This window comes from Primulina eburnea, chromosome 9 (genome assembly GCF_022965805.1).
Source record: "Primulina eburnea isolate SZY01 chromosome 9, ASM2296580v1, whole genome shotgun sequence".
Taxonomy (NCBI): domain Eukaryota; kingdom Viridiplantae; phylum Streptophyta; class Magnoliopsida; order Lamiales; family Gesneriaceae; genus Primulina; species Primulina eburnea.
Window position 1 is genome coordinate 14,156,218 of NC_133109.1, and position 72,089 is coordinate 14,228,306.

A 72,089-nucleotide genomic window follows, 5' to 3' on the forward strand; every position below is an offset into this window, starting at 1 on the left:
TTTGTTCCATTGATTTCAATTTACTTCTACGTAATTTATTGCATAAATCCTACTCGTACAAATTCTTAGAACTTGCATTGTAGGAAATGTCCGGTAGACCCCCAAGACAGAACCGCAACCCGCGCTACGCTAATGCCAACCGTGAAGGCGGACAGGAGAACGAGCAAAGGAATGGACCCCCGCCTGCAGTCAACTTAAGCCAAGCTGATCTTATGGCCATAGCCACTATTGTGGCGACAACACTGCAAGGATTGGCAAATCAGAACGTCAATCAGCCACCACCACCTCCGCCACCAAATGGAATCAAGTTCCACTATGAATCACTCCGCAAGAACAGATGTCCAACCTTCAGTGGAGCTGCTGACCCTGAAGCTAGCCAGAGCTGGCTAAAAAGTGTAGAGACTCAACATCGCCTATTGGAAGTTCCTGAGGTACTGAAAGTGGACGTGACTGTACCATTCCTGGAAGATAAATCAGGAAAATGGTGGGAAGCAATCTCGCCAGCCATGACAGCTGCAGGACCAATGACTTGGCAGCGATTCCGAGAAGCCTTTCTGAAACAGTATTATCCAGCCGAGGTCAGACTGCAGAAACTGAGTGAGTTTGAAAACCTCACTCAAACTCCGGATATGTCGGTTGTGGAATACACCTCCCAGTTCAATGCCATTGGATCTTATGCTCCGGCAATCATGGCAGACGAAGTTTTGAAATTGCACTGCTTCAAGAAGGGATTGAACAGCAGGATCCAATCAGCCCTAGCAGTCTACCAACCCGCGAATTTTTTTGATCTTATGGGCGCAGCTATCCGAGCTGAAACTGACATCCAGCGCAAGGAAAGGGAAAACAAGAACAAGAGACCCTTTAACGGCCAACCGTCTCAGAACGAACAGAAATTTAAGAGGCAAAACCAGTCCGACAAACAATTCGATGGAACTCCGTACGCCACTAACCACTCAGAAATTAGGCAGTGCCCCACCTGTCATCTTCGACACAGAGGAGAGTGCCGTCGAGTTAGTGGAACTTGCTTCGGTTGTGGGAATCCGGGACACCGTGTCGAAGAATGTCCTACTGCCGCCAACCAACCAGCAGGGCCCAACAAAGAAACTGGGTCGAAGGTGGGAGCCAACCCCAACAAACCAAATGAGAATAAGCCTAATGACAGGGTGTTCGCTATGAATCAAGAATAGGCGGACGACGCCAATGAAGTCGTATCAGATACCATCTTACTTCCAAAAAGTACCTGCTTATGCATTGTTTGACTGTGGTGCTACACACTCTTTTGTGTCTAAGAGGTTTACTAAGAAACTAGGACTTAAGCCCGAATCGTTAACTGAACCGTTTCGAATAGCCACACCTACGAGTAAGACCAAGCCAACCCAAGTTTCGAGGACGAAACTTCCCATAAGGAGGGAGGGATGTAAAATCCAAGATTTCTATTCTTGATCGTGATAGTATTTGAAATTTTAGATTGGACAATATCATGTTAAACTCAAGAATTTGAATAATATCGTGTATATTTTTCTGAATTTGAGATGTACAGAAATACCTGGATAAAGATTTAAGCAAGAAGATAACCCAATCTTGAAACTGAAAATCTTGAGAATATACCATGGGATTTTCGAAATATAGGAAGGATTTTATTAGGGATTTTCGAAAATATCATTAGATTTAGAGCAGTCTACGCGATAAATGCAGTCTTGGGAAATATTTAAAAGTTCAACTACCAAGATTTTAGGAAAATAATCCAAATCTTATTTGTGGAAAAATACAACTAAATTTCGGATTTAAGTAGGCAAATTTGTGGGATTTAAGAAATATAATTTTTATTATTTTAGGAAGTCAAAAATCTACCGAATATTGGGAATTAGACACAAAAGTCGAAATTTCACAGACTGGGCAAAGCATAATTTCGAAAATTATCCCTGGAAAATATACATAGATTTCGAAATTTAGGATAAAGATTAAATGTACATTTGATCACGATTTAGATGGAGATTTGATTTTAAACGCGATTTGATACACGATCAGGATAGCAGCCAACTCCTATAAATAAGAGGGCTCATTAGTGTCTCGAAAATCACACCATTTTTACTCCATATTTTCGAGTTCCCCTCCCCTAGTTCCTTAGGATTTTCGAGCACAGCGAAGCGCTGCCGCAGTCTAGCCACCGGAGTTTACACGTTTTTCTCATCAAGATTCAAGGTAAGTGGGTTTTTGTTATACTATAATTTGCACACTTGTTCTTCGTAAGTGGGCTTTTGTTATGTATATATTCTTTCGTAATTGAGATTTTGTTCGCCACACTTGTTCTTTGAAGTGGGCTTGTGTTTAAAGAAATTATAGTTTGTGTACGAATCTCCTTCAGTTTTGAAATTCGTTCGAGCATCATTCTTTGTTCATGATATATTTTCTTCAAGATTTGTCAAGTTATTATGTTCAAGGCACTGTTAGAATTCGATTGGATATGGGAAAGGATTTCCGAACTATGCCCTTATACGGTGGGATGGTAACCGTTGTACGGCCTCACTTCATAGAGGATTAACATATTGGACATGGCCTCACTCCTTAGAGGATTAACATATAGGAGACTGATATCAGGAAACCATGGAAATGAGATGACTTTCAGTGCTATATGAGTATGTTAAACAAGTATGATATACGAGTATGATATGTGATGAAATGTTATGATTATGAAGTATGAGTATTCGTTATGATTCAAGTTACGATATGCTATGTAAAATTTGAATTCAAGTATATGTATATGTTGTTTCATGTCTCGAACGGCCCCCACTTGCTGAGTATTTCCCAAAATACTCACCCCTTACTTCCTCTCCACCCAGATAAGAACGAAGAGCAAATGGATGAAGATGAGCAAGAGAAATTTTGGGGATGGTAGAAGATCCCGAGTTATTCCAGAAGTTTTAAGTTTTAGTTTATGTTTATCGCTTCCGCACTATTTAAAACATATTTAATCAGTTTATTTTGGTATTTGAGTTGTAAAGACGTTTTTTTGGTTGATTATGAGAAATAAACTGGTTTTGGTATATACTGTGCTACGAGGCTTGTTGTTTGACGATTATGTGATTGTTGAGCAACGCCGATGTCGACTAACCCCGGTCTCGGGGGCGTGACATATCTGACTCTGACTGGGTTGGTGATTTAGACGATAGAAAAAGCACCTCGGGAAGGTGTTTTCATTTAGGAAATAATCTTGTATCATGGGCTAGCAAGTAACAAAACTGTATCTCCCTGTCCACGGCTGAATCTGAATATGTGGCAGTTGCCAGTTGCTGTTCTCAACTTATGTGGATGAATCAAATGATTAATGATTATGGGTTCCATAGTGACATAATGATGGTGTATTGTGACTCTAGTACCATAGACATTTCTAAGAACCCTGTTCAACATTCTCGAACTAAACACACACACACACACACACACAGATATATATATATATATATATGTATATGTATATATAAAACATCATTTTATTCGAGACTTGGTTGAAAAAGGTATTATTCGACTAGATTTTGTCAGGACTGAAAACCAGCTGGCTGATATCTTCACGAAACCATTAGATTTTGAGAGATTCTCCAATCTTCGGAAATATCTCAGCATGTGCGTACTTTAAAACATTTGGTCAGTGTTGTCAGTAGTGTTGCCAACACCAGAGACAACATCTATTTTGTGCGTGCCTATTACTAGGATGCTAGGCGTACTGCATATTTATATTCATCCTATTTATTTGTGCACTAACTGAACAGTGAAGGCAATCTCTGAAAGGTACTTTCTGAGTGATTCATACTTCCAATCAAATGTCGAGGATTAAAGTATGCTCAACCCAAGGCACCAATTAGCGTATGATATTCATGGACATTGTAATCCTGTCTTATGTGAAAAAGTGACTTGGAAAAAGCGAGCAAAAAGAGAAAAACAGAAAAGAGGAAAATAAAAATTTTTTTTTGAAGGAAAATGAAAAAGCTACCTAGAGGAGTCCATTGAAGACTGTTCCTCTAGTGTGGGAGCTCCACTTTCTAAGTAAACATAGTAGTGGAAAAAGCTACCTAGGGGGAGTCCTTTGAAGACTGTTCTTCTAGTGTGGGAGCTACCATTTCTGAATCAAAAGATAATGTTATGAAAGTTTGAATGAAACTCAGTGGTGTTGCCTGGAAGTGTTGCCAATACAAAGTTCAGACACTGCATGACTTTTACACTGCCTGACATTTTGAAAAATTTCGTCATATTGAAGGCATTTGTAGGACTTGCATATTTCTTTTTTTTTCGTGAATTCATCATGTACAGTGACCTATCAGTGTTGACTCATGATGGTTGATAAAAACTTTAATTGACCATGTTGAAAAGAAGTGACTTCTTAGGGATGGGCTGAACTCGGAGTGGGGTTGATCTGGCTGTTCTTTGAAATAATTGTGACTTGAGTTGTCTTTTACCGATTGGTGTGAGGGGTAATTTTGCGATTAAGTAGGATATATTTAAAAAAAAAGTAAGTGTTGAGTCCTAAAATTTTCTTACCGTTACTGTGCAACGTTCCGAAATCACAAATTATTTTTACCGTTGCTGCGAGGGTTTTTATACCAAATAAATTGAATTTTGAACAACTCAATCTTGCCCTCTTCTCTCTGCTCTTACAAAATTGACCACCTCTCTCTGTTTCCTTCCTTATATGTGACCAATTGTTGCTCAAATCACTCGCTTTATTTTTTTATGGCAGATCATCAATTTGATCCACAGGATATACGAAGTGAAATGGCGGCAAGTCACGGTGTTTCTCCTCCAGACACAACACCACAACAACACCTCCTTCTAAGAGTCCCCTTGAAAAACCATGGCAGATGGTCACTGTTCACCCAGAGGTTGTCCCGTTGGAAGAAATTTTCCTTGGAGAACCTCGAAATCCATTGGATGCTGACAATCCCATCGATAACGAGATTTATCGAAGGGCTTTTCCCACTCAACCTCCAGCTTTTCGAAGGCGATCAAAGCGACAAGCAGGGTACAACCCAAACTTCGATGTACCAAAGAAACCCCGAATGGCAACCTATTTTACTCTTGATCCAGATTTTTCGTCCGAAGATGACTCAGATGATGATAATTTTGAGTTGGTTCATCGGAAGCAGTCATCTCGTACAAAGAAAACATCAGGTTCATCATCCTTCTCCGCTCTTCAAACTGATAAATCTTCAGAGCCCCATAACGAGGTATGTTTCTCTTCTGAGGATGAACAATCTTTGGTAGACTTTATGAACAGTTTGAAGGAGGCGAAAGGCAGGCAGACCATGGGGTCTACTGGGGATGAAAGCTCACCAGTTATCTCTGAGGAGATTGAGCCTAACTCTGATTCTGACTCTGAAACCAAAGAATCTGAGAATGCCCCTGCTCCTGAAGTTGAACCTGAAGAACCTACTGATGGTGTTGACTTAGGTGTTGCAGACAATGTTGACAACACAGAAATCATAGACTACAATCTTGCCGACTCCTTCCCAAAAGATTCTACACTGAGGCGGCTGTCAGCAGATGGGCTCTTTATGCTCATCGAGAATTAATCGAAGAACGAAATATCGACTTCGAGGCATACGGAAGGTATAACGTATCCACGTTTTTGCAACAACGAAGGATGAGTTCTACTACCAATTCTGTCATGCCTTATGCAAGAAGACCAGTACTAGAATTCTACTGCAACTTGGTCTCTGCTATCAAAAATGGGCGTTCTGTCAAGTTCGGTAGAGTATTTGTTCGGGAGACCATTTACGATTTCTCTCTGTCATCTATCAATGAGTTCTGCAAAGTCCCTTCGGAAGACAATATTGGTGACCTTCCCCACATTGATACAATCACTTATGTGCTCACTGGCAGAATAGTCACTACATTTCCATACCTCCCTCAACGACTTTCTGCAGCAAACCTGACTTCGTTCTACCCGTGCTACACAAAACGGCGATTCGTAATTGGACCCCATCTACAAACTCTACTGTGGTTACACGGCCGCAAGCCATTGTCTTGTTCACTATAGGTACCGGACGTCCTTTTAATTTTGGACAGTTGGTCTTCACCACAGTCATGCAGTTTGCTGAAGGACAGATGAATTCTGTAAAATTGCCATTTCCCTTTCTTATATTTGGGATCCTTGAATCTCAAGGATTTGTGCCGGATGAAGATGATCAGCTAACGGAGATTGGAGAGCCGTAAAAAATCTCTCCTACTTTTCTCCGAGGCAATCGGAAAGTGGACCTTCCTTGGTCAGCCAACGTAGAAACTGATGCCACTGCCCCCAATATTGGTGTTGCCCCCAGTGTTTTCCCTGGTGTTGGCAACACCCCTACCTCGTCCCACTCCAATTCTGATGACCATATCAAATTGATGGTCCCCAAGGTCAATGAACAAATTGCTTTTGGTCCTCAACAGATTCAACAAGCCCGAGAAACCATTGCCTATGCAAACACGCTGATTAGCCAATCCAATGCCACAATCACCTATTATGAAAAACTTATTGCGGATTATCGTCTGCTCCTCGAGGTAGGCGTACATTTTGGCCAAAAAAGGATAGATGGAGATGCTGAAGCTGGTCCCTCGAATGTTAATCAAGAAGACTGTGATAATGAGGAAGACACTGATTATCAAGCTGATTAGGCTTATGCTTTGGTCTTGCTTTATGTTTTCTTTGCTTTTCATTTTTGTTAAAATGATGATCTTGTGTCTTAATAATTCAGGGGGAGAAGCAACTTACAACTCAGGTGGAGTCGTAACTCAGGGGGAGTTGTGTTACATTTGAAATTTTTTCTTGGAAAGTTTTTTTCCAGAATTGCAAAAAAGGGGAGAATGAAAGGAATATTGTATTCCGTAGTCATTTAAGATATTATTTAAATTTTGCACTTCTAGACTAATTTAATGGATTTGTTTCCCAAGATATACTGAGTCATATTATTAGGAATGATTTAATTAAGTTGGAAACCTATCTTTAAGATATACGGTATTTACTTTGAATTAGAGTTTCATTCCTATTAAACTCTAGTTTCCTTGTTTATAGGTAAGAAGGATCTATGAAGATCTAGGTCAAAGAGGGACTATAAAAGAAAAGTGGGTCAATCATAAAAGGTGCGCACGTAAAGAAAATTGCTGGAATATACAGGGACGGCTGCAGGAACTTTGCTAAAGAATTTTTCTCAGTTTCGTGAAGATTCGCATACTAAGCAAGGGTGGTCCGTCTATCGAGTGAACATGTTCCCAATTGGTGTTGTCAACACTTGAAGAACAACACTGACGCAGAGTGTTGATCGAAGAGTGGATTCATTTGACTTTTAAGCAATACGTGTTTGTTTTATGCATCTAGATTTGAGTTGTGTTTTTGTATGCATATTTCAATTCCTTGGAGTGTCAAGGAATTTAGCTTTGGTTCTTTGTTCTTTCACTAGTAGTGTTTGAGGTGTGAACAATTTACATAAGTTTTTCTAGTGAAATTTTTGTCATGAGGCGTTGCACAAGTCTTTGTACTTGTGCATAATTTAATCCAAGTATTTATTCGGTAAAATAATAAATTTCCGCTGCTATGTTGTGTGCAGTGTTGACAACACCGAGCACAACACCTAATTCTAATATACTAGTTTTTAATATTTATTTCCTAATATTTCTTTATGCACAATAATTCTTTCAGTATAGTCTCGCGATTGAGAAGTTTAAATATATATATATCCTAACTAGAATCTGGCTTATGTTCATATATATATATATATATATATATCACTGTATTGTACTGCAATGATTTATGAACATTAAGTAATGAGAAGAAGCATATTGTTGTAGTGCATGAAGATATATGGTCTGTATATTTGAGCGTATCTGCATGTGCATGAACTGTTTAGGCTTATTTTGAATAACAACTGGCAAGTCTAATGAATAATAATATCCCTTTGGTCCAATTATTTAAATTTATATAAACGATTTTGCATACTCGTGTGAACCCTTGTTTTTTCAGGTTCTATCATTTACTTGATGATATGTTGGCTCAAAAATTTCAATTGGCTAAGTGACTTCGAGATGTGTTTTGTGTGTGTGCATGTGCGCGTGTGTGTGTGTGTGTGAGAGAGAGAGAGATTAGCAGCAAAAAGTGAAATCGCTCACCTTATGCACATGAAAAATTCGACTATTATTTTCATTTGAGTTGTTTGGTCGATCCTGTTTACATATCATGGTGACTAGCTAGTAAACTGAGATACAAAAATTCTTTGTAAAACTAAAATATATATAAAGTTTTCATATTGTGAGCTTCCACTGTTGGCAATTGTAAGAGCGTCGGCTATGATGACTTCCGTCAATTAGATATACATGATGTGATCTCAACAATGATCACATAAGATGTTTAGTATAGACAAACACTAGTAGCAAAGCACGTGTGTTGCACGTGGGTACCAAACTTAAATATATTATGAATATTGATTTTAAATTTGCAAATGAATGTAGAAACATAATTTTTTCACAAATTATTCGATAACAAATATTATTTCACAGCTTATCTATCATTTTAAACAACTATGATTTAGTTTTTTCAATCATTTTCTTGTATTATTTTCGAATTTTTCAGTATCTTTTTCTTATTTTTATTTTATTTTTCCTGCTTCTTTTTTCGATTAAATTCAACAATCATATCATCGTATCTAATTTTTTGTATTTCTTTTTCATAATCGGATTTGATTTTGATTAATCTCTTTAATGCTTGCGTGCTTTTTCCTATATATGGTCTTCTTATTTAGTTTATTTGAGTCGTTCAAACTTCGAGTCTAAATCCACTTTTTTTTTTAAGTTTCACTCAGTTTATCCACAAATTACATTATGTATATTATATATATTTTGCAATAGGATCATAATTAAGTAATTGTTAATGAGGAATAATGTACGCCTGAATCTTGAAGTATAATGAATAGAAAAAACTGGAAAAATGGAGTGATTAAAATAGATGTGATGCATATATTAATTTTAAAATTATTGATATAATTATTTGATATAAAAACTAGGAGAAAATACATGAAAATTCAATAACATATAATATATTAGAAAAAACTCTATCGAGTAAGGCATGTAGATAAATATTTTATTAGAGAGGCAAAAAAAATTCAAAAAAAATTCATCATCGGAAAAAGTCCAAAATATAACTATATTTTCTTCCTTTTTAAAAAAAAAAAAAAAAAACTAATGGAACACCTCCTAATTTTTAGGTACAAATATTAATATTTCAAATGTTATTAAATGTTTTTTTTAAAAAATTTAACTCATAAAATCATAAAAGTTTGAAAAAATATTTATATATTCACATAATTCAAAAACTAATTTAGAATATATATCACATACAAAATATATATTGTCATTAAAAAGTAATATATAGCAAAACAATATTTTGAATAATGTCGAATATTACAAAAAATAATTAAGCTATTGTCACTATATTTTTAATTAATTTTGTTGCATTTATAAGTCTATATAATAATTAAAATTACCTAACAGATATAAAAAAAACTTTTAAATTAGTAGTGAATAATGTCAAATATTACAAAAAAAATTGGGAATTATAGAGAAAAATGATGAGAGATTTTGAATTTTTCAATTATAATTTAAATTTATGATTCAGGGTTTGAAAAAAAATAAAAATTAAATTAAATAAATTTTTTTTATTTACTGAAACATTTTGTCAATGATAGTTTTCTTGAATAATTTCCATCAATTGTTTGACTTAATATATTTAAGAAAATTTCTAATTCAAACTTTATTATTTAGTTAAATTAATGTAATATTAATTGAGTCATGATACGAATAAGTATTATGAGATAGAGTATTTATCGCTTTACCAAAAGTTATAAGTTATGGTAACAATGCTTAAACATTAACTCAATTAATCTTTTAGAATGTATAGTAGCTCAAGATTCACGTTTCGATTGATCTATGTAGAAGGGACAATTATTATACCCCATCAATTGCGCTCTTTGCGATAAATGAGAATCGAAGTTGTGGCATTGACTCTGATACCAAATGTAGGACCAAAAATTTTTCGTTTTACCAAAACTGTAGCTTATACTAACGATGCAACTCAAATATTTTAAACGGTATAGTAGCTCAATCGTCATGATTCGATCGATGTATCTAACAAGGACAATTATTACACTCCAACAATAAACTAATTGCAATCTATGAGAATCGATCTCATGACTTTGACACTTATATATACCAATTGCAGGATCACACACTTGTCGCTTTACCAAAAATTATAATTGGGTGGTAACGATGCAACATTAACTAAAATCTTTTAAAATCGTAAAGCAACTGAAACATCACATTTTGATTGTATAACATAGCATAAACAATTATTGTACCTAACAAACATAATATGGATCGGATATTATTTTAAATTCTAAAAATCATTTCTCTAAATCAAATTTATTCTCACTAATCAAATAATTTCATCGAACATAAAGTAATTTTAATTACTAATAATAATTTAAACACAAATATTAATTATTAAGGTGACCAGTACCCTTGGTCATCACCTATGTTTCATTAAGTTGCAATCATAGTAATAATGCACAATGAATTGGTAAACATAACTTAGTTAATTTAATAAGTGAGTAATATTAAATAACAATTTTGTTATTTTGAAATGCGAAAAATAGTTTTTATGTATATAAATTCATTATATATACAATGATTAATTAATTAATATGTAGAAAAGAGGAAAAATTATTTTAAAATTATGTGTATAATTTCATCATATACAATGAGAAATTAATTAAAAGGTTTAAAAGAACAAACAAGACAATAAATCACAATATATATATATATATATATATATATGATGATTTCATAATAGAATAATGCTAATTAATATAATTATACTTTGTATTATGTTTAGCACACAACTGAAAATTAGATTAAAAAATATATAACAATAGAAATTTTAATTTTAAAAACATTATTATCTAAAATATTATCATAACACATAATGAATCATAAATGAAATCACTAAATTATTGAGTAACTATTTATTTAATTATTACTTAAATTAATTTATTGAAATTTGTCAACATTTAGCATTTCTTATCATTTACATAATAATATCAAGAGCTTCATAAATGCTTTGATATTAACTAAAAAATTAATTTAAATACATAAAAAATTCTTAAATTCCTAAAAAAATTATTTTATAATAATTTAATATAATTATAATAGTCTAAGAAAATTGGAAACTTATAATAGAGTTGAAGAGTTCACAAAATTTATTAATTATATCTGAAAAATTAAACATTTTATTAGAAGTTTTTAACTTTTAGTCTTTCTTACCAGCTATATAAAAATATCTGGAGTTTCACAAATTTATAGACATGTTTAATTAATGAAACCAACTTAAATTAAATATAAATAAAAAATAATATAATTTTTTTATAATAGTATGAAAATGGAAAAATATAGTTGAAGAACTCACATATTTTATTAGTTATATTTAAAAATCAAATAGAGTTACATCCATATATGGTACAGAGTTTTATACCACACGCAATGAGAGGTATACGTAGCAAAACCACAATTAAAATATAATTTGAAGAAATTATTGCAAAACCGCGGTCACTGAATAATTTCATCTTAAAAATTATTCTTACAAATAATCTTTAACATATTTCAATATCTATAACATATATGATGCTTCTTAGTTTTTATTTAAAAATCAACTTGTTATAAAAGTGAAGTATTTTTATGTAAAATAAAATAAAAGATAAGATAAGATATAAATATTAAATATTCATTAGCAAACATGAAGAAATCCATTCATTTAATTTTAGTAGCAATAAAGAAAAATCATGGGTCAATTGATAAATTCAATATCAATTTCAATATGCATTAAGGTCCAAAGTCATTTAAGATAGACAATAAATTACAAAAGAATCCATTAAAAAAACTATTGATTTAATTTGTTAACTTAAATGAACAAGAATATAAAAGAAAATTCATAATTAGAAGTCATGTATTTATACGTATGCTAGATATATATACCGTATATATACAGAAAAGTTCTTGACCATCGATGGTTCTGTTTGCAACACGCTTGATGGAGTGGCGGCCACATGGCAGCCAAGTCAATATTTGTTTAATTTTCTTTTCATAAAATAAAAATTGACAAAGCTTCCCTCCCCAACACGATTCTTTACACGGCTTCCTGAAATAGAGTGGATCTGCAATTTCTATTTCTCCGTATTGTTTGATGTTGCTCTGCCGCTGCCTCCTACATGTTTCTTCTACACAGATAAGAACGGTTGCGGTGCTTGGAACGACAACTACCATTCCAGTTCCAAAGTTATGTTGCGGAACGGTTGTATAAAAAAATTAATAAATTCAAAAAATTGGTAAAAAAATTTAAATATAAATTACATCATACTAAAAAAATAAAATATATGAAATTATTAAAAATTAATATATCAATACAAAACTATTTTACAATAATAGCACAATAAAAAATACACACTAAAAATTATAACATACCAAAGCTAATACCATGAAGAGTGACGCGGATGAGCGAAATCATTGTTATATTCTTCATCACTATCTCGTAGATTAAATTGATTTCAAACATTTGGATACTGACGTGATTGTCCATAGAGATATTGATTAGATTGAGATGACGAAAGATCATTAGAATGTGATGACTGATTTTGTAATAGTGTTTCGTCACGACGATTATAGTATTCGAATCTACGATACACAGTAGAACTATCAGCTGTACTTGAAGATCTATACTCGGGATCATGACGTCCAACACCATGCCATATAGATGATGAAAACAAACATTTATATAGAAAGGTACCTGTAAATGTTATATCATCGAGACTATACATGAGGAATGACGTGGAGGAACAAAATCATTAGTGTATTCTTCTTCGGGATTCAGGTGAGAAAATTGATCTCCACCCTATGGTTGCTGATATAAAGCTGAGGAAAAGTGTCGCTATATTAGCGACGGTTTTATTAAAACGGTCGCCGATTCAATCGGCGACGGTTAAATAAAATCGTCGCTACATACATTAAACCGTCGCTAGTAGCGACGGTTAGAGACAAAACCGTCGTGAATTGCGTTTCGGTTCCGTTCCACCGTTACATCTCCGTTTTCCATCGTTATATCGCCGTTTTCGGTATACGAAACGCCGCTACAAGACATCTACCCACCCACCCCGGAACTTTGGAACGGCAAAGGAAAAGGAAAAGCGTTGTAATGTTTGCAAATGGGGTTGGCAACCATAATTCATTATGTTCTTTTATTATATTTAAATTGTCTGATGTTAATACTTATGTGGGGCTAACCATGAGAAGCTAAAGCAAAAGCACTTGTCCCTTTGTTAGAATTCCACACTCTTTAGTATCGTAATTAAGAATTGTCGAATGATATATATATATTAAAAAAAAAAAAAAATAACATCCTCAGTTGACACGCCAAACGTACCAATGCTGTTATAAATAAATTTCATATTCAAAATCATCAACAATAATTGTAATAATTTATTTAATAAAACAATATGTATAAAAATAAAAAATAATTGATCTGATGATAATATTAATACAATTTCCAATCCGTATTTGTATTCTCCTAGAATAGACATCAAGGATTACTTGCTAATTCAACTCTTCCCTTGCCAAGGACTTGAAACTGACTGAGAATACGGTAAACAATTGCCTGAACTTCCCGAGACTCCCCATTGGAACGTACCGCTGACTCCTTGGGGTCGACCCCATTCAGCAAATTCCCATCTGATGTAAAAATGTGATTGCGTTCGTCATGTGACACACCTCGACGTCTACATCCACGACATTGTCTAATCTCTTTGGTTGATTTCTCATTTGATGATTTCAATCTCTTTCCACACCTTTTTGTTCTCACGTAAGAAGATCAATAATGCCAGTTGTCTCATCCATGGTTTTCCTCTTTCAAATATAATTGTTAGTGTTCTACTGTTGTTCATTTCTTTAATTTTGCTGCAAATATAATCAAATTGTTCGTACACTAATTTTGTCCCCTCATGAGTCAAAGATGCATAATCACTTAATATTGCAGCTTTACAGGATAACCTCGAGTGTCTTGACATTAATTTTTTTTTTGGATAATCGCTTATATTATCCTGACCCACATCATATTTATGTTGCTTCATCCTTTGCATCTTGTGCCTACCATTTGAGTATATACTTATCAGACAATTGAAACACATGATCGGTCCGAAAAAAACTAACATATGTCTGCATGAAATGCCATCGAAATCAAATTTCATACAACTATATGATAATCCTTTCGTTTGTCATGCGTGAGCACCCTTGTTTTGGAAGAAGAACAACTTTGAAAATTCAGTGCATTGTAGACTACTAACTCATCTCACATAGGATTGTTGGACATGAAAACCATGAATCTCACTTATTTCAATTTGAAACAACCCATGTCTTTCGTGTACACCTTAATCATTTGAGTTCGCATTGGCCATTTTGAAATAATCTTGGGATGCTTATTTATATCAATATGGTCAGCAACCAACTCTTGGGATGCTCATTCATATCCCCATGAACTTGTTAAGTAACCAAAAAATGGACTTGGTTTTCTCGTCACATAAAAAGTCACAACCAAAAATAAAAAGTCCGATGACGATGATTAACTCCTACAAATGGTGCAAAGATCATCTCATATTTGTTAGTGTCATATGTTATAGCAAACACAACTACATCGTATGCCCTTCTTGATACCGAATATGCCCAAAAACACCTAGTAAATAAGACATCTGAATCAGTCTCAAAATCAAAGAAAAAATCCGTACTCTTCTCTTTCTCAGATGCAAAGAACTCAATCTATTTTTCAATATCGATACCTTTTTTTTAATCTCTTGGCTATTTCTCAAAATTTCTAATATTTCTTTTTGGGCAACCTACACATTCATTCCTCCATACTCTATATCCAATAACCACATTTGTTGACAAATTGGTACATTGGCTTGTGAAAATTGTTGAGTCAATGCTTTCTTTGTTGACGAAATATTACGACATGAGGGTAGAAATTTGGTCCAGTTTTTTCCTTGACTGATATTCTTGACTTGCAAGCAGTTCTAATTTAACCGCGAGCCCTTTCCCTTAATTATCTGTTGATCACTTTTCGCCTGCTTATTCCTTCGGCATTCATTTGTATGCCCTTCTTTAAAACATACAATTAGTTCCAAACAATTTCATTTTTCATCTTTGTTGGATCTAATACAGAGCACGTGAGGTGCTTCAAACAAAATATTCTCCAAGAGCTGCAATAGCTCGTGTTCTAAGAATGTTTACACCGATGAATTAGATCGAGTTTGGTATAGAACCAAGCGAAAAACACTCGAAATAATCAATCGTTAAGAAACACTGATATATTTGTATATCTTGTGTAACTGAATAACAGAAAAACTAGATTAGTTTTTGCATTCATTAGTTCAGTTATGATGAAAACTGAACCAACGGATGCTCTGACTATTTATATTAGTTAGAAAACAATAGTTAAATAGGTAAATACACAAGATATGTTTATGGATGTTCGGAGACTTCAACTGCTCCTACGTCACCCTTTCTACCACCACGGATAGGATTCACTAGAAGACTTTGATTTATACAACACCTTGTACAAACCCACCCTGCTTAGGACTTACCCACTGCCTTAACTGAACTCCTAGACTAGACTGAAGGCAGCATCTTCCAGTCAACACTTCTTTAACGTCTATGTGAGAGAGACTACTTACACAAGTTTATTGTCTTTTTGCAAGACGTGAGTGGTGGTGAGTGTGTGTGTGTGAGAACTGATATCTGAAAACTACCCGAAAGGTGTTCTCACACACTGAGGGAAATAGGCTTCTTATCTAAGCTGATAACACTTTGAAGTGTTCCCTCACAATTGGGCTGAATGCTTCTGTCTTAAGCTGATATAACTCTGAAGCGTGTCCTTTTGTATCTGTTTTATGTTCTCTCTATGTTGTTGAGTCTTCACTGGTCTTCTATTTATAATCAGGAAGACTGGACGTACAGTGAGGCTCATTTAATGTATCTGTTGCATTTTAATCGACTCCTTGGACTTTGTGTCTCGTCTTTTTGACTGCCCTTCTGAAGCGCTTTGTCGTTAATGCTCTGATGCAACGTCCATTATTGTCCTTTGACTGGACAAATGTTTTGTACCTTTGCGCACAACTGTATTCCACTTTAATCAGCTTGTCTTGATCTACAACTGATTGCTCCAAACTGATGTTCTGAACTGGTCAGTTGAACTGGTCTTCAGTTGGGCTGGTGAAATCAGTTGGCTCGTCAGTTGAAATGATTTCACTATTGTTCAGTTGAACTGATCATCAGTTGGGTTGTTAATCAGTTGAACACTCCTTCAGCTGGTCGGCCTTCTGAGGTTATCCTGCTGAACCACTTATTAACTGAACAATCAGTTGAACTCTTTTACGATACATCAGTTGAACTGGTTTAGTTTGGTTGATAAGGTTATGTTTTCAGTTGGCGTCTTCGACAGCTTCAGTTTTACCTCGCTTAACTGATAAGTTAGAAACCTGATCAGTTCCTAGCTACCTGCGCACTAAAGTAAATCATTGGAAACAAAGTAGCAAGTTTTGTTAACCTCAAAATTAAGATTGCGAACATGAATGTTCCAAAAATCTCCCATTTTTTTGATGATCACAAAACTTGAATAATTTAAAGCTAAAAAGAAATTTTCCCCTTTGAGAGAATCAAAGAAGTGAAGAAAAGATTTTAAAGAAAAGTTTTTCACTTCGAGGAATAGCAAAAAAAATGCTCCCCCTCAACAACTGAATGAATTAATTTGAAAAAAGTTTTCAGTTCGTGGTATAATCTTAAACAAATCTTTCCCTGAGAAACTGAATTAAATACTCCCCTTCAAAAATAATCATTTACCCGATTAACGAAATTTTAGTATCAATCAAGCACTTTAGGCAACAAGCAACAGTTCAGTTATGTAAAGGCTAACTGGACGAACAAAATGTTTTATTTAATCAAATAAGCGTCCCTTGTATTATACATTTGCGCATATCAACCAATGTAAAGGAAAATACTACTCCACAAGAAGACTTTAAATAACATCAAACATCAGTTAATTTATACATAATAGAACTGAATATACTAACAACTGGTTGCCTTGAATGCTTTGAATGCTGCAAAGATTTTGAGTTTCTTTTTCCAGAGGCTCATCTAATTTGCCTTGGACTTGATCTCTATGCTGGTTAACTGGTTGAGCTGACTCAAACAAGACTCAAGTGGTGTTGAACCGCATTGATCATCTATATTTGATTTGATATGGTAATGAAGCGACGACACTGCTGATGATTAATGTAACGTACCGTACTTTTGCTACTTAAAATTTGCGTAAAAATTTGAAAATTTCTAAAATAAAACGTGAACCTTCAAAATTCATTAAAAGAGTTAAACTGTACATCTCACAAGTTGTTACAACAAAAGATTTGAAAGTTAGAGTTTGAAAAAGTATTCAATGTTTGCATAAAACGTAAAACATGACGGTCCTCGGGTTAGCCTCCCGCTCAGTCCAAGCCTGCTCTTTGGTCCCCACCTCCAGCCTCCTCATAAACATCCTCACCTGCATCGATCAAGTCTAGTGAGTCTAAAGACTCAACACGGATAAACTGGAAATAACGAGTAGTACATAATAAAATCACATGCAACTTTAAAATAGGGCGTACGTACTTAAATCTTGAACTTGCGTAATAAAACTTGAACATGCATACTTAGACGTGCCATCAACATAAACTTTTTTTAAACATGCTTGGATACTTGAACATACATAACTTCATCATTTTGCGTAGAGGATGTTTCAAAGCATGTGACCCATAACATATTTCACCTGATCAGACTAAACCACAGTAATGGGTTGATAGGGACGTATCCACTGCCACATACATGAGATCCCCGTTCATAATTTAACGGACGGATCGGTCCTCGTTCATAATTTAACGCTTTCCAATCCTGATCTAAACCCGTTCATAAATTAACGGGGGGGAGAGGTCCTCGGCCACGTTCACCGACTTCCAAACCCATTCATAATTTGGTCACAAGACATTTAGCATAACTCAAAAACTTGAAATATTTTCTTTTGCACGTCAACATATTTACTTGGCGTTGAGAGATTCGTTGGTTCTCACTTGGGGCCGCTACTGCACATACTAATATGAATTTAAATACTTAACTTGCATGTCTTAGACGTAGGTACTCGAGCTCACCACCAAAGTGAATAAGTAGCTTATGACATTCTAGTTCGCTGCGGACTTGACCTCGTTTAATCATCATACTAAACCACGACATAAAACCACAAAACAAATCCTATATTTTTACATAAATAAATTTTAACCATGGTGCTAAACCATGATATAGAACCCCGAAGCAAATCCTAAAGAAATAAAAATAATAATAAAAAAAACTTTTAATTTTTTTTAAAGGGGGTACACGGACCCCGACATGGGGTCCGTGTACGGGTCCGGGTAGGCCCTGAAATTTCGTAATTTTTAAGGAAAACGGACATGGATTCCATGTAGGGGTTCGGGTAGGCACTGGACTTGCAAACTCACGAAAATTCACTAACTTATTCATTCAACCTTTCAATACAAGCCTAAGGATCATGAACCAACACCTCAAGACTCATCCTAGGATGTTATTACATTGATTCAAACCCATACAAACACCTCAAACGTTCCCAAATATAGACAAGTAACTTCAATACAATAATAACCCGTAATTCGGCATCGTTTCGCTTGCTACGACTTCTATTACATCCCAAGCCAATCCCGACCCAAACGAACCACCAAATAATACATAAATACATCCCATAACATATAAAATGCAGTAGCACAAGCCCGACGATACCCAACGAAGCCTGCAACCAATAACTTCAAGGACATATCACTAACATAATTTTCAGGAAACGCAGTTTGAGCAGTCCCACGAAAACGGTCATAACTCACTCAATTTTTATCCAAATATTTCAAATTTTATATCAAATCGAAGGTATCAAAAAGTTATACAATTTTCACGTGGAAAGGTTTCTCGGATTCACGATTGAAAAATCGCAGTATTCGCAAAAGACAGTAAAAACGAGTTTTCAGATCTAAAAATTTTCTCAAAACTGATCCAAACCATTTTCTGCTCAAACGACGAACGTCATGCATAAAAATTTACGCATAAAAATAACATGACACATAATATGATGAGATCGACGCAGAAATAACAAAATATACGTGCCTTTGATGATTTGAAATACCGTAACGACGATACCAAAGCGAATATGGCACGAGGATTGATCCGGGACGAACGTGGCGCTAAAATCTTTGAAGAAAACACACGAAAGTTTGCTGGACGATGGAGAGGGAAGGGGCGGCTGCAAGGGTCCTTAGAAACCTAGGTTTTTCTCTCTTTTAAAAATCTGAAAATAAGATACGTAGGGTGTGTTGTGTGTTTTAGTGTGTGTAAAAATGTGTAGGTGTGTGTGAGTGTGTGTAACGTGTATGTGGGTTTTTAATTAGGAGAAATTAGTGCTAAATTAACTAATTAAAACACTAATTAAAGGTTAACACACGGTAATTTAATCAAAATCTTCAATTAAAATAATTACACACTTATTTTAAAAGTTTTAAACTCTTAAATTACTAAATACATAAATAAGGCTTTTAAAATACTAAAAACTTAATAAATTATTTAAAATGCCCCATCATCAACTTAAAATAAAATACCACATTTTAAATTGCTAAAAATCGTCACCGGTCTTCTCCTCGATCCCGGCTCGAATAATCGCCTGAACATGAAACTCGAAAAACATTTTAACGTGTATCACATAGACATAATTAATTTAAAATACTCTATTTAAACAAATCATGCACTACTAAGACTCATTAAAATTAAATAAATGCATGGGTTATACGTGTACTGAATTTGGGTACAACAATTCCTCCCCCACTTATAAAAATTTCGTCCTCGAAATTAAATCTTACTAAACAAATCTGAGCAGCGAATTCTCATATTTGCTTCTGACTCCCAAGTGGCCTCCTCCACTGGTTGGTTTAGCCACCGAACTTTGACCAGCTTGGTCACTTTGTTCCGAAGTCTACGCTCCTGTCTGTCTTGGATTTGGACAAGTCTTTCCTCATTGACAGATCTGGAGTAAGCTACAACGACTCATAACTCAAAACGTGCGAAGGATTAGCTAGATGTTTCCTCAGCATCGAGACATGGAACACATTGTGTACCTCGGCCAGATTCGGCGGGAGGGCAACACGATAAGCTAGTATCCCAACTTTGTCAAGAATCTCAAACGGTCCAATAAATCTCGGACTGAGCTTGCCTCTCTTCCCAAATCTCATAACACCCTTCATGGGTGCTATCTTTACGAAAACGTGATCACCTACGACAAACTCTAGATCTATTCTCCTCTTATCAGCATAGCTCTTTTGAAGGATCTGGGCAGTCTTCATTCTGTCTCGATCTTGACCACCACATCTGCAGTCTGCTGAACTATCAATGGACCAAGTTCTTCTCTTTCACCGACTTCATCCCAATGAATCGGAGATCTCCACTTCCTACCATACAATGCCTCGTAGGGAGCCATACCTATGGATGATTGAAAACTGTTGTTGTACGTAAAATCCACTAAAGGTAGCTTAGATTCCCAAGTTTCCTGGAAATCGATCATACAGTCTCTCAACAAATCCTCCAAAATCTGGATCACTCGCTCAGACTGGCCATCTGTCTGTGGGTGAAAAGCTGTACTGAAAAGCAACTTCGTCCCCATGGCTGCATGCAAACTCTTACAAAAGGACGACGTGAACCTCGGGTCTCTGTCGGACACAATAGAAACTGGGATCCCGTGCAATCGAACAATCTCCCTGATAAAAGCTCCGCATACTGCGTCATGGAGAAAGTCGTCTTTACTGACAAGAAGTGCGCTGACTTAGTGAGTCGATCCACTATAACCCAAATGAAATTCGATCATCTGACTGACTTTGGCAAACCAACCACAAAGTCCATTGTAATATTCTCCCATTTCCACACTGGGATGGGGAGTGGCTTAACCAATCCTGCTGGCCTCTGATGTTCTGTTTTCACCTGCTGACAAGTGAGGCATTCAGATACAAATCTGTGGATGTCTCTCTTCATTCCTGGCCACCAATACAAAATCCGTAGGTCCTTGTACATCTTGGCACCTCCTGGGTGAATAGAATACGGAGATGCGTGTGCCTCTGTCAGAATATCCTCTTTGATCGAATCAACACTAGGCACCCACATTCTACCTCTTTATCTCACAATACCATCTGACACTGTGTAGAGTACACTGCCCTTGGCTTCATCCTTCAGCCTCCACTTTTGCAGCTGCTCATCTGAAGGCTGGCCCGGACGAATACGGTCTAGCAAGGAAGACTAGACTGTCAGATTAGACAGCCTTGGAGTTTTGCTCTTGCGATAAACTTCTAAATCAAACCTCTGAATCTCAGACTGAAGAGGTCTCTGTGTTGACAACTGTGCTACACTGCCACTTTCCTGCTCAAGGCGTTTGCGACAACTTTAGCCTTTCCCGAATGGTAGCTAATTTCGCAGTCGTAGTCTTTCATTAACTCTAACCACCGTCTCTGTCTCATGTTCAGTTCTTTCTGCGTGAAGAAATACTTGAGCCTCTTGTGATCGATAAATATCTGGTATTTCTCGCCGTACAAGTAGTGTCTCCAAATCTTCAACGCAAATACAACGGCGGCTAATTCTAAATCATGGGTCGGGTAGTTCTTCTCGTGTACCTTCAACTGTCTGGAAGCATAAGCTATAACCTGACCCTGCTGCATCAACACTGCGCCTAACCCGAGCTTAGATGCATCGGTGTATAACACAAAATCTCCTTGCCCTGATGGCATGGCTAACACTGACGCTGAAATAAGAGCTTGTTTCAAAGTATCGAAGCCCTTCTGGCACTCGTCACTCCACACAAACTTAGCATTCTTCTTGGTCAGTGAAGTGAGTGGCACGGCTATCGACAAAAACCCCTGAATAAACTTACGGTAGTAACCGGCTAAGCCCAGAAAACTGCGGATCTCTGAGGCATTCTTTGGTTCAATCCAATCTCTAACCGCTGTCACCTTGGCTTGATCCACTTCAATCACACTGCTAGATATAATATGACCCAAAAATGCTACCTTCTCCAACCAAAACTCGCACTTACTGAATTTCGTAAATAACTTGCGACTCTGCAAGGTCTGCAAAACTGTCTTCAAGTGTTGACTGTGCTCCTCACGGCCCTTCGAGTAAATAAGAATGTCATCAATAAATACTATGACGAATTGGTCTAGGTAGGGCTAGAATACTCGATTCATCAAGTCCATGAAAATAGCTGAAGCGTTCGTCAGTCTGAATGGCATCACTAAGAACTCGTAATGCCCATATCTAGTTCTGAAGGCTGTCTTAGTTTTACTTTACTATGACCTCGAGTTCTGACTTTTCTCACAATTCCAAATATTAGAAATGGATGTTTAAACTTATCGTATCTTACCTTCTTTATACTATACCTGAATGTTCATCGATCTATTACATTAGCATTTATGCAGTTCAATCTAAGAAATCTTAGCACCAAAAGTTATTGATCAACTTATATCCTTGGTACTACACTCAAAAGTTAAACCTTATCTTAACCCCGAAATAATATTGACCTACGATCCTTGAATCGAGTCTTTACCATACGACACTAACTTACGTAACTTAGCTGTTTACATGTACATCCCAAATAAAGATTGCTGCTAATCTTAAATTTCGAGTAACACTATACATAAAATCCCAAAATTTACAATATCGATATTCTGCTTAGATAATAAAACCTTCCTAGCATCAAACACATGCTTAAACTATTTCCTTCCCAATTACATTATAGTTAAGGCCTAAGTCACTTAAATCTTCCTCATTCGAACGAATGTCACACTTTGACATATCCTTAATACTTAGTTCATTCTAACGTATAAAGCTTAATAAGTTTCCCCCTGATAATGATGGACTAATTCTAATAAATCACTTCACTTATAACCCACAGAATTCTAGAATCATCATAAAAATATTTTTGATTTCTTACTCGATAAAAATCTTAATATTCGACATTGGTAACCTATGTTGAATATAACTAATTCCCTTTTTATTTCACCCAATATCCCCGTATGATCACCTATTCTATAAATTTGAAATTAAAACTTACACGACTCAAGTAGTCTTAGACAACCTAATTCCAGTACTCATATCCACTTAATCCTAAGTTTCTTAATGACTTACAAAGATTCCTCAAGACAAGGTGCCTGATAGGGCCTCTTGCCAAACCCATCGACCTCATTGTCTCTTTGGTTCTACCCTGCCGCCAAAGCTCTCGACACGGCAACTGTATAAGTCGTAGGACCAGCAACTCGAACATCATGGTGCAAGATCGGCCACAACCCATCCATAAAATGCCTCATCTTCTCCCGATCATCATTTGTCATCAAGGGTACAAAGTGACACCCCTTCTCAAATTTCCTAACGAAGTCTGCCACGCTGCTGTCTCCCTGTCGCAGCGACATGAACTCCCTGGTCAGGCGAGAGCGTACTTCTTCAGTGAAGTACTCGGAGTAGAAAACCTCCTTGAACCCATTCCACGTCAATGTTTGTAAGTTCACTGACACTGACGCGCTTTCCCACCAAAGCCTTGCGTCTCGAGTCAACAAGAAGGTGGCACATCTAACTCTGTCAGCATCATGTAGCTCCATAAATGCAAAGATTACCTCGATGGACTTAATCCATCCTTCCGCTATCATCGGGTCAGTGGTCCCCGAAAAATCCTTCGGATTTATCCTCCTAAATCTTTCATAGAGTGCCTCCAGTCTGGGCCTCGCCCTTGTGTCTACTGCAGTCTAGTTCCCCGCAAACTGTGCGAAGAACTGGGCCATCCCTGCAAGCATCTGAGCCGGTATATCTGGGGTGGACGAGGAGGAGTGACCCTCTCCCCATCCTGGGCTTTCCTATTCTCATCGCCTGCTTCACGCACAATCCTACGCATGGGAGGCATACTGTTCTAACAATTACCCAACACCTAAACCCAACATGCATGAACATAATACCAGTATCATAAGATGCACGTAGTTTGAACTTAAAACATGCACATGCTGAAATCATGACTTGATGCTTACTATATGAAATAATTTAAAACCTTAAAACTTACAGACTTGACGTGTGACTTCGTGAGCTTCTTGCGACTGGCAGTAGGCATAACCCTTTACAAGAACACCGCTCTAATACCAACTGTAACGTACCGTACTTTTGCTACTTAAAATTTGCGGAAAATTTTGAAAATTTCTTAAATAAAACGTGAACCTTCAAAATTTATTAAAAGAGTTAAACTGTACATCTCACAAGTTGTTGCAACAAAAGATTTGAAAGTTAAAGTTTGAAAAAGTATTCAATGTTTGCATAAAACGTAAAACATGACGGTCTTCGGGTTAGCCTCCCGCTCAGTCCAAGCCTGCTCCTTGGTCCCCACCTCCAGCCTCCTCATAAACATCCTCACCTGCATCGATCAAATCTAGTGAGTCAAAAGATTCAACATGGATAAACGGGAAGTAGCGAGTAGTACATAATAAAATCACATGCAACTTTAAAATAGGGTGTACGTACTTAAATCTTGAACTTGCGTAATAAAACTTGAACATACGTACATACATACTTAGACGTGCCATCAACATAAACTTTTCTTAAACATGCTTGCATACTTGAACATACATAGCTTCATCATTATGCGTAGAGGATGTTTCAAAGCAAGTGACCCATAATATATTTCGCCTGATCAGACTAAACCATAGTATTTGGCTGACATGGACGTATCCACTGCCACATACATGAGATACCCGTTCATAATTTAACGGACGGATCGGTCCTCGTTCATAATTTAACGCTTTCATATCCTGATCTAAACCCGTTCATAATTTAATGGGTTGGAGAGGTCCTCGGCCACGTTCACCGACTTCCAAACCCATTCATAATTTGGTCACAAGACATTTAGCATACCTCAAAAACTTGAAATATTTTCTTTTGCACGTCAACATACTTACTTGGCGTTGAGGGATTCGTTGGATCTCACTTGGGCCGCTACTGCACATACTAACAGGAATTTAAATACTTAACTTGCATGTCTTAGACGTAGGTACTCGAGCTCACCACCAAAATGAATAAGTAGCTTATGACATTCTAGTTCGCTCAGAACTTGACCCCGTTTAATCATCGTACTAAACCACGACATAAAACCACAAAACAAATCCTATATTTTTACATAAATAAATTTTAACCATGGTGCTAAACAATGATATAGAACCCCGAAGCAAATCCTAAAAAAATAAAAAAATAAATTTTTTTTTAAAAAAGGGTACACGGTCCCCTTGTAAGGGTCCGGGTAGGCACTGGAATTTCGTATTTTTGAAAGAAAACGGACATGGAATCCGTGTTGGGGTCCGGGAAGGGGTCCGGGTAGGCACTGGACTTGCAAACTCACGAAAATTCCAATTCACTAACTTATTCATTCAACCTTTCAATCCAAGCCTAAGGATCATGAACAACACCTCAAGATCATCCTAGGATGTTATTACATTGATTCAAACCCATAAAAACACCCCAAACGTTCCCAAACATCAACAAGTAACTTCAATACAACAATAACCCGTAATTCGGCATCGTTTTGCTTGCTACGACTTCTATTACATCCCAAGCAAATCCCGACCCAAACGAACCACCAAATAACACATGAATACATCCCATAACATATAAAAATGCAGTAGCACAAGCCCGGCGATGCCCAACGAAGCCTGCAACCAATAACTTCAAGAACATATCACTAACATAATTTTCAGGAAACGTAGTTTGAGCAGTCCCACGAAAACGGTCATAACTCACTAAATATTTATCCAAATATTTCGAATTTTATATCAAATCGAAGGTATCAAAAAGTTCTACAATTATCACGTTGAAAATTTTCTCAGATTCACGACTGAAAAATCACAGTATTCAAAAAGACACTAAAAACGAGTTTTCATATCTAAAATTTTTTTCAAAACTGATCCTGAACCATTTTCTACTCAAATGACGAACATCAAATATAAAATTTTACGCATAAAAATAAAACGACACATAATATGACGAGATCAATGCAGAAATAACAGAATACATGTGTCTTTGATGATTTGAAATACCGTAACGACGATACCGAAGCAGAGATGGCGCGAGGATTGATCCGGGACGAAATTGGCGCTAAAATCTTTGAAGAAAACACACGAAAGTTTGCTGGACGATGGAGAGGGAAGGGGCGGCTGCAAGGGTTCTAAGAAACCTAGGTTTTTCTCTCTTTTAAAAATCTAAAAATAAGATGCGTATGGTGTGTTGTGTGTTTTAGTGTGTGTAAAAATATGTACGTGTGTGTGAGTGTGTGTAACATGTGTGTGGGTTTTTAATTAGGAGAAATTAGTGCTAAATTAACTAATTAAAATACTAATTAAAGGTTAACACACGCTAATTTAATCAAAATACTCAATTAAAATAATTACACTTATTTTAAAAGTTCTAAATTCTTAAATTACTAAATACATAAATAAGGTTTTAAAATACTAAAAACTTAATAAATTATTTAAAATGCCCCATCCTCAACTTAAAATAAAATACCACATTTTAAATTGCTAAAAATCGTCACCGGTCTTTTCCTCGATCCCGCATCGAATAATCGCCTGAACATGAAACTCGAAAAATATTTTAACGTGCATCACATAGACATAATTAATTTAAAATACTCTATTTAAATAAATCATGCACTACTAAGACTAATTTTAAATTAAATAAATGCTTTAATAATTAAATAAATACATGGGTTATACTTGTACTGAATTTGGGCACTACAATTAAACTCCACTTAACTCATCAGTTTTAGCTGGTAGTTTGGTTTCGTTTGTTGATCAGTTGAACTGATAGACTTGCAACTGAAATTTTGTCTTCAGAGCAGTTTAGTTGAACGGATGCCAGTTGAACTCTAAACCCTGCAAGCTATTTAAAACAACAAAGTTAATGAATCGAGAGAGAAGTGCCTACAATGTTAGTTGCTGAGCCAGGAACCCTCTCTTTCCTCATAACAAACGCATAAAATTTTAAAGAGGATTTTGAAATCCATTTTAGATATCATTTTAAAACATATTTTAAAATATCAGTTTTCAAATGTCCTTCTTAGAACAACTAGCTCTAATACCACTTGTTGGTTCTAATACAAAGCACGTGAGGTGCTTCAAACAAAATATTCTCCAAGAGCTGCAATACCTCGTGTTCTAAGAATGTTTACACCGATGAATTAGATCGAGTTTGATATATAATCAAGCGAAAAACACTCGAAATAATTATTCGTTAAGAAACACTGATATATTTGTATATATTGTGTAACTGAATAACAGAAAAACTAGATTAGTTTTTGCATTCATTAGTTCAGTTATGATGAAAACTGAACCAACGGATGCTCAAATATTTAAATTAGTTTGAAAACGATAGTTAATTAGGTAAATACACAAAATATGTTTATGAATGTTCGGAGATTTCAACTGCTCCTACGTCATCCTTTCTACCACCACAGGTAGGATTCACTAGAAGACTTTGATTTATACCACACCTTGTACAAACTCACCCAGCTTAGGACTTACCCACTAAAACGTCTTCTCGTTTTGAAAATGCGAAAATATTTTTTTTTTAAAGCTCATATTTTTAAAATAATATTTAAATGTTTTGCATGCATGCGCTCTACAGAAAATATAACATTTAAAACTAATCTTAAATATTTGACAGTAAAAAAATAGTGCAGTTTAAAATAACCAAACTTATCATAACTCATACATAAAAATAAACATATAAAAATCTTAAAATCATCAACGTATTAAAATATTCATCTCCTTTCAAATTTCATAATTTATATTGCGGAAAATATGTGGTCCTCGGGTCGTGTTACTGCACCAGATCTGCCTACTCAGAGTTCGGCACCTCCAGTCCCCTCATCATTAAGCTCACCTGCATCACACACGCCTAGTGAGTCTAAAGACTCAACACACCTGCACCGTTAATAGCAAATATATATACATAGCACACAACAGTGAAAAATACCATACTCAACATATCTTTCATTAGCTTTAAAAACGTAACATAAACGTGTCGTATAGAATCATATCGTGTCAAATCATGTCATCATGTACGTGTCAAAACAGCTCATCAAATCAACATAAACTTAAACATTTTCTTTTAATTGAATTCAGTTCATTAGTTGTGACTTTCGTATTAGCTCTTTTCGATGGATCCATCTATAAAAACCGTGTTACCTGGCGGCAGCAGACATCAGAGACATCATTACCCGCCCACTGAGCTCGGGCCTCAGCTCATCATATCTCATGTCATCGTATACATATACATCGTCAGTCACAACCAATTCTCATCCTTCAAAAATATCATCATTTTCATCACTTAATAAAAACATTCATATGCGTAACTTTTCCTTTGAACCCAGCATGCGAAGTATTTATCATAATTGCGTAAAAATCATAAAAATGATGCATAAACATTTAAAATATCATATATTTGTGCTCAGGGACACTGCCAGGACCAAATCTCACCCTAGTACAAAATGAACATTTTGCCCCTGTAAACCCAAAATTATCATTTCACCCCTTAACCTCTAAAATTGACCCGAAATATTCCAAACTCCTCAAAAACCTCCCAAAACATTTTTAAAAGCATCCCTAGACGTAAACTCGAGCCAAATTCACAACTTAATCGATTCGTTTTAAAACTTGGACCGAGGTCCCAAATTTAACCTGAATCACACCGAAACTTAACCAAAACTTTCCCAACTTGAACCATAATTTAAACAACTCATTTACCACTTAGATTATGCCCTTTAACACCATGCAATTTCGACCAACACCTACTATTTATAATATATACTCGGGCCCCCTTTTTTCTACCATCACAACCCAATACATGCCCCCAACTCATAAACATCTCGGTCCACCCTCTACTCCCCACCTGTCCAGCCTTTAAGGCTTACTATAGGGACTCTAAAGAACCTTCTAAACCAGCCAAACCGAGAGATAAATCCGCTGCACAAGCCACGTGCAGAAACCAACCAAAACTATCACCTCACCTCTCGTGTCACGCCATACTTCCAAGGATCGCTTCTCCCTTGACCAAACACCCATGGCTCCTTCCTAACATCTTACTAGACTCTACATGGTCTGAAACACAGCTAGGTTCGAGTCCATTACCGTAGCACACCCCAAACCTTAGATCTTGCCCTACCAAGCCACCCCATGGAACATTTCTCTCGATCGTACCACTCCCACCAACCCTGATCGGTATGGCTCCCAAAAACCCAACGTAACACCAATACCAGACCCTTAGCACCCATCACAGCATCCCATTGCACAGATGATCAAAACAGTGAGTAGCAAAGCATGAAAACGCAAGAATACATGTAAAAACCGAAACCATTCATGCTCATATTTGGATGAAATATTTCATGCAAGAACAAGTTCATCAGAATATATGACATGTTTGATGCGTAAAAAGATTGATACAATGCGTGCCTTGATGATTGAAGAACACGAATGATGAGAGGAACCGAATGAATTTTTCCTTTGCAAAACAAGAGGCCACCGAAGCCTACAGTTGCTGTTCTCTGAAACCGAGGAGGAGGGATTCTAAATGGGGGTGTCGGCTATGCAAACTCATTAGGTTTAGGTTAATGGATTACTATATAATAATAATAATTAAATTGTTAATCAAACAATTAATGGGCCCTAATATGATAATTAAGGGTTTGAAAAGGGTTTTAAGCTAAAAACTTAAAAGTAGGCCCATTAAATTCAAATGCACTCCCGAAAAATATTTCGTGTTGGAAAGATTTTTAAAATATTAGCCAAAACCTCGAAACGTCCCCCGATTCGATAAAATTTGCGTGTCGTTAAAAATAAAATCATGCGGGTAAAAATACCCAAATTTTTTTCAAAAAATACACTTGAAAACGTTTTAAATTAATTTATAAAAATAAATCATGTAATAAAATAATTTTCCTGAAAATTCTCCGGTCTCCGTTCCTTGTTTAAGCGCGAAATGCATCTAGAAACCCTAATGTATGAACTTTTAAAATTTAATGAATTAAATCCTATCATGCATGAATTATGTTTAAAATGCACAAAATAATTAAACATATAGTTTAGAATAAAACCCTAGATTGCATGAACTTTAAATAAATCATGAATTAATCACAAATTCATGGAATAAACATATGCATTTAAATGCTTTAAAAAAATTTAATAAAATACCAAAGAATTTAATAATTTGCATGCATGTGGTTCACGTGGACCTTCAAATTTTTTTGACGTTACACCCACTGCCTTAACTGAATTCCTACACTAGACTGAAGGCAGCACCTTCCAGTCAACACTTCTTTAACGTCTATGCGAGAAAGACTACATACAAAAGTTTATTGTCTTTGTGCAAATTGTATTTGAGTGGTGGTGAAAGTGTGTGTGTGTGTGAGAACTGATATCTGAAAACTACCTGAAAGGTGTTCTCACATACTGAGGGAAATAGGCTTCTTATCTAAGCTGATAACACTTTGAAGTGTTCCTTCATCACAACTGGGCTGAATGCTTCTCTCTTAAGCTGTTAAATCTCTGAAGCATGCCCTTTTTTATCTGTGTTATGTTCTCTCTATGTTGTTGAGTCTTCACTGGTCTTTTATTTATAATCGGGAAGACTGAACGTACAGTGAGGCTCATTTAATGTATCCGTTGCACTTGAATCAACTCCTTGGACTTTGTGTCTCGTCTTTTTGACTGCTCTTCTGAAGCTGCTTTGTCGTTAATGCTCTGATGCAACGTCTGTTATTGTCCTTTGACTGGACAAATGTTTTGTACCTTTGCGCACAACTGTATTCCACTTTAATCATCTTGTCTTGATCTCCAACTGATTTCTCCAAACTGATATTCTGAACTGGTCTTCAGTTGGGCTGGTGAAATCAGTTGGCTCGTCAGTTGAACTGATTTCACTATTATTCATTTTAACTGATCTTCAGTTGGGTTGTTAATCAGTTGAACACTCCTTCAGCTAGCTTGCGCTTTCTGAGGTTCCCCTGCTGAACCTCTTATTAACTGAACAATCAGTTGAACTCTTTTACGATACATCAATTGAACTGGTTCAGTTTGGTAGATCAGTTGATACTTTCAGTTGGCGTCTTCGACAGCTTCAGTCTTACCTCGCTTAACTGATCAGTTAGAAACCTGATCAGTTCCTAGCTACCTGCGCACTAAAGTAAATCATTATAAACAATGTAGCAAGTTTTGTTAACATCAAAATTAAGATTGCGAACATAAAATGTTTCAACAATCCTATTTTTCTTGCTATTGCTTATTCTTGTGCTAAATCTGGTTTCTCGTGCATATTAGTTATATAATGAAAATGCATACTTTTCTGATTCGAATTTCTTCCCAATTTGTGGCTTTCGATGATCATCAACTAGGGGTATCACTATTTTCTTCTTCCACTGCTGGCATAAAATCATCAAGATAAGAAAAAATATTACACAAGAAAATTTTTGATTGCCAATAATATCAGCATTTTTAAGAATTAGAATTTTAGACTTATAATAGATAACTTGTCATATTATCACCTGGAATATATAAATACTGCTGGCATAAAATCATCAGGATAAGAAAAAATATTACAAAATGATATCCCATGGATGGACCCACTACCCCTGGCCCATCCATAACCCAAAGGGAAGACAGGCCTACCAAGGGCCCTAGCCCAAATGGAAGACAGGCCCACCAAGGGCCCATGTATTCTCATATAAATAACAGGTTTGAGTGTTCAGTTAAAGAATTCACTATATTGTTTTCAGCAGCACCTTTAGCTGCTCCCCCCATATATCCTCAGTCTATGACTTGAGCGTCGGAGGGGCTACGCCAGGACACCCTCCTGGCCCCCTCCTAACAATCTTATTTGTGATTTCAGGCTCAGGGTAATTTCAAAACCTGCATCTGGACTAGTGACACTTGCTGGAATCGGACCCTAAATTTCCCGTGAGTATCACTTGGCGCCGTCTATGGGAACATTTGAGTTGAGACGTAGAGATGGTAGGGAGGAGAAGGAGTAGAAGAGTTAACTCAGCGTCATCGCATCCTTAGAGGGGACCTGAACAGTCTCATGCTGAGACAATACAGGAACAACCGCATCTTGAGACGAGACAGGAACAACCTCGTCAAGAGAACAGGGTCGAGCAACCCCTTCCTAATGAAAATGTGGGGAACTTGACCCTGGAGCAGTTGGGCCATTTTATCACTCGGACAGTGGATGAGGCTATGAAGAGGAACCAAGAATCTATGTTTTCTGAGGAGCAAGCCACTCGCCAAGAGCAAGAGGAACATGCTGAGGGCCATCAGAGCAGTGTTGAAGAGACACAGCACCCCCCCCCCCCCCCCCCCCAAAGTGGGGAGATTGGTGAGATGAGAGAAATGTGGAAGGAAATACAAATGTTGAGGCAGCGGTTGGGAAGCAGAGCGCGAGCACCCAAGAGAGGAAGTCCCTTTTCACTAGCCCTTTTAGAAGAAGGACTTCCTCCAAATTTTTGACACTCGAATGTGGGAGAGTACGATAGACATACTGACCCCGAAGAACACTTGGGGAGATTTGAGAATGCGGCTTTGTTGCATCAATATTCAGATGGAATCAGGTGCAGGGTGTTTTTGAGCACGTTGGTGAGGTCAGTCCAGCAATGGTTTAATACCCTGCAACCCAACTCCATACAGTCTTTTGAGGATTTTGCTACAGCTTTCTTGCATAGATTTGCCAGCAGCAAGAGGCACCAGAAGAATTATTTGAGCATGTTTGGGATGAAGCAACAAGAGGCTGAAACTTTGCGAGAATTTGTCCATCGTTTCAACAACGCATGCGCTGGAGATACCCGCGGCCACTCCTGACATCATGATAAGTGCCTTTACCCAAGGACTTATAGGAGTAGAGTTCTTTAAATCCTTAGTGAAGAAACCTCCATCAAGTTATGATGATCTGTTATCTCGGGCGGAAAAATATATAAACTTGGAAGATGCCCAACGGTACAGAAGGATGGAAAACCGACCCGGAGGGAGTAGGGGGGAGGGATCCGAGAGAGGAAGTAAGAAGAGAGGTGCAGGTGAGAGGGAGGAAGACATGACCAGAAGTAGAGGACAATTCTCTTCACATGTACCTTTGAATAGGAGTTGGGATAAGGTGATGGAGGTGAGGGAGTCAGGGGAGAGGGGGGAGAAGTCGCAGAGAGTTGAGAGCAGTGCTCGACCTCCGCCGCGTGGTAGACAAGAAGGATCCTCGTCCGGGAGTGAACTGAGATCTCGCCCATCTTCTATGCGGGGTCGAGGCCCTCCCTGGAAACATCAAAGGATCGAGGAGCCGATGAGAGAAGGTCGAGGTCAGGATGGCCCTCGGGAGCACGCGGAATCGAGGAGGAGAACGAATGAGGATAACCACCCGACGAGAGGAATGATTCATATGATCTCGGGGGGAGCTACTGATCGAGATTCCGGGCGAGCGCGAAAGGCGCATGGGAGGAGGTTGGAGAATTTTGAAATATCTAGGGGTGCGGACCTACCCCAGGATCCTGTCATTAGTTTTGGACCGGATGGCCTCCGAGGCATTGTGGCTCCTCATAACGATGCCTTGGTGGTAACGGCCACCATTGCCAATTACGATGTGGCACGAATATTTATTAATAATGGAAGCTCTGTTAATATCCTGTTCAAGAGCACTTTGGATAAGATGAAGGTGGAGGTATTTGAGTTCGAGCCAATCTCTACTCCTGTATATGGATTTGCTGGACATGCCATCCCACCGCTCGGTCAGATTGTCCTGCCTCTATCTTTGGGACATGAGCATCGGCGGGTAACAAAAATGACAACATTTATTGTGGTGGACACCCCATCCGCTTACAATGGAATTCTGGGGCGACCAGCCCTATAGGATTTCAGAGCTGTAGCGTCCACGTATCATCAGAAGTTGAAGTTTCCTGTAGGGAAGGAGGTTGGAGTTTTATGCGGGGATCAGAGGGTCGCGCGTCGGTTTTATGAGGGGATAGTGAAAGAAGAGGGGAAGAGAGTGCGTTTGGAGGTTAACATGATTAGGAAAGGAGGAAATGTGTGGCTTGGTCCTAGGTACAAGAAGAGCAGAGGGGAAAGATGGACCCAGAGTGGAATGATCTTTTCAGAGTGATTGAGAAATTTAATTCTGGAGCTTATTACTTGAAGAATACTCAAAGCAAGGCTTTAAGGAGTCCCTGGAATGTTTATCACTTTAGGGAATATCATTCTGGATTTTATCGTTGATGTAATTCATCTTTACATTTTCTCATGTAATCAGTTGGAATTCAATAAAATCGGGTTCTTCTTTTTAATTCATGAATGTTGTTTTATTGGAAGGAAAAAAAAAATTTCCTACTAAGGCATCGCCTAGTAGAGGAGCAGAGTTGGGGCGGGGAGAAATTTTATTTTTTCCTACTAAGGCATCGCCTAGTAGAGGAGCAGCGTGAAAAATTAAATATGTCTGCTAAAGTATCACCTAGCAGAGGAGTTAGAGGGTGAGGGTGTTGAATTTTTATTTTCCTGCTAAGGTTTCACCTAGCAGAGGAGTTAGATGGTGAGGAGGTTGAATTTCTATTTTCCTGCTGAGGTATCACCTAGCAGAGGAGTTAGAGGGTGGGGGTATTGAGTTTTTATTTTCCTGCTCAGGTATCACCTAGCAGAGGAGTTAGAGAGTGGGGCGTTGAATTCTATTTTCCTGCTAAGGCATCTCCTAGCAGAGGAGTTAAAGGGTGGGCGCGTTGAATTTTATTTTCCTGCTAAGGCCCGGCTTAGCAGAGGAGTTATGAGATGATGAGGTGAGAGTTTGATTTTTCCTGCTAGGGCCCGGCTTAGCAGAGGAGTTAGAGGGTGGAGGTGTTGAATTTATATTTTCCTGCTAAGATATCACCTAGCAGAGGAGTTAGATAGTGGAGGTCTTGAATTTTTATTTTCCTGCTAAGGTATCACTTAACAAAGGAGTTAGATGGAGGAGTTGAATTTTATTCTCCTGCTAAGGCATCGCCTAGCAGAGGAGTTAGTGGGTGGGCGCGTTGAATTTTATTTTCTTGCTAAGGCATCGCCTAGCAGAGGAGTTAGAGGGTGGAGGTGTTGAATTTTATCTTCCTGCTATGGCGTCACCTAGCAGAGGAGTTAGAGGGTGGAGGTGTTGAGTTTTTATTTTCCTGCTAAGACCCGGCTTAGCAGAGGAGTTAGAGGGTGGATGTGGTGAATTTTTATTTTCCTGCTAAGGCATCACCTAGCAGAGGAGCAGAGTTTGGGAGGAGAAAAATGTTATTTTCCTGCTAAAGCATCGCCTAGCAGAGGAGTAGAGTTTGGGAGGAGAAAAATGTTATTTTCCTGCTATGGCGTCGCCTAGCAGAGGAGCAGAGTGGAGGAGGAAAATTATATTTTCCTGCTAAGACATCGCCTAGTAAAGGAGCAGAGTTTGGGAGGAGAAAAATTTATTTGGTTAGTCGATAACGAAAGATGTTTACGGGGAGCAGAGTTTACGGGGAAACAATCATTCACAAGGGAATATCTCTATTGTAACCTCTTCAAAATAAAAATCTCAACATGCTTGGGCGGGGCTTACGAGGGGCGAGTGTGGCGGTGGTGGCTGGGCGAGCACGAGGGCTGTGCTAGGGCGAGAGGCTGCGCGTGGGCAAGCAGACAGGGCGCGGCGCTCGGCGGGCGTGGGCGAGTTGGGGCGCTGGGCGAGCGGGGTTGGCAAAGGCGCTCGGCAGGCGCCGGGCGAGCTCACGCGGGGGCGAGCGGAGGTCGGGGCGAGCATTGGGCGAGCTGGGAGATGGGCGAGCGCTGGGCGAGCAGACGGGGCGCGGCGCTCAGCGGGCGTGGGCGAGCTGTGGCGCTGGGCAAGCGTGCTTGGCAAGGGTGCTCGGCAGGCGCTGGGCGAGCTCACGCGGGGGCGAGCGGTGGTCGGGGCGAGCACTGGGCGAGCTGGGAGATGGGCGAGCGCTAGGAGATGGGCGGCAGGGGCGAGCGTGTGCAACGGGGCGAGGAAAGGCGGCGTGAGGCGAGCTAGCAGATGGCGAGGGCGAGCGTGAGTGCAAGGGCTAGCATGCGGATGGGCGAGAACTGGCTTGGGCGAGTGGAGGCCTGGGCGAGCTTGCGCGAGGGCGATCGCGTGACTGGGGCGAGGCGAGCGTGGCAGGGGTGCTCGGCGAGGCGCTGGCGAGTGTACAGATGGGCGGGCACTGGATTGGGCCAGCGGAGGCTTGGGCGCGCGCTGGCTGGGGCTCGGCGCGTGCTGGGGCGTGCATTGGGTTCAAGGGACGCGGTGACTGGGGCTGCGTGCTAAAGTGACGGTGGAGTGGTTGTGAGGCGGCGCTAGGGTTAACGCGCAGGTGAGGCGTAGGCGAGGAGAGCTGGTGAATGAATTGCATAGGAATACTGCAAAATTCGCACCCAATAACCCGATGACATCACAAATAATCGAACTTCGAACCTGCGATTCAGTTCGACTCGGGAGGGGAAGACTGGTGATATCCCATGGATGGGCCCACTACCCCTTAACCCAAATGGAAGACAGGCCCACCAAGGGCCCAGGTATTCTCATATAAATATCAGTTTTGAGTGTTCAGTTAAAGAGTTCACTATATTGTTTTCAGCAACACCTTTAGCTGCTCCCCCCATATATCCTCAGTCTCTGACTTGAGCGTCGGAGGGGCTACGCCAGGACACCCTCCTGGCCCCCTCCTAACGATCTTATTTGTGATTTCAGGCTCAGGGTAATTTCAAAACCTGCGTCTGGACTAGTGACACTTGCTGGAATCGGACCCTAAATTTCCGTGAGTATCACAAAAGAAAATTTCCGATTGCCAATAAGATCAGCATTCTTAAGAATTAGAATTTCTGACTCCTAATATATAACTTTTCATATTATCACCTGCAATATACAAATCTGATGAAATATTCGAATACGAAAAGCCAACACATCAGTGACTATAAGAAAAGCAAATTAAACAAATTCCAAAGCTCCCAAGATTCTTACAAGTTTGACTAAATCAATATAGAGAGAACATGTATCCGTAGAACAAAAGCGGAAAATCAGCAACGTATACAAATACATAAATTTATGGTATTTTCATGTATATTGTTTCCGCCACGTCATCAAGCGCTAGTTTCTCACAGATCGGCGGGAAGGATAACTTTTCTGATATATGTATATATATGTGTGTGCAAGTATTTTTAAGTGTTCTGAAAAACATAAATGCTAACCCCAAGTTCTAACAAAATACTTAAAGTTGTTTTTTTTTTATCCTTTTTAAATAAGATTAAACCTTGTTATAAAATGCTCCCATAATCCAATAACTCTCCAGACAAACAACAATCCATAAAATTAGGTTTTTTTTTGTTATGATTATAATTTATTGATGGTAGGTGCATGATATATTGACAATGTTGTGACAAGAATTTCAATTAAATAAATAATAAAACCATTAATATTGGTATTATATATTATAGAAGGAAATGAAAATGGTTGGCCAACAGTCAAAATAGGTCTTCCTTCCGTCAGAAAAAAAGTTTCCTTAATTTGGTGGTATTTGGATATTTAAGTTTTCTTTCACAGTTATAACAACAATATAAAATATTAATAGGTATGACCAGCCAACAATATAGGAAAATCCGTTATTACATGCCCTTTTAAATGCTCCATTTAACTACTTTGAAACTTTACCATTCTTGTTAAATAAATTGGTGTTTTAAAATGTTTTACCAACATTAGTGCTTGCTACTAGAGATGTCAATAGGATGGGTATGAAGCGGGTATGACTAAACCCAAGACCTTCCACATAAAGAAAAATTTGATCCATTACTCGTCCCACCCCGATTAAATATTTATTCGGACCCATCCCACCTCGAATACGAATGGGGCCGGGTAGACCCGCGAGACCCGATTTTTTTTTTTAAAATGAAAACAGTAATCTCCTTATCACATGACTGAATTACGAAACAAACAAGCCTCTGAATACAACACAATAGAAAACTAATTTATGTCTTCTACCATACTTAATAATAACAAACAAAGTATTTTCACGACATAACGAATTACATAAAAAAAGAGTTACTAGTTCTCCCAAAAAAAGTCTTGACATCCTCAAAAATAACTCATAACAGAAATTAAACAGATCAATATAAAATCAGAGAGTAAGCAATAATTCAGACACAATCTTCAGGATCATCTTCCTGATCTTCATCAAGAATGGTGGGAGAAATTGGTAAATTACTTGAAGAATTTCCTACAAAATTAAAGAAAGAAAATACATTGAAAAAATAAAACTGTAATTTAAACCCGTTAAAAAATATAATTTAAAGAGATAAAGTACAGTAACAAAATTAAAATGAAAGTACAATAACAAAATAAAAATGTGAGTTATTTACCTTCCACCTCACCCCACAACCATCTTCTCGAGCACATCAATTTATATCCACATATATGAGGCGCGTATCATAGGACCTATGCCCGCCCCATACTCAAACGTAGGGGTGGGTCATGGTCGGTTTGGTCCGGTTTTACTCTACAATGGTTCGATTTTTCGGTTTTCGGATTTGAATATCTCTAGTCCAAAACGAACCATTTTATTACGGTTCGGTTCGATTTTTTTGTAGTACGGTTCGGTTTATACGGCCGGTTATATACGGTTAGCTAAAATTTGTTACGAAATAAAATTATACGTCACTATATGCCTTTAAAATCTAAATCATAGTATTTTTAAAACATTTAATTTCTGGGATTTAATTTATTATATAAAAAATTAAAGAAATATATACATAAAAGAAAAGAAATCATCGACTGGTGACAAAGAAGAAAAAACGATCGGATTGAAAATTGATAATTAATGATACTAAGTTTTTAAATCTTAATAGTTCCATTATATATAAAAAGTCTTATACTTAACAATAATATGACCCATGGCCATTATACATAAAAAACCTTATACTTAACAATAATATGGCCGGTTCGGCACGAATTTCATAAATTTCAAAACTTTAACCGACCGAAAAACCGAACCATTTAAACCGAATTATTCGGTTCGATCGATTTTTTCGGTTTTTCAGGTTTTATGCCCACCCTTACTCAAACGGGTCCGAAAAATTGAACCAACCTGGACCCATTGACATCCGTACTTGCTATATAAGTGCCACACACACGTATTCATATTTTAATGAAATCTTTGTTTACAATTATACAAACAAAAATTAGGGATAATCTTTATTGCATTACCTCTTAATGCGGTTAGAATAAAGTGGATCATTTTATTTCAGAAAATGAGATAACTCTATTTTTTGTACGAGAACTTGCATGTACTTTTGTTTTTTGTTGGTTAATTTAAATATATTAATCTATTAATTTGCTGAAATAATTATATGACATCTAGAAATGATGATGTGATGTCGGATATCACTGACGTGTCGGATTTTATGCCAGCACTCTAGTTACAAATAACTAAAAAAAATAGCAGACGAAGACCATGAATTAATTGAAAACATGATCCAAAGGAAAAATGTGCAAGATACATGAAGAAAAAAATGTAATTTTCCCCTAAGATAATACAAATTTACTATTGAAAATTGGTGATATATATACACTATTTCAAAATTTCGAAAGTAACGAGAGCAAGATGCTACTTGTGCCTTGGTAAAACATGTATAATCTCTTATATTGTAATAAGATTTTTTTGAATAAATGTGTGAAAAATACCTTTCATTAATTCCATTAAGCAGTCTTAATCTCTCTATCCGTAATCCTAATTCCCAACCAATCTGAGGTTACCCTTACTTTGTTTCATTAGGGCGTGGACAATATTTTCAGTAGGTAAATAATTATCTGTCATATTCTCACCTTTTATTTTTTATTTTTGAATGGATGAGGCAATGCATTGATTTTTAATCAATGTCTAGATGTTAATATAATAATTAACATGATTTTATTTTATCATACTAAATCTGTTATGTTATTATCCAGATTGTATTGGATGTAATTTTATTGTGATTTAGTATATTGTACCTGAACTATTTATTTTTCTATGTAAAAAGATGCAAGTTTAATTATTAAAAAAAAGGAGAAATTAATTACTAATTTTCTATGGTGTGGCCGTGTATATATATAATATGCATCAATTAATTTACCCAAAATAACTCAAAAATCAATTTGAAAATATGAAAGAAATATGTGTAAACTGATTTCTTTTGATAATAAACAAACATAGAATACATGAAATATTATGTCACAGACTCACAGATCCACAAGAATTTGGTATATTTTTTCTTAACAACATGTACGTACATGTGCAATTTGGTATATTTTTTCTTAACAACATATACTCATTGTGTAGTGCCCAAATCTAATACACGTATAACCTATGCATTTATTTAATTATTAAATCATTTAAATTAATTTTAAATGAGTGTTAGCGATGCATGATTTATTTAAATGCATTATTTTAAATTATTTATGTATATGTGATGCACGTTAAAATGTCTTTCGAGTTTCATGTTTCAGGCGATTATTCGAGGCGAGATTGAGGAAAAGAGACCGGCGACGATTGGTGGCAATTTCTTTTTTTTGTGGTATTTTATTTTTAAGTTAAGGAGGGAGCATTTTGAATGATTTATTAAGTTTTGGTATTTTAAAAGTCTAATTTAATTGTTAGGTGAGTTTTGAATTTTAAAAACTTTTAAAGTCTAGATCATGTACCCTTTTTAATTTTATTAGAGGTGTTGTTAAGTTAAGGGAGAGTTAGTATATTTTTTTTTATTATTAGTGCTAATTATTAATTACTCTAAATTATCTCCCCTTAATTACCTTCTAAACGCACACACACACACATGTTTACACACACTAAAACTCACGTATAACACACACAACACACACACTAGTTATTTTTCAGATTTTAAAAGATAGAAAAGTTTAGGGTTCTTCTCCTTCGAGCAGCCGCCCCTCCCCTATTATTTTTCCCTGCAAGTTTCGGTGGATTTTATTGCAAGAAATCGGTGCCACGTTCGTCCCGGATCAAGCCTCGCTTCCTTCTCGCTTCGGTATCGTGGTCACGGTATTTTTAATATCAAAAAGGCACGTATAATCTGTTCTTTCTGCATCGATCATGTCATATTATGTGTTGCGTTGTTTTATGCGTAAAAATATGTGTGTGACGTTCGTCGTTTGAGCAGAAATTGATTCGGATCAGTTTTGATTGAATTTTAGATCTGAAAACTCGTTTTTACTGTTCCCGTTTAAACTGTGAATTTTCGGTACATATTTTGAGAAAACTTTCACCTACAAAATTGTAGAACATTTCGATACCTTCGATTTATATATGATTCGAAATTTTTGGACAAAAATTGAGTGAGTTATGGCGTTTTTCGTGGGACTGCTCAAACTGCGACTTTTATGAAAATATGTGTTCTTGAGTTTTATGTTGCAGGCTTCGTTGGGAGTCGACGGGTGACCATTGCTGCGTATAGGTACCTTGTTTATGTTGTTTGGGACGGTCACTAATGATTCGTTTCGTGTCAATAGGCACTAAGTTGAATCAAGAGTCATAGGAAGAAAACCTTGTGCCGAATTTTGGGTTGTGTCGTTGTCATTGATGGTTAATTGCTCTTGGGGAAATTTTAATGTTTACTTGGGTTGGTATAATTCCTTAGGGTTCTAGGAATGACTCGGGGTGCCGGTTTATGGTCCGTACAATCGGGTCTAGTCGAGTAAGAAAAAAACCCGGACAGAATTTCCGAAGATTTACTTGTCCCGCAGGTACACGGATCCCCACACGGACCCATGCACGGGGTCCGTGCCCCTCTCCTTTCCAAGTGTTCCCTTCACAGTATCTACACGGACCTTGACCCAGACCTATAGACGGGGTCCGTGCCTTTACTTTTCGACACATACACCATGCAGTATCTACACGGACCCAAGCCCGGACCTAGGCACGGGGTCCGTGTCCTCCTATTTTTGGGATACATTCTTTCATCACTTAGGATTCGGTTTGAGGTTGTATGCTAAGGTTTAATATGATGTTTTCAAGGTCGAGTCATGGGAAAACTTAGAATGTCCTAAGTATTGATTGAGCTTAGGAGTAAGTATGATTTCTACGTCTAAGTTATGCCAGTTAAGTATGCAAGTTCATGTTAGTATGTTGCAGCAACGGCCCCGATCGAAGTCCAACGAATCCCTCAACGCCAAGTAAGTATGTATGACGTGCAAAGAAAATATTTTAAGTTTTTGAGGTATGCTAATTGTCTTGTGACCAAATTATGAATGGGTTTGGAAGTCGGTGAACGTGGCCGAGGACCTCTCCGCCCCGTTAAATTATGAACGGGTTAGATCGTGGTTGGAAAGCGTTAAATTATGAACGGGGACCAACCAGCCCGTTAAATTATGAACGGGGATCTTATGTATGCGACAGTGGATACGTCCCTGTCAGCCCAGTACTGTGGTGTGTCTGATCAGGCGTTTATTATGTATGGGTCACTTGCTTTGAAACATCCTCTATGCAAAATGAAGTCATGTATATTTTAGTATGCTCAAGTATGCAGTTATGATCATGAAAGTTTCACGTTATGACACGTCTATATATGTATGCAAGTTCAAGTTTATTATGCAAGCTCAAGTTTCAAGTTATGTACGTTCTATTTTTAAGATGCATGCGATTTTTATTACGTAGTACTTGTTATCCCAGTTTATACGTGTTGAGTCTTTAGACTCACTAGGCTTGATCGATGCAGGTGACTATGTTGAGGAGACAGGAGGTGATGACCAAGGGGCAGGCTTGGGCTGAGTGGCAGGCTAGACCCGAGGACCGCAATGTTTATGTTTTTACGCAAGTTTAAAATACTCTGATTTTTAAATATTTGGAGACAGTTTCTTTTAGCAAAATTTTATTGGTGACGGATGATTGTGAGATTTATTTTATGAATGTTGAGTGACGACCGTATGGATGTTTTTATTTAAAAAATTTTTAATTTTTCCGCAAATTTTAAGTATGAGAAGTACGGTTCGTTACACATTGGCGCCTCTCAATTTTATAGCAAAAATTCGAGACAAAAAAAAGGAATTAATAATGTATATCTGCGTTTCTTGGATTTGTCTACACGTGCAATTTCTATATTTTTGTCCAAATATATCAGTTGGGACTCGAAAATATTCTATTATTCCACACCTAATTAATTAACCCCGTACGATGCTTGTTCAAAAGCTAAGGTTTAACAACAATACCAAACTTTTTTAGCTTGCAATCTATTCATCATATAATAAAATAATAAGGGAAAATCGTCAAATCGATATTGTATATATGTTGTCATTGTTTTTTATTTTCGTCATCTAACTTGTCAAAATCAGGTTTTAGAACTGTAACTTTGTTTTGTATAGCGTTTTAGTCATATTTCGTAGCAGTAGGACATGATATGTAAAATGTTGATATGTCACCGAAAAATTGCTAATTTGTACGACATCATATCAACAATACGAAGAAATAGGAAAAAAAATGCAAATTTACTCTAAAACTCAACTTTAACAAATAGTTCAAAATGACTAAATTATTAAAAACATGATAACTTACATGATAAACATGAATATTTTCCCTCTAACAATAATAATATATGATTGTCATCATTAATATATATTACGGATTTGTTAACTAAAATACGCACAATATATATATATATATATATATATATATATATATATATATATACACATATATATATATATATGTATATATATATATGTATATATATATATGTATATATATATATGTATGTATGTAGTCATGCCTGCATTTGTTCATTAAGGTTTACCAGTTAGTTTTCATTTAGGTAAGAATACGTTGAATATAAACAAGCGCAAATAGCTTAATTATGCACCAATATAATTAATCTTGAAAATAATATATTTACTAATAATATAAATTAAATTTATATGCACAGTTAGCAAGTAAAATGAAAAGGTGGGTATTGTAGGTCAGAATTTGTGAGGGATGTTGAAAGCAGAACAACACTGATTTATCCCACCAAGCAATCTTCCCCAAACCACACCCCCACCACCCCCCCCCCCCCCCCCCCCACCCAACATCTTTTCTCTCTCACAAACTAGAGAGATACAGAGAGAGAGAGAGAATTACATACAACTACATATGTATGTGTACACGCGCATATATATTGTATATGAGTAAGTGTTTGTTAGCCTAGATATATCATCAATGGGTGGTACTGGTCTGTCCAAATCCTCCCACTCTCTAACGGAAAACACCTTTTCTTCTTTAATCTGCAATCTACTATTTTTTTACCTATAAATTTAGATAGGAAAGCCATGGTTCTTTCATTTGGAAATCTTAATTGAAGCCATCTTCATAAATAATAATATTCTACACAAACCTTGTGTGATATATCTGATCGATCCATCCTTTTTCCAGAAGGGAAAAGTAGAAATAAAATCTTGGAGCTGAATTAGGGTTTTCTTACAGAGATGATGTGCAGTAGAGGGCACTGGAGGCCGGCCGAAGACGAAAAGCTGCGGGAATTAGTTGAAAGATATGGACCTCATAATTGGAACGCGATTGCTGAAAAGTTAAAGGGTAGATCAGGTTCTAAGATTGAATAAGCATACACACACGCGCACACACATATATTTATAGATTTGATCATTTTTTTGATCTTCAACTGTCTAGGTTAGAAAATATATTATTTGTCGCCTCTCACGGTTCTCGAATACATCGAGAGTAGTTTCTAACCTAATGGTTTGAGCCACTAAGTTAAACATATCTGATGTGAAATTCTCTACCTATACATCAAAGATAATAACTTTGACGAGTACAAATCTGCAGGCATATTGAAATAAAAAAAGATATAAATGGGGTGTTATGTTGCATGATATTGATGAAAAGGATTTTATTTTATGATAAAGCAATCTTCTTTCATGCAACTTGAAGGTTAAAGTAATCCTTGTTCATCCTTGTTTTCTTGTTAATCTGAAGAATTAAAACCTATAATTGTGGGAATGTCTGCTTGAAACACAAGGGGTATCTAGCTTTATCAAATTCATCTCTTTTAAGCTCAAATTTTCTTGCCTGCCCATATAAGATTTCTGTATTTTTCAATAGTAGCTGTAATAAAATGGACAATATCATTTGTAGTTTTCCACTATATATACATATAATTATATGATACGAAATACTAGGTTGGGTGGCTCCATCCCTGATATATATAATACTAAATACTTCAAATCTTCAGTTCAATTTTGATACAGCCTAATATATATATGCCTATACCGGTTGTAAGTGACCTGTTAATTTTTTTTTTTCCTTTTATTAAAAATTTTTGGGATCTGTAATTTTTTTCCTCTCTATTTGTGCCACACTTTTTGTTTAGACTAAATATATATAAAGTAGTTGGAGTTTGAAAGAAACAAATTAAATAGCTAAAAATTATTTAAAATCATGCCTCCGGTTTAATTTATATAGTAATTTGTCAATGAAGTTTGAAGTACCCAAGCAACTAACTATATTATGTTTCAATTTTCAAATATCTTATTAGGAAAGAGTTGTAGGCTAAGATGGTTCAATCAATTAGATCCAAGAATCAACCGCAACCCCTTCACAGAAGAGGAAGAAGAACGGCTTCTGGCGAGTCACAAGATCCATGGTAACCGGTGGGCTATAATTGCTCGTTTATTTCCGGGACGCACAGATAATGCAGTCAAGAATCACTGGCATGTTATCATGGCTCGAAAATGGAGAGAAAGGTCAAAAATCTATGCCAAACGAAGTTCACAATCTCTGAGAAATGATAAAGAAACATCCTCATCAAAACAAGAAAGCAATATCCCATCTGCCGTTTTTAGTGCTGGAAAAAATATAAGCTTTGTAGAGAAATTTCCCGAGAGATTTGGCCACCCTCTAACATACACTTACCAGTCCATCTCACATATGCAGGAGCTTCAATGCTACAAACCAATTGACCGAGTTGCCATTCTAGCGGAAGGTACATAACTTTACTTACAATTATACACATGTACACACATATGTATTTTAAAGGAAAATAGACAAATGATTTCCTATTTTATGTTTTGGTGCCTGCAGTAAGTATTCAATTTTTTTCCTGTAGGCTCTTGGTCTTTTCTTGCTTGACTGTTAACATGACGTCGGAAAATGTTAATGAAACCGGCATCACATCAGTGCTCAATAAAAAAAGGACCAAAAACCAAAATACAACTTAATTTATAAGAGCAAACTCAAATTTAAATACTTACAAAACCAAAATACATAATATACAAATTTAAAAAACCATTTTGGTTATTATCTTTTTATATATATAGTTAGTATCCGTGAGACGGTCTCACTTATATAAATATATGTCAATTTGTAATTTGTAAAACCTATCACTGTGTGGGATATTTTTTTGGACTTAGGATAAATATTTAGGATATTGAGGGTGTAAAATAACAGACTAAATTAAACATTCCATACATTGTAAGTTTGTCTTTCCACTAACTTCTGATTGATAATGATCCAGTTATTATATTCAAAATAATTCTCCAAGTTATGCTAAGAATAACAATTTACAAAGAAAATATTGTTGGCTCTGAATAAACAACTATTCTCTTGACCTCTACTTCAATCTTCAAAACCCGAAGCTTTACTGTTATATTTAAAATATTTGAGTAGGATGACTAACTTTTAATACACAGGTAGATTCTCGACCTTGAAAATATTTAAATCATTGTTGCATCTACTAGCATATTTTCGATCCCTTTTTAGTTTTATATGTTAAAGTGTGACATAAATATATGTATTCTTCTATGAATGCAGATAGCAGTAAAGCAGTGGAATTCTTTGATTTTCTCCAAGTGAATACAGATTCGAATAGATCAAGTGAAGTCATAGATCATGAACAACAAGAAGTGGAGCAACAAGAATATACTTTAGCTACAGATAATCATCAAACGAACTATCGAAACGAAGAGGAGATGACTGCTATTGCTCATCCTTTTATAGATTTCTTATCAGTTGGAACAACTAATTCTTAATATATATATATATATATATATATATATATATATATATATATATATATATATATATATAATTGTAGCCCGATCACCCAGGTTAAGTTAAAATAATAATTTAGTTGATGCATCATATATACAAGTTAATTAGCTAAGATATAATCATATATATGTATATTAACAGAATTTAATTCTGAATGAATAGATGTATATTATACCAATTCCATGTATTCTCAGCACTTGACCTTATGTACTCAAGTACTCGTGAAATAGCAAAGGAAAATTTGGTCCAGTTATCTATCTATTTGTTATTATTAATAAATACCTAATATATTATTGACTCTCTATTCATGTTCCAAGCCACGCGTGTTATTTTAAAAATAAATTCATGAATTTAAGTACAAGTAATCAAACTATTAATATTAATTTATTTTTAATTTTTAACAATTTTTTTAAAAATATATTCAAGAAAATTCAATTAAAAGATTTGATTTATATCTCTTTAATTTAAAATATCAAGGTTTTTGGAATTTATTCCTTTTTAATATAGAATAAGAGTAATATGATGAATTTTAAATAGTAATTCCTTTATATTTAGTTAGAATAGAAGTAAGAGTACGTGCGACAAATAAATTTATTTTTCCATTACCTATTGAAAGTATAAACTTTATTTAATATTGCCAAATATAAAGTTCATTATAGGTTTTTCTAAATTCGACAGATATTTTGAATTTTTAATATTTTTAAAAGCTAGTGTTGACAAATATATTTTTAAAAAGTAGGATTAATAAATGAAGGGTGTTGTTTTAAAAGCAAGTGTTGAAAAATGTATTTTTAAAAACTAGGAATGATAACGAAGGGATGTTGCCAACTTGTATCATGAAAATTGTATAAACAATTGGGCTATTGTTAGACTTAACTTTATTGTGGTGATAAGTATTAAAACCAGTAGGAATAATATCAACCAGAAGAATTATACAAAACAGTAGCTTTTGAGTTGCTCTATCAGAAACAGTATTTTAGTTAATACTCAATGGCTTAGCAGAACTTAGTTCTACTGGATCAGAACTTAACGGCTTTCTACTCGATTGTTTCAATCTTAATTGTTACCGTTATCTTATCTAGTACCAAGCATTTATTGTACCATTAAATGCTATACTAAGTCATTAAATACGCTTTACCGATTTTAGTATAAAACAGGACTGATTGTTCTGTAACTCTTATGCAGGAACCTATTTCGGTAATAAAGCTGATTGTATCAGAGGACAAGAGACAATCTCTGATTATAGACATCGGACTCAAGTTACCTATATATATGGATCAAAACTGTAACGACCATGGACTATCCCGATCTTGGGCTCCCTCGGGGGCCTTGTCCCAACTTGGGTTCCCACTGGGGCCTTTTCCCTCACGGGCTTTCCCGTGCGTCATTACTCATAGAACTCTCCAGCCCAGGAACTGGAGCTTGTGCATCCCCAGAGTCGAACCCAAGATCTCCTGGACATATAGATACTTGGCACAACTCTGGTACCAGTTGGGAACGTCTACTCGTTTTAAAAGTGCGGAAATATATGTTTTTTTTTTCTTTCTAAAAGCTCACATTTTCGAAATAACATTTAAACGTTTCACATGCATGCGATCTACATAAAATATAACATTTAAAAATGATCTTAAATATTTGACAGTAAAATCGTGCAGTTTAAAATAGCCATAAACAAATAAAAATCTTAAAATCATCAACGTGTCAAAATGTTTATCTCCTTTCAATCTCATAAATCATAATGCGGAAAAACGTGTGGTCCTCGGGTCATGTCACCGCACCAGGTTTGCCTACTCAGAGTTCGGCACCTCCAGTCCCCTCATCATTAAGCTCACCTGCATCACACACGCCTAGTGAGTCTAAAGACTCAACACACCTGCACCGTTAATAGCAAATATATATACATAGCACACAACAGTGAAAAATATCATACTCAACATACCTTTCATGAACTTCAAAAGCTTAATGTAAACGTGTCATATGCAATCGTGACGTGTCAAAACAGCTCATCGTTAATCATCGTTCATCATTTATCATTCATCATTTTTCATTGATCGTTCATCATTCATAATTGATCATTCATCATTCATCATTCATCGTTCATCGTTCATCGTTCATCATTCCTTTAATGAATTCAGTTCATTAGAGGTGACTATCGTACATCATTCATCATTTACGATGGATCCATCATACATAGAACCGCGGTACCGGGCGGCTGTAGGACATCAGTGACAGGATTACCTATCCACTGTGCCTAGGCCTCATCATCATCATCATCATCATTTACATATACATCTTAAAAATTTACATATACTTCGATAGTCACAACTAATTCTCATCATTCAAAACATAATCATTTTCATCATTATAAAAATTCATGTATCAATGCAATTTTCTTTAAATTCGAGCATGCAACGTATAAACTCATAAAATCTTAAAAATCGTGAATCATGATGCATGAACATTTAAATATCATGAATTTGTGCTCAGGGCGCTGTCAGGACCAAAATCTCACCTCGGGTGCAAAATGACCATTTTGCCCCCTGGAAACCCAAAAATTTTCATTTCACCCCTGGACCTCTAAAATTGACCCGAAGCTTACCCAACTCCTTAAATTGTCCCAAAACATTTTAAAAAACATCCCTAGACGTAAACTCGAGTCCATATTACAACTTAATCAATTCGTTTTAAAACTTGGACTGAGGTCCCGGTTTTAATCCGAATCGACTCGGAACACCACCCAATTTTTCCCAACTTTTTCCTACACCTAATAAACACTTAAAAGATCCTAGAATACTAAGTTTGGACCTAAAACTTTACGGCTGAAAGTTCCAGCACTCACCCAAGTCTCGGCCCTTCTTTATTTACACCACCCTTGCAATAGCCTCCAATATTACGTCCTAGCTCACCACCGACAGATCAAGCCTCGACTCCATCTTACCTAGACCACCCTAGGACTCCCGTGAAGCTACTGAACCCACGAAAACCATCCCATGCAAGGCGCAGCCCCCATCAATTCGCTAATCACCCAAAACGTCTAAACCGAGCCCGTCCTCTACCTTCTCGATCTACAGCGCTCGGGACAGATCCAGCACAGGCCGAGCCCTTCGAAGCCTCGTCTCAGACCCACCAGGGTCTGGTCCAAGCCTCGGCGAGGTCCCTGCGGCGCTGGTCGGACCCTGCACGCTGAAACACCCAAGATCGAGCCACCGTGAAGAACCCTTCTCTCGACCCTACGCCCGTATGCGTCCAGAAAATTTTCTACACCGCATTACAGCTCTTTGACACACTAGCAGTCTATAGACAATCAAGAACCGTAGCCCCCTTGCACCAAAAATTCAGAAAAGTCATGACAACAACAAAAATGCAAGAGTAGCAGAGAAACCGAACATCGTGCATGCTTATGGATAGATCGAAACATTCGTGTATAGGCATTCACAAAAGCATTAATATTGACGTGCGTGATGCAAAAAAAGGAGTAACAAGCGTGCCTTATGATGCTTGGTGCACAAACGCTCGAAGGGACCGAGGTGTAGGAGAAGCTTGAATTTGAAGAAATGAATGCACCGAAATCCCTTGGCTGCAGCAATTCACGAAGAGGGTTGCTGATTGGAGGGGTGGGCGGCTGATACACTATTAGGTTTAGGGTAAAATGGTGTTTAGGAGTTTAACTCAATAATAAACAAATGGTTAATGGACCTTAAATTATGTAATTAAAAGATTAAAAAGATATTTAAGTCCAATAAGCTTAAAAATAGGCCTATTAGATCCAAACACACTCCTGAAAAATATTTCGTGTAGGAAAGATTTTGAAAATATTAGCCGAACCCTTAAAAAGTCTTCCAATTCGATAAAATTTGCATATCGATAAAAATAAAGTCACGCAGATAAAAATACCCAATAAAAATCCCATTTTTACAAAACACACTTAAAAATACCTTAGATTAATTAATAAAAATTAATCTTGTAAAAGAAATAAATTTCCTGAAAAATTCTCCGGTCTCCGTTCCTCGTTCGAGCGCGAAATGAAACTTAAAAATCATAGTGCATGAACTTTTAAGATTTCATGAATTAAATCCTATCATGCAATAATAATGCATAAAATACATAAAAATAATTAAACATCATTTAATAAAATAAACATACATTTTATGCTTTAAAAGAATTTAAGAAAATACCAAAGAAATTTAATAATTTGATTGCATGTGGTTCACGTGGACTTTCCGATTTTCGAGATGTTACAAAAACCATTTAGGTAACAACGCTGATCATTCTTATCTATCCAACGATACATTGAGCAACCGCGAAATTTCCATTATCTTCAAAAGATCAAACCTGCAGAAAAACAGTACACGCATCATATTATACATCTAATCTTTGGAGATCATTTGGTACTGCTGTTTCTTCATCTCTTCAAGCCAAACTTTATAATATTGTGTATAAGAGTTTGTAAACTGGAAAGAGTCTTTTCCAGAACATTGTTATTTTTGAACTATTGTATTAAGTTACTAAGAGTTTCAGTAGGAAATAGATAAGCCCTGTTGAAGTGGGTGTGTACAAGTGTGTACTGCAAAACCAAAGTCTTTTAGTGATACCTTCTGGAAACAGAAGAAGGGGAGACGTAGAAGATTTTATCTTCGAACTTCCAGAAACAACTACTGTGTTACTACCTAATGCTATTACTGTCATTCACCTTACTCCATCAGATTGTTTCCGCACTTTCAATTGTGATCTGCTGGACGTACTATTGAACAAGAACAGCTACAATCTCCAGGATTTTAGCACCCTTTGCATAAATTATCATCAAAGGAAAAGTGTAACGAACCGTACTTTTCATACTTAAAAATTTGCGGAAAAATTTAAAATTTCTTATTATAACATCCATACGGTCGTCACTCATCGTTCATGAAAAGAATATTTGAAATTAAACATCACCAATAGAATTTTTGCTAAAAGAAAGCTTGTTCAAAACATCTCGCATCAAAACATAAAGTCAGAGTATTTTAAACTTGCATAAAACGTTAAAATAACGTGGACGGTCCTTGGGTCTAGCCTCCCGCTCAGTCCAAGCATGCCCCTTGGTCGCCACCTCCTGTCTCCTCATCAACATACTCACCTGCATCGATCAAGTCTAGTGAGTCTAAAGACTCAACACGTATAAACTGGGGAATAACGAGTACTAAATAATAAACCGCATGCAACTTTAAAATAGAGCGTACATACTAAAACTTGAGCTTGCATAACGTAACTTGAACATACGTACATACATACATAGACGTGCCATGACTTGATAGCTTTCATAAACATGCTTGCATAACTGAACGTACTTAAAAATACATTACTTTATTTTGCGTAGAGGATGTTTCAAAGCAAGTGACCCATACATAATACCGCCTGATCAGACAAACCACAGTACTGGGCTGACAGGGACGTATCCACTGCCACATACATGAGATCCCCGTTCATAATTTAATGGGCTGGTTGGTTCCCGTTCATAATTTAACGCTTTCCAACCATGATCTAACCCGTTCATAATTTAACGGGGTGGAGAGGTCCTCGGCCACGTTCACCGACTTCCAAACCCATTCAATTTGGTCACGAGACAATTGGCATACCTCAAAACTTAAAAATATTTTTCTTGCACATCATACATACTTACTTGGCGTTGAGGGATTCATTGGACTTCGATCGGGGCCGTTGCTGCAACATACTAACATGCATTCACATACGTAACTTGCATAACTTAGATGTAGGTAATCACGCTTACTTACGAGTTCGTTCAATTCCTTAGGACGTTCTAAAATTCCCATGGCTCGACCTTGTAAATCATTGCACTAAACCATGACATCAAACCTCAAACATGTTATAATATTTTTCCCAAAATATGAAGGACACGGACCCCGTGCTTACATTCGTGTAGGGGTCCGTGTAGGCTCGGGAGAAAAGGGATCGAAAAGAAGGGTGGACACGCACCCCGTGTCAGGGTCCGTGTGGGAGTCCGTGTAGAATCTGGAAAAATGCACTCCGGAAGGAACAAGGGCACGGACCCCGTGCCAGTGTCCGTCCGTGGGTCCGTGTACCTGCGGGACCGGTAAAGCTTCGGAAATTCTAAACACGCAATGCTTATCATCCTAGACTCGATTGTACGTACCATGCATCGACACCCCGAGACCCATCCTAGCATGCCATAACATCAAACCAAAATCGTACAACCACCCACATCAACGACGTTCGCCCTACGACACATCCAATTCAAAACGTAACAATTGACACCAATTCGTTTCCTACGACTTCTAATGCATTCGAGTGCCTGTCGACACTAAACGACGTATCAATTAACATCCCAACATCATATTAATCATACCTAGACCCAGAAAGATCACCCGTCGATCCCCAACGAAGCCTGCAACATAAAAACTTCAAGAACACAATTTTCGTAAAAGTCGCAGTTTGAGCAGTCCCACGAAAAGCGTCATACCTCACTCAATTTTCATCCAAAAATCTCGAATTTTATATCAGATCGAAGACATTGAAAATTTCTACAATTGTCTAGTTGAAAGTTTTCTCAAAACTCGATTGAAAATTCTCACTTTCAACCAGAACAGTAAAACACGTGATTTTTTAGATCTAAAAAGGGCTCCAAAAGTGATTTAAACATGATTGCTCAAACTTCTACACAACATACCCATGGTTTTACGCATAAATAACAACACACGCATAATATGACATGATCGATGCATCAAGAATAGAATATACGTGCCTTTTGATATTTAAAAATACCGTAACGACGATACCGAAGCGGAGATGGCGTGAGGATTGATCCGGGACGATTGTGGAACGATTTTCTTTGAAGAAAACTCGACGAAACTATGCTGGAAATTCAGAGGGAGGGGGCGGCTGCTGATGTAGTAGCCCGAATTCCAAATTGGGTAATTAACGGATTAATGGTGATTAAGAAGGTTTAATGTGTAATTTTGACCGAGTCATGATCGGACGGACCGAAGATGGTTCGGAAGCACCGAATAGTTCGTAAGGTCCGAAGTGAGTTCGGTGGATCCGATCATTAGGTGTCAAGAGTTGATCGACACGTGGGAGTTCGGACGTTCCGAAGTGTAGGTTCGGTGGATCCGATCATGAGGTGTCAAGAGCAGCTGGACACGTGCATGTTCGGACGGTCCGAAGTGTATGATCGGAGGATCCGATCATGAGCTGTCAAGAGCCAATGGACACGTAAGAGTTCGGACGTTCCGAAGAGGGTTCGGACGATCCGAACATGGCCTATAAATAGTGGTCGGATTTCCTCATTTTGACTCGCCAATTCAGAGAATTCCATAGCATTTCAGTCGTTTCTGACAGGTTCTAGTCTTGTTCCGAGATTTGGGCACTAGCGGGGAGCTGCTGGTCTTGTAGCAGAGCTGTGCTCTAGTTGGGAGCTAGCGGCATCAGCGGGCTAGCGACGGACGAAGGTTTGGAATTTTATCAGTATTTATCTCAGGATTATCTAGTTAAGTCTGGTAGATAAGTTTAGTGATGGTTTTCACTTGATGAATAGGCTTGGATTAGACCTGTTGTCTGGTTGTTCCAGTGAATTAGGATTGCTGTGATAGAGGTACGAAAGTACTATCCGAGATATCCTGGTTGAGTATACATTCTTATATGTGTTGCATGATTATGTGGTGCATTGATATATGTCATATGATGCATGCTATTATGTCACGTTTATTACTGCACGTTGCATTTCATGTTGAGCCGTACCTCCTTCGAGATAGCCTTTACTGTTGAGCTGTATCTCTTTCGAGATAAGCTATATCTTGGGGCCGCTCAGCCCTGTCTTGTGGACGCATGGACACCGAGAGTACACAGTGGCCGACGGGTCGGGAGGGCTTCGGTGGTCCGGGACATTTTAGGTCCACGTCTGTCTTGTAGTGGATGCAGTGACCCAGAGGTGTACCGCGCGGCACTATCCACTTGGCGCCTCTAGACTGAGCATTGTTGAGATCCTTTTGTGATTCCTGTTTCTTGACTACCCCGGTATCATGATCATAGCATGTGCATTTCATATAGGTCTGTATACTCATACTTTTGTACTGGGCGTTCTTATCGCTCACGTCCTCGGTTTTGTTTATTCTTGGACACCCCATTCCCACGGGGCAGGCCTCAGGTTGGACAGCTCAGGAGGAGCAGGAGGAGGACGTTGAGTAGCTGGTTGGTTTAGTTTATCGGTATTGTTTTGATTCGATATGGTTGTATTGGATATTTTATTTTGAGTTATTCTAGACTTCGATTGGGTTGTATAACCATTATTTTGTTGACTTTTCCGCTGTTACCTCTGATTATTGTTAATTAGGTTAATTGCATGCTTAGTTCTTGATTAGTAGGTGATTCTGGAACGGGTCACTACAGCTGACCTACTCAAGAACCCTATTTTTCACTTTTAAAAATAATAAAAATCTGAATGAATAGGTGTGTGGTTGTGTTAAGGGTTTCTAGTGTGTGTAAAAATGTGTAAGTATGTGTGGGTGTATAAAACGTGTGTGTGTGTTTTACTTAGGGATAAATTAGTGCTAAATTAACTAATTAAAATACTAATTAAAAGTTAACACGCACTACTTTAATCAAACTCCTTATTTAAAATAATTACACACTAATTTTAAAATTTCTAAACTCTTAAATTGCTAAATACATAAATAAAGCTTTAAAATGCTAAGCTAAATAAATTTTTTAGAATGCCCACCTTAACTTAAAATAAAATACAACATTAAAATTGCCAACATCGTCACCGGTCTTTTCCTCGATCCCGCTTCGAATAATCGTCTAAAACACGAAACTCGAAAAACATTTTAACGTGCATCACTTAAACATAAATAATTTAAAATAATGCATTTAAATAAATCATGCAAAACTAAAACTCCTTTTTAAAATTAAATGAATGATTTAATAATTAAATCAACGCATGAGTTTTATGTGTACTGAATTTGAGCACTACAGTTCCCCCCCACTTATAAAAATTTCATCCTCGAAATTAAGTCTTACCGAACAACTCCGGGTAGCGAAATCTCATATCTGCTTCTGATTCCCAATTGGCCTCTTCCACCGATTGATTTAGCCACTGGACTTTGACTAGCTTAGTCACTTTATTCCGAAGCCTACGCTCTTGCCTGTCTAGGATTTTGGTCGGTTTCTCCTCATAAGACAGGTCTGGAGCCAGCTGCAACGGCTCATAACTCAGAATATGCGAAGGATTGGCTAGATACTTCCTCAGCATAGAAACGTGGAACACATTGTGTACCCCGGCCAGATTCGGCGGAAGGGCTACACGATAAGCTAATGTTCCAACTCTTTCCAAAATCTCGAATGGTCCAATAAACCTCGGACTCAGCTTGCCCCTCTTCCCAAATCTCATAACACCCTTCATAGGTGCTATCTTGACGAATACGTGATCACCGACGACAAACTCGAGATCTCTCCTACTCTTATCAGCATAGCTCTTCTGACGGCTTTGGGCGGTCTTCATTCTGTCCCGAACCTTGGCTACTACGGCTGCGGTCTGCTGAACTATCTCTGGACCAAGTTCTGCTCTCTCACTGACTTCATCCCAATGAACTGGTGATCTGCACTTCCTCCCGTACAACGCCTCATAGGGAGCCATACCAATAGATTCTTGGAAGTTGTTGTTGTATGTGAACTCCACTAGAGGCAGTCTAACTCCCAAGTTCCTTGAAATTCAATCATGCAGGCTCTCAGCAAATCCTCTAAAATCTGAATCACTCACTCAGACTGACCATCTGTCTGCGGGTGAAAAGCTGTACTGAAAAGCAACTTTGTCCCCATGGCTGCATGTAAGCTCTTCCAGAAGGACGACGTAAACCTTGGGTCCCTTTCGGACACAATTGAAACTGGAAATCCATGTAAACGAACTATCTCCCTGAGATAAAACTCCGCATACTGCGTCATGGAGAAAGTCGTCTTCACTGGTAGAAAATGCGCTGATTTAGTGAGTCGGTCCACTATAACCCAAATAGAATTCGATCCTCTGACTGATCTCGGTAACCCAACCACAAAATCCATGGTTATGTTCTCCCACTTCCACTCGGGAATGGGGAGTGGCTTAACCAATCCTGCTGGCCTCTGATGTTCAGCTTTTACTTGCTGACAAGTGAGACATTCAGACACAAATCTGCGAATGTCTCTCTTCATCCCTGGCCATCAATACAATAACTGTAGGTCTTTGTACATCTTGGTGCCTCCTGGGTGAATGGAATACGGAGATGCGTGTGCCTCTGTCAAAATATCTTGTCTGATCAAACCAACACTAGGCACCCACATTCTGCATCTGTATCTCACAATGCCGTCTGAAACTGTGTACAACACATTGCCCTTGGCTTCATCTTTCAGTCTCCATTTCTGTAACTGCTCATCTGAAGACTGACCTGCTTGGATATGGTCTAGCAAACCAGATTTGACTATCAGATTAGAAAGTCTAGGAGCTCTGCCCTCTCGATAAATCTCTAGAACAAATCTCTGAATCTCCAACTGAAGCGGTCTCTGAGCTGTCAACTGAGCGAAAACTGCCACTTTTCTACTCAAAGCGTCTGCGACAACATTAGCCTTCCCCGGATGGTAGCTAATTTCGCAGTCGTAATCTTTCACAAGTTCCAACCACCGCCTCTGTCTCATATTCAGCTCTTTCTGTGTGAAGAAATATTTGAGACTCTTATGGTCGGTGAAAATCTGAAATTTCTCGTCGTATAGATAGTGTCTCCAAATTTTCAGTGCGAAGACAACGGCGGCTAACTCAAGTTCATGCGTCGGGTAGTTCTTCTCGTGCACTTTCAACTGCCTGGAGGCATAAGCTATGACCCGACCTTGCTGAATCAATACTGTGCCTAACCCGAGCTTAGATGCATCGGTATATAACACAAATTCTCCTTGCCCGGACGGCATGGCTAGCACGGGCGCTGAAATAAGAGCTTGCTTCAAGGTGTCGAAGCTCTTCTGGCATTCCTCACTCCACACAAATTTAGCATTTTTCTTGGTCAGTGAAGTGAGTGGCACTGCTATGGACGAAAATCCCTTAATGAACTTACGGTAGTAGCGTGCTAAACCCAAAAAGCTGCGGATTTCTGATGCATTCTTTGGCTCAACCCATTCCTTAACGACTGCTACCTTCACTGGGTCCACCTCAACACCACTGCTTCATACTATATGCCCCAAATATGCAACTTTCTGCAACCAAAATTCACACTTACTGAACTTTGCAAACAACTTCCGGTTCTGCAAGGTCTGTAAAACTGTCCTCAGGTGCTGGTTGTGCTCCTCATGGCTCTTCGAGTATACAAGAATATCGTCAATGAACACTATGACGAACTTGTCGAGGAACGGCTGAAATACTCGGTTCATGAGGTCCATGAAAATAGCTGGAGCATTTTTCAATCCAAACGGCATCACTAGGAATTCGTAATGCCCGTATCTAGTCCTGAAAGCTGTCTTGTGGACATCTGCATCCTTCACTTTCAGCTGATGATACCCTGATCGAAGATCTATCTTAGAGAACACGGTAGCTCCCTGCAACTGATCGAACAAGTCTTCGATTCTAGGCAACGGGTACTTATTCTTGATCGTTACCTTGTTCAGCTCACGGTAATCGATGCACAGTCTCATGCTCCCGTCCTTCTTCTTCACAAAAAGCACTGGTGTGCCCCACGGTGAGAAACTAGGGCGAATGAATTCCTTGTCGAGAAGCTCCTGAATCTGCTGCTTGAGTTCTAACATCTCAGTTGGAGCTAATCTGTATGGTGCCTTAGAGATTGGCGCTGTGCCTGGCATGAGATCAATCGCAAACTCCACCTCTCTATCTGGTGGAAGGCCTGTGACGTCATCTGGAAAGACGTCTGGAAATTCTTTGACTACCGGTACCTCTGATTTAGAATGAGTGGGCACGTCAGGTGCTGAAATAACACTGGCCAAGAAGGCCTGACACCCCTTAGAAATTAGCCTCCTCGCCTGCATGCACGAAATCATGCGAGAGAAACTCCTCCATCTAGCTGGCTCAAATAGAAACTGCTCCATGCCCAACGGTCTGACCAACACTGATCTCTTTTGAAAATCTATCAGAACTATATTCTTAGTCAGCCAGTCCATCCCCAAGATAATGTCGAATTCTGGCATCGGCAATAGGATTAAATCTGCATATACCAGGTGGCCATGTAGTTCTAGATCAATATCTCTGATCACACTGGTAGCCAACAGCTCTTCCCCTGAAGGTACTGTCACCGAAAAGTTCACGTCTAGGCAAATGGACTTGAGGTCCAAATGATTAGCAAACGTCTCTGATATGAAGGAGTGAGTGGCTCCTGAGTCTATCAGTGCTGTTGTGGATAATCTCTTAATAAAAATGTTTCCTGAGATGCGTTAGCACAACACAAAACTTATATCCCCAAAATTACTAACATACCTCAAGCATAATAGAACCCAATATCTCTAGCACACAAAACACCACTAGCACGCTAATAATTCCAAGTAAAAATTCCACATACAAGGCAAAATAATATTGAGCTGAGGTAGAAAAGTTTACCTGTCAGTAGGGAAGTGTCTGGGTTCGCCTCATGTGCATGCATGGCGAACACTCTCCCTTGGGTTGGCTGCTTCCAGTGTAGGCATTCCTTCAACACGTGGTCCGTAGCTCCACATTTAAAACATTTCCCGGATCCCCATAGGCACTGTCCGGGATGCTGGCGGTTGCACTTCTGGCACATTGGGAAGTTACCGGGCTTCTGAGGCGCCCTTTGCTGTTGGATAGGACCCTTGCCTTTCGGCGGTCCCTGATAGGGTTTCTTCCCTGGGTGTCCCTGGTAAGGTTTCTTGAACTGAGGCCTCTGATGCTGTGCTGCTGCAGTGGAGCCTGATAGGGCGTCTTGCCCTGTCTGTCCGCCTCTATATCCCTCAGATCCTGTTCTGCCACCAATGCTCTAGATACGGCGACCGCATAGCTATTAGGGCCAGCTACTCTCACATCGCGGCGCAGGATCGGCCGCAATCCATTCAGAAAATGCCTCAACTTTGCCTGTACATCATTTGCAATGAGGGGCACGAAGTGACACCCTCTCTCAAACTTCCTAACAAATTCTGCCACGCTACTGCCTCTCTGTCGCAGCGTCATAAACTCGCTGGTGAGTCTAGATCGTACCTCCTCAGTGAAGTACTTGGAGTAAAAGACCTCCTTGAAACCATTCCATGGCAGTGCCTGCAAGTTAACTGCCACAGATGCACTCTCCCACCATAATCTGGCATCCCCTGTCAAAAGGAACGTGGCACATCTGACCCTATCTGCATCGGTCAGTTCCATAAAGTCAAAGATTACCTCTATGGAATTAATCCATCCCTCGGCTACCATCGGGTCAGTGGTACCCGAAAACTACTTAGGACTCATCCTCCTAAACCTTTCGTACACTGCTTCCGGTTGGGGTCTCGCCCCTGCACCTGCTGCTGTAGCTTGGTTCCCCGCAAACTGCGCGAAGAACTGTGTCATGCCTGCAAGCATCTGTGCCTGCATGTCTGGCGGTGGTGGTGGTGGTGGAGGATTGGCCCTCTCCTCAACTCGAGGCTGTGGGGACCCGATCTCTAATTCTTTTTCTTGGGATTAAATGGATCATTATTCTAAAATGTGGGTCAATTTTTCGCTTTTTACATTAAATCAAATGTAACTAAACAAGCATAAGTTCTTTATTTATTTTACAACATACAACAAAAGATACATGTCTTATTCTATATACAACTAGTGTTCACTACCATCTATAAACAAAAGATAGTCCAAAGCTAATAAAAAGACCACTAGTACTCTGCTGCGCCCGTGATCTCCACGCTAACACGATCATCTCTGTCTCTACCCAGATCCTGCCCCACCTGTTGTTATGCACACATACAGACATAACAACAGCCGGAAAACCGGTGAGAACAAATCCCAGTATAAACATGTATACATGCATTAAAACAATCTAAAACATGAAACATGTTGATATGAATGTCATTCATATAAAATCATGCAATACAAATCTAATCATGTCTAGACTCTACTCGACTAGAAATCTAGGGATCCCGTTGTGAATAAGACGTCACTGGCTGTCACCTACCCTCCCAATCGAGGTGCTGTACGTCTTATTCCTAGACTTCGGCCTGATCTATATCCGCATCTACAATAGGGGCGGTGATCTTCCCCTAAGCTGTGATACCGCCGAACGTCTAGAAGTTTGGCTGATCTCCAAACTTTCCTATCTTAAATTCAATGCAACATGATCTGTAAACAAAGCATAATCATCTTAACATGATTTGTATACAAGATCTATAAACAAATCTAATCATGTCAAGATATATCATAATCATTTCAAAATAAAACAATAAACAAGTATGTGATTTTGGTTGGGAAACTCAAATGTGATCTCAGTTGAGTCGTGATTCCCCAAACAAAACATGTACTATACCTGTCGTCGCACAATCGCTGTTACGATCACCAAAACGAATCTGAAATGGAAATGTTGATACACAATCTATCAATTGCTAATCTAAATCAACACATATCTAATTCTATACGTGATCTCGGTACAATTTGACGGCATAACGACGTCATTTCTTGATACCGGTCAATCCAAATCTCAACAGATATCAACGCTATATCATCCTCAACTCATAATCAAATCATATGCACAAAACCATACTCAAAATCGGTATGTCTTACTTCTAAACATGCTGAAATTCATAAGAAATGCATACGATATCAGTTCTTCGTTCCAGTTTCGATTATAAACTCATAATCCTCACTAGAACAACTAAATACACTCATAATAGCATTTCTCTTACATGAAATTCTTGAAACATGTTAGAACTGAATAAAACATACATCACCTCGTAGCCCTTGAAGAGACGAACAAGAATTTCAACTCGGAATACAAATCGGATGGCTAAATCATTCAAAAGGTTCAATTCAAGAATGGAAGAAGCTTGCCCTTTTCGTGGAGCTTTTCTCGGTTATCAGCTAAGTGAGGAGAGGAAGAAGACACCTCTATATATATCTTGCATGCTATCTAACACACGGCTCATTCTTCAAATGGCACGCATGACCGCGGGTGCGGTGGGTCAAGGAGCGCGGGTGCGCTGTGCCCACGGCATGCCTAACATTTTTCCCAAGTCATCGACCGCGGGTGCGGCTCTTGCATGACCGCGGGTGCGGTCTCAGCACCGCGGGTGCGGTCCCTGCAGCACCGCGGGTGCGGTGTCTCCACGGAAAAATTGTTCAACTTACTGTCCATGCACCGCGGGTGCGGTGCTTCCTATACCGCGGGTGCGGTGTTTCTTCGGCAGCACATTCCAAAATTCCACAATTTATGACCGCGGGTGCACTCTTGTTCTAAGCGCGGGTGCGGTCTAGCACACATGAAATATTTTGTACTTTCATCTTATGATATGCTTTCTCATATCCTTAAATATCCTATTAATGACGATTAGTGTATCTCGAGCCTTACATTTCTCCCCCTCTAAGAAATGATTTCGTCCTCGAAATCGCATGTCATTCTATTAATGCAAGTATATACAAGATGTAATAAACTCAAAATTGAATACTTACTTACATCATATAATAACTCGGGATGTTTCTGTCGCATATCCGCTTCTGTTTCCCAAGTCGCTTCTTTAGCGCCGTGACGACTCCACTGAACTTTCACCAATGGAATAACTTTCGTTCTGAGCTTCTTTTCTTTCCGATCAAGGATCTGTATCGGTTGTTCAACATAACTCAAGGTCTGATCAAGATCAGCTTCGTCAGGCTGAATGACATGAGAAATATCTGGCATATATCTACGCAACATCGATACATGAAAAACGTCATGTATACCCGATAGAGAAGGAGGAAGAGCAAGTCGATATGCTCTGTCGCCAATCTTTTCAAGAATCTCGTACGGACCGACGTATCTAGGAGACAACTTTCCACGTTTGCCAAATCTGACAACGCCTCTGAAAGGAGAAATCTTCAAGAATACTCTATCTCCTTGCTCAAATAGCAATGGTCTACGTCGAATATTGGCGTACTTTGCTTGTCTATTCTGTGCTGTCTTCATTCTCTTCTGAATAACTTTCACCTTCTCAGTCATGTCACGAATCATATCTGGTCCAAGTTCTGGCACTTCTGAAATATCATCCCAATAAAGCGGAGATCTGCACTTCTTACCATATAAAGCTTCAAACGGTGCCATTTCAATGCTCGTCTGATAACTATTATTGTAAGAAAATTCGCAAAGAGGTAGGGAATCTTGCCAATTAGTGCCAAAATCTAGCACTACGGCTTTCAACATATCCTCTAATGTCTGGATAGTCCGCTCTGACTGTCCGTCTGTCTGAGGATGATAAGCAGTGCTCAGGTGTAAAGTCGTACCCAAAGCCTGCTGCAAACTGTGCCAGAAGTGAGAAGTGAATCGTGGATCACGATCTGATACGATCGACTTCGGCACACCGTGCAATCTGACGACCTCTCTGACATACAACTCGGCCATCTGATCGTGTCTGTAAGTCATTCTGTACGGAATGAAGCATGCTGATTTGGTCAATCTGTCAATAATGACCCAAATCGAATCACAGCCTCTGGATGATCGGGGTAACTTCGTCACGAAATCCATAGAAATGTGGTCCCATTTCCATTCTGGAATGGCTAAACTCTGAAGTAAACCTCCAGGCTTCTTTCTCTCAGCTTTCACCTGTTGGCAATTTAAGCATTTAGACACAAATTCGGCAATGTATGACTTCATCTGTTTCCACCAGAACTGTGTCTTCAAGTCATTATACATTTTTCTGCCACCAGGGTGAATACTGAACCGACTACAGTGCGCCTCTGACAAAATCTGATGTCTCAAGTCTGAAACATCTGGCACTACAAGACGGTTATTGACGTACAAAACATGATCACGCACCTGGTATTCTGATATGTGTCCTGATCTGACCATCTAAACATATTTCTGCACATTCTGATCTCTTCTCTGTGCTTCTTTGATTCTCATAATCAAATCAGGCTCAACTTGGATCGTAGCAAGTCGTAGTGGCTTACTATCTGTATCAAATTCTAATCCAGACAAGCAGCAATTTTCAACTAAATTGTTAACACCTATCGTCGACAAGGACAACAAACATACCTTTCGACTTAAGGCATCTGCTGCTGCATTTGACTTCCCTGGATAATATTTGATTTCGCAATCAAAGTCTTTCAGTAAATCAAGCCATCTACGCTGCCTCATATTCAATTCTGACTGAGAAAATAGGTACTTCAGGCTCTTGTGATCGGAGAAAATCTCAAATTTCTCGCCGTAGAGATAGTGACGCCAAATCTTCAATGCAAAAACGATAGCCGCCAATTCTAGATCATGAATGGGGTATCGAACTTCATGTGGCTTCAATTGTCTCGAGGCGTATGCGATCACATGACCCCGTTGCATAAGAACACATCCGAACCCTCTATGAGAGGCATCACAATATACAACGAAATCACCTATACCTGAAGGTATCATCAATACTGGAGCACTGGTCAGTCTTTTCTTCAATTCTAGAAAGCTAGACTCGCACTCCTCTGACCATACAAATGGTGCATTCTTTTGTGTCAACTGTGTGATGAGTTTTGCAATACTGGAGAAATATTGGATGAATCGTCTATAGTATCCTGCTAGACCCATGAAACTGCGTATTTCTGGCACAGAAGTTGGTCTTGACCAACTGATCACAAGCTTCCACTTTACTCGGATCTACAGAAATACCATCTCTCGATATGATGTGCCCCAAGAAGACAACTCGATTCAACCAAAACTCACACTTTGACAATTTAGCATACAATCTCTCATTTCTCAGTGTCTGCAACACAATTCTGAGATGCTCTGCATGTTCATTTCTATTTTTCGAATACACCAGAATGTCATCGATAAACACTGATCACAAAATCATCCAAATACCTCTGAAAAACTTGATTCATCAAGCCCATAAATACTGCTGGAGCATTTTTCAACCCAAAAGGCATGACAATGAATTCGTAATGTCCATACCTGGTTCGAAATGCTGTCTTCGGTATGTCTACATCTCGAACTCTGAGCTGATGATATCCCGATCGCAAATCAATCTTAGAATAAACAGATGATCCCTGCAATTGATCAAATAAATCATCGATCCTAGGCAATGGATATTTATTCTTGATCGTTGCCTTATTCAGTTGCATGTAATCGATACACAACCGCATTGATCCATCTTTCTTTCTTACAAACAGCACTGGTGCTCCCCAAGGAGATACACTGGGTCTAATATATCCCTTGGCTAACAGATCTTCCAACTGTGCTTTCAATTCTTTCAGTTCGATGGGTGCCATCCTATACGGAGCTCTCGAGATAGGGACAGTACCTGGCACAAGATCAATACTAAAATCTACCTCTTGAATCGGAGGTAATCCTGGTATCTCATTTGGAAAAATATCTGCAAACTCCCGTACTACTGGTATATCTGCCAATGTCGGGCTTGCTTTCTGCATATCTACAGCATAAACAAGAAACCCATCCGTTCCTTTTTGCAACAATCTATTCATAGTTAGAGCCGAAATCAAGGGAATCCGAGATCTGGAACCCTTCCCGTAGAATTTCCACTCGTCTGTCATCTCGGGTCTGAATCTGACAATCTTGTGAAAACAGTCTACGGTGGCTCTGTACTTAGTTAACATGTCAATTCCAACAATGCAATCAAAATCAGCTAAACCAAGTACTATACAATCTAGGTCAATTTCGTGCCCCTCAAACTGTAACATGCAATGTCTAACGGTAGTCACAGATATCAATTCACTTCCCAACGGAGAAGTAATAGACACAACATCCAACAAAGACTCAACAGGCAAAGAATGCAACAATGCAAATCGTTCTGAAATGAATGTATGCGATGCACCTGTATCTATCAATATATAAGCAGGATAACCATAAAGGTAACAGTTACCCGCAATGACATCGTCTGGCGCATCTTGTGCCTGCTCCTCTGTCAATGCAAACACTTGAGCCTGTTGCCTCGGAGGTTGACTCACAGTCTGACTACCTCTGGCTCTGGGTTGAGTCTGTGCCGGTGGACGCTGAAAAGAATGAACCGATGAGGCCTGCCGTTCAAACTGAGGTACTGAACCGGATGCTCTTCCACCCTGACCTGGCTGTACACTCCTCTGTGGACAGACCTTGGCAAAATGACCTGGTTGCCTACAAATGTTGCATCGGCCTGTGACTCCCTGGCACTGTTCAGTCGCATGCTTTCCTCCACAGGAACTGCAATAAACACCTGTATACCTTGAACTTTGATCAAAACCAATCTGTCTTGATCCACTGGAGCTTGAAGAGCTGCTCCCAGGTCTTTTAAACTGTTTCCCCTTCGCCTTCAGCTGTTCCTTTCTGCCACTGCTACTACTGCCGCTTTCAAATCTAGGAGGAGGAGGACTGGTAGGTAATGGCGGTCTCGGAGTAGGAGCGACATACGGAACACTCCGTTGTCTCAGCAACCCTGCTTCTGCTCCTTTGGCCCGATTTAACGCATCTGCGAAATTATTCAGTCTCCCCGTGTTTACCAACGTAAAGATATCTGGGTTCAGGCCATTTATAAATTGATCCGCCATAGCCTCGTCATTTCCTGAAACATGAGGTGCGAAACGAAGCAACGAAGAAAACTTGGCAACATATTCTTCAATGTTCAAAGCCCCTTGCCTCAGATTGGCAAATTCAGCACCTTTATCTTTACGATAGGAGATGGGAAAGAAACGCAGATAAAATTCCGTCTTGAACACTTTCCATGTAATCTCTGTACCACGTTGCTCTAGTGCTCTTCTCATGTTCAACCACCAGTTCTTGGCTATGTCTTGAAGTTGATGGCCAATGAGCTTCACTCTCTTCTCATCACTGTATTCCAAGAAGTCGAATAACATCTCGATATCCTCAAGCCAGCTTTCACAGTCAACTGCAAGTTCTGTACCCTTTAGGGTCGGTGGTCTAAACGACTGAAATCGTTTCAACAGAGTTTCCATAGGAGTCGCAGTAACATCCATGTGCTCTCCGGATGTACTCCCCTGTCCTGGCGCTAGTGGTCATAGAGGTACGGCTGCTCTTCTAGGAGGCATATCTAATAAACCAACAGATTAGTAAACAAGATATACAACTGTCTCAGCCCTCCTCTGATCATTTACCTCTGATCCAGAATCGGTTCTGATTCAGTCAATTACATGCTGTAATCAATCAGATAACACACAACATGTAATACGAAAAGCAATAAATCATGATATGCTAGCATGATATCAGCAGGAAGATGACTCGATCTACCCCGCTCACTCTATTCTATTCTCAGTCTAAAGGAACTCTCGCTCTGATACCACCTGTTGTGGGGACCCGGGCTCTAATTCTTTTTCTTGGGATTAAATGGATCGTTATTCTAAAATGTGGGTCAATTTTTCGCTTTTTACATTAAATCAAATGTAACTAAACAAGCATAAGTTCTTTATTTATTTTACAACATACAACAAAAGATACATGTCTTATTCTATATACAACTAGTGTTCACTACCATCTATAAACAAAAGATAGTCCAAAGCTAATAAAAAGACCACTAGTACTCTGCTGCGCCCGTGATCTCCACGCTAACACGATCATCTCTGTCTCGACCCAGATCCTGCCCCACCTGTTGTTATGCACACATACAGACATAACAACAGCCGGAAAACTGGTGAGAACAAATCCCAGTATAAATATGTATACATGCATTAAAACAATCTAAAACATGAAACATGCTTATATGAATGTCATTCATATAAAATCATGCAATGCGAATCTAATCATGTCTAGACTCGACTCGACTAGAACTCTAGGGATCCCGTTGTGAATAAGACGTCACTGGCTGTCACCTACCCTCCCAATCGAGGTGCTGTACGTCTTATTCCTAGACTTCGGCCTGATCTATATCCGCATCTACAATAGGGGCGGTGATCTTCCTCTAAGCTGTGATATCGCCGAACGTCTAGAAGTTTGGCTGATCTCCAAACTTTCCTATCTTAAATGCAATGCAACATGATCTGTAAACAAAGCATAATCATCTTAACATGATTTGCATACAAGATCTATAAACAAATCTAATCATGTCAAGATATATCATAATCATATCAAAATAAAACAATAAACAAGTATGTGATTTTGGTTGGGAAACTCAAATGTGATCTCAGTTGAGTCGTGATTCCCCAAACAAAACATGTACTATACCTGTTGTCGCACAATCGCTGTTACGATCACCAAAACGAATCTGAAATGGAAATGTTGATACACAATCTATCAATTGCTAATCTAAATCAACACATATCTAATTCTATACGTGATCTCGGTACAATTTGACGGCATAACGACGTCATTTCTTGATACCGGTCAATCCAAATCTCAACAGATATCAACACTATATCATCCTCAACTCATATTCAAATCATATGCACAAAACCATACTCAAAATCGGTATGTCTTACTTATAAACATGCTGAAATTCATAAGAAATGCATACGATATCAGTTCTTCGTTCCAGTTTCGATTATAAACTCATAATCCTCACTAGAACAACTAAATACACTCATAATAGCATTTCTCTTACATGAAATTCTTGAAACATGTTAGAACTGAATAAAACATACATCACCTCGTAGCCCTTGAAGAGACGAACAAGAATTTCAACTCGGAATACAAATCGGATGGCTAAATCATTCAAAAGGTTCAATTCAAGAATGGAAGAAGCTTGCCCTTTCCTTGGAGCTTTTCTCGGTTATCAGCTAAGTGAGGAGAGGAAGAAGACACCTCTATATATATCTTGCATGCTATCTAACACACGGCTCATTCTTCAAATGGCACGCATGACCGCGGGTGCGGTGGGTCAAGGAGCGCGGGTGCGCTGTGCCCACGGCATGCCTAACATTTTTCCCAAGTCATCGACCGCGGGTGCGGCTCTTGCATGACCGCAGGTGCGGTCCCTGCAGCACCGCGGGTGCGGTGTCTCCACGGAAAAATTGTTCAACTTACTGTCCATGCACCGCGGGTGCGGTGTTGCTTCGACAGCACATTCCAAAATTCCACAATTTATGACTGCGGGTGCACTCTTGTTCTAAGCGCGGGTGCGGTCTAGCACATATGAAATATTTTGTACTTTCATCTTATGATATTCTTTCTCATATCCTTAAATATCCTATTAATGACGATTAATGTATCTCGAGCCTTACAGAGGCTCTTTGTCCTCCTCCCTTGTTTCACGGTCGATCACACGTCTAGGAGGCATACTGTTCCAATAAATTACCCAGCACGTAAACCCAATATGCATGAACATATATCAATATTTTATGATGCACGTAGATCAAACTTAAAACGTGCACATACTGAAATCATAACTTGATGCTTACTACATAACATAATGCAAAACTTTAAACTTACAGACTTGAGGTGTGACTTCGTGAGCTTCTTGCGACTGGCAGTAGGTGTGACCCTTTACAAGAACCTTTCTCTGATACCAACTGTAACGAACCGTACTTTTCATACTTAAAAATTTGCGGAAAAATTTAAAATTTCTTATTATAACATCCATACGGTCATCACTCATCGTTCATGAAAAGAATATTTGAAATTAAACATCACCAATAGAATTTTTGCTAAAAGAAAGCTTGTTCAAAACATCTCGCATCAAAACATAAAATCAGAGTATTTTAAACTTGCATAAAACGTTAAAATAACGTGGACGGTCCTCGGGTCTAGCCTCCCGCTCAGTCCAAGCCTGCCCCTTGGTCGCCACCTCCTGTCTCCTCATCAACATACTCACCTGCATCGATCAAGTCTAGTGAGTCTAAAGACTCAACACGTATAAACTGGGAATAACGAGTACTACATAATAAAACCGCATGAAACTTTAAAATAGAGCGTATATACTAAAACTTGAGCTTGCATAACGTAACTTGAACATACGTACATACATACATAGACGTGCCATGACTTGACAGCTTTCATAAACATGCTTGCATAACTGAACGTACTTAAACATACATGACTTTATTTTGCGTAGAGGATGTTTCAAAGCAAGTGACCCATACATAATAACCGCCTGATCAGACAAACCACAGTACTGGGCTGACAGGGACGTATCCACTGCCACTTACATGAGATCCCCGTTCATAATTTAACGGGCTGGTTGGTCCCCGTTCATAATTTAACGCTTTCAAACCACGATCTAACCCGTTCATAATTTAACGGGGTGGAGAGGTCCTCGGCCACGTTCACCGACTTCCAAACCCATTCAATTTGGTCACGAGACAATTAGCATACCTTAAAACTTAAAAATATTTTTCTTGCACATCATATATATTTACTTGGCGTTAAGGGACTCATTGGACTTCGATCGGGGCTGTTGCTGCAACATACTAACATGCATTCACATACGTAACTTGCATAACTTAGACGTAGATAATCACGCTTACTTACGAGTTCGTTCATTTCCTTAGGACGTTCTAAAATTCCCATGGCTCGACCTTGTAAATCATTGCACTAAACCATGACATCTAGATAATCACGCTTACTTACGAGTTCGTTCATTTCCTTAGGACGTTATAAAATTCCCATGGCTCGACCTTGTAAATCATTGCACTAAACCATGACATCAAACCTGAAACATGTTATAATATTTTACCCAAAATATGAAGCACACGGACCCCGTGCTTACATCCGTGTAGGGGTCCGTGTAGGATCGGGTGAAAAGGGCTCGAAAAGAAGTGTGGACACGGACCCCGTGTCAGGGTCCGTGTCGGGGTCCGTGTAGACTCTGGAAAAATGCACTCCGGAAGGAACAAGGGCACGGACCCCGTGCCAGGGTCCGTCCGTGGGTCCGTGTACCTGCGGGACCGGTAAAGCTTCGGAAATTATAAACACGCAATGCTTATCATCCTAGACTCGATTGTACGTACCATGAATCGACACCCCGAGACCCATCCTAGCATGCCATAACATCAAACCAAAATCGTACAACCACCCATAGCAACGACGTTCGCCCTACGACACATCCAATTCAAAATGTAGCAATTGACACCAATTCGTTTCCTACGACTTCTAATGCATTCGAGTGCCTGTCGACACTAAACGACGTATCAATTAACATCCCAACATCATACTAATCATACCTAGACCCAGCAACGATCACCCGTCGATCCCCAACGAAGCCTGCAACATAAAAACTTCAAGAACACAATTTTCGTAAAAGTCGCAGTTTGAGCAGTCCCACGAAAAGCGTCATAACTCACTCAATTTTCATCCAAAAATCTCGAATTTTATATCAAATTGAAGACATTGAAAATTTATACAATTGTCTAGTTTAAAGTTTTCTCAAAACTCGAACGAAAATTCTCAGTTTCAACCAGAACAATAAAACACGTGATTTTTTAGATCTAAAAAGGGCTCCAAAAGTGATTTAAACATGATTGCTCAAACTTCTACACAACATACCCATGGTTTTACGCATAAATAACAACACACGCATAATATGACATGATCGATGCATCAAGAACAGAATATACGTGCCTTTTGATATTTAAAAATACCGTAACGACGATACCGAAGCGGAGATGGCGTGAGGATTGATCCGGGACGATCGTGGAACGATTTTCTTTGAAGAAAACTCGACGAAACTATGCTTGAAATTCAGAGGGAGGGGGCGGCTGCTGACCTACTCAAGAACCCTATTTTTCACTTTTAAAATAATAAAAATC

At 38.4% G+C, this 72,089-nt stretch overlaps 1 protein-coding gene and 1 long non-coding RNA gene across 3 annotated transcripts; one reads left to right on the plus strand and one right to left on the minus strand.

The window, feature by feature from the left end:
* Positions 1-34,707: 34,707 nt before the first annotated feature.
* On the minus strand, positions 34,708-35,608 carry LOC140840955 (uncharacterized). The gene is made up of 2 exons (XR_012120065.1): positions 35,364-35,608; positions 34,708-34,899 (listed from the first exon to the last, which is right to left on the minus strand). It is a non-coding gene; the product is annotated as an uncharacterized lncRNA (long non-coding RNA).
* Positions 35,609-44,424: 8,816 nt separating this feature from the next.
* LOC140840426 (transcription factor MYB54-like) lies at positions 44,425-47,528 on the plus strand. Of its 2 annotated transcripts, none has more exons than XM_073207624.1 (3): positions 44,425-44,818; positions 45,777-46,223; positions 47,051-47,528. In XM_073207624.1, exons 1-3 carry the CDS (start codon positions 44,710-44,712, stop codon positions 47,266-47,268), a joined length of 774 nt encoding a protein of 257 aa, XP_073063725.1. In that variant the 5' UTR covers positions 44,425-44,709; the 3' UTR covers positions 47,269-47,528. The 2 variants fall into 2 exon arrangements, with proteins under 2 accessions (XP_073063725.1, XP_073063724.1); XM_073207623.1 differs by having other exon boundaries at positions 44,429-44,827.
* Positions 47,529-72,089: the final 24,561 nt, after the last annotated feature.

Bases quoted from the DNA above. Each gene is read 5' to 3' on its own strand.
- LOC140840426 (XM_073207623.1), top strand. From the start codon at position 44,710: ATGATGTGCAGTAGAGGGCACTGGAGGCCGGCCGAAGACGAAAAGCTG. The intron at 44,828-45,776 runs GTTCTAAGATTG...ATATCTTATTAG, and splicing joins AAAGTTAAAGGGTAGATCAG to GAAAGAGTTGTAGGCTAAGA. The intron at 46,224-47,050 runs GTACATAACTTT...CTATGAATGCAG, and splicing joins AGTTGCCATTCTAGCGGAAG to ATAGCAGTAAAGCAGTGGAA.